Source organism: Cynocephalus volans, chromosome 10 (genome assembly GCF_027409185.1).
Source record: "Cynocephalus volans isolate mCynVol1 chromosome 10, mCynVol1.pri, whole genome shotgun sequence".
In the NCBI taxonomy this organism is placed as follows: Eukaryota; Metazoa; Chordata; class Mammalia; order Dermoptera; family Cynocephalidae; genus Cynocephalus; species Cynocephalus volans.
The window spans coordinates 89,427,851-89,489,263 of NC_084469.1; the positions used below are offsets into that span (position 1 = coordinate 89,427,851).

Below are 61,413 nucleotides of genomic sequence, written 5' to 3' on the forward strand. Positions count from 1 at the left end.
TTAAGTAGAATGCTGTTTAATTTCCATGTGTTTGTATAGTTTCCAGAGTTTCATTTGTTACTAATTTCTAGTTTTAATCCATTGTGGTCTGACAATTTTTTTGAATTTGTTCAGACTTGATTTGTGACCTAATATGTGATCTATCCTGGAGAATGATCCATGTGCTGATGAGAAGAATCAATATTCTGAGGTTGTTGGATGGAATGTTCTGTAGATATCTGCCAATTCCAATTGGTCTAGAGTCTTGTTTAGATCTTGTATTTCTCTACTGATTCTTTGCCTAGATGATCTGTCTAATATTGACAGTGGGGTGTTCAGGTCCCCTGCTATTACAGTATTAGTGTCTATTTCCTTCTTTAGGTCTAATAGAGTTTGTTTTATAAATCTGGCTGCTCCAACATTGGGTGCATACATATTTATGATTGTTATGTCTTCTTGATGCATCAGTACTTTTATCATTAAGTAGTGTCCCTCATTGTCTCTTTTTATGGTTTTTAGTTTAAAGTCTATTTTGTCAGATATAAGAATAGCTACTCCAGCTCGTTTTTCTTTTCTGTTTGCATGGTATATCTTTTTCCATCCTTTCCCTCATAGTCTATGTGAATCTTTACGGGTGAGGTGGGTCTCTTGTAGGCAGCATATAGTTGGGTCCTCCTTTTTAATCCAGTCAGCCAGTCTATGTCTTTTGATTGGGGAATTTAAGCCTTTTACATTAAGAGTTGTTATTGAATAGTGTTGATTTATTCCTAGCATTTTATTGGTTGTTTGGTTGTCTTGGGTGTCTTTTGTTCCTTGCTTTCTGATTTACTGTATGGTTTCTGTGTTTGTTGGTTCCTTAGGTTGTAGACAGCATTTTTGTTTGCTTGTTTTCTGTTCGTGAATGCCATTTTTATTATACTAGTGGGTTTTGATTTTTCTTGGGTTTTTATGGCAGTGGTAGTTATTTTTCAGGAACCAAACGCAGTACTCCCTTGAGGATTTCTTGTAAGGGTGGTCGTGTGGTAGTGAACTCCCGCAGTTTTTGTTTGTCCAAGAAATATACTATTTGCCCTTTATTTCGGAAGGATAGGCTTGCAGGGTAGAGTATTCTTGGCTGGCAATCTTTGTCTTTTAGTATTTTGAATATATCATCCCATTCCTTTCTAGCTTTTAGGGTTTGTGATGAAAAGTCTGATGTTAGCCTGATTGGGGCTCCCTTATAGGTGATTTGACGCTTCTCTCTTGCAGCTTTTAAGATTCTCTCTTTGTCTCTGAGTTTTGCCAATTTGACTGTAACATGTCTTGGAGAAGGCCTTTTTGGGTTGAATACATTTGGAGATCGTTGAGGTTCCTGAATCTGAAGATCTGTGATTTTTCCTATACCTGGGAAGTTTTCTGCTACTATTTTGTTGAATATGTTTTCAATGGAATCTCCGTTTTCCTCCCCTTCTGGAATACCCATGACTCGGATATTTGAGTGCTTAAGGTTGTCTGATATCTCTCTCAGATTTTCTTCAATGTCTTTGATTCATTTTTCTTTCTTTTTTGTCTTTTTTTTTTTTTTTTTTTTTTTGTCTGCTTGTGTTATTTCAAACAGCCCATCTTCAAGTTCAGAGGTTCTCTCTTCAACTTCCACAAGCCTGCTGGTTAAACTCTCTGTTGTGTTTTTTATTTCGCTGAATAACTTCTTCAGTTCGGCAAGTTCTGCTACATTTTTTTTCAGGACATTGATTTCCTTGTACATTTCCTCTTTCAGGTCCTGTATACTTTTCCTCATTTCATCATGATGTCTAGCTGAGTTTTCTTGTATCTCATTCAGTTTCCTTAGAATTATCACTCGAAATTCCTTGTCAGTCATTTCAAGTGCTTCTTGTTCTATAGGATCTAGAGTTTGAGATTTATTAACTTTTGGTGGTGTACTTTCTTGATTTTTTGTATTTCTGGTATCTTTTTTTTGATGTTTATTCATTGTGGCAGGGAGTTTCACAGTCCACCAGTTTGAGAGTATTGACTAACTAAGATGTTGCTGTGTTTGCCAATTTGGTATGGCTACCTCCATGACTGCTCAGTTGGCCTCTAGTGCCTTGTGTGGTTGCCTCGGGTCTTGGGCTTCTCCGGGGAGCCACCTTTCTGGTCAGCTTGGACTCTGCTGGGCTGGTGGATCACGTACCACAGGGTGTGTGATCTCTGCTGAGCTTCCACTTCCCGTGCAGGACTTCTCCCTGTTCAGTGCGCTCTGGCCCAGACTGCTAGATCACGCAGTGGCGGCCCCACAGGGTGTGTGGTTTCTGTTGAGTCTCCGCCTCCCTAGCTGGACGTCTCCCTGCTCTGTGCACACTGGGCTGGGCTGGGACATGTCTTCTGCAACCCTTGTCAATCAGCTGGGCCTTCAAGACCCTGCTCGGCACCGCCTTGCCCAGGAAGTCTACCAGGTTTCTGCTAGGCGCAGACAACCAGTCGCTCTGGGTGCCTTTGTAGCACTGTGTAGATCTTTCTCGGGACTTATCACCTTCCTCCTGGTATCGCGGTTATTTGTGTACTTGTCTTATCTCCCACACCAGAGCATGAGCTCCTCAGGGGAGGAGCCCACAGCGCACGGTTCACCTTTGAATCCCCCCCGGCGCAGACCGACTCCTGTGCCCGCCCGCAGTCAGCTCTCCAGCAGGTTCAAGCGAACTCGGGAATTCTCCAACCACATTATTCCTAACCAGAAATCGGTTAGGCGTTTTCCCAAACTGGTGGCCGCTGAGATGGTATCTGCCTCCGGGTAACAGGAAGTTTACCAGGGGCCGGAGCCCAGGGTGTGGTGGAGTGACAGTTGGCCCAGCCCGTACTTCCTTGCCCTCCCAACGCTGGCCAGGGACGCCCCACGCCACCAGCCCCGCCAGAGAACTGCGGAGGGAGTGGGAAGGGAGGCCGGCCCGCAGGTCCCGGGAAGCCCGCGCCAGGGCAAGCAAGTGGGAAGGCTCAGTGAGGAGCCAAGCCAGGTGAGGAGGACAGGCTTGGCCGAGCCAGGCCGGAGCCGCCACCACCTGAGAAAATGGAGGCAGCCCCGGGGCCAGTTAGTGGCCTGGTGGGGCAGGCGGAAGCCGAGCGGGCGTCCGCCCCCCGAGCAGGGGTCACTCACGGGGCTGGGCTGGGCCGGGCGGCTCCCTCTCTGCCTCTGCGTCATCACCGTCCCAGTCCTCGGCTCCCGCCGCCTCGGGTTGCTCACTTGGTCCCGCGGCATGGCTTGGGCGCTCCCAGGAATCTTCTTTTATGCCGGCCTGAAACCTCGAATCATGAATAGGGCAGCTGGCCACCTTCAGCGCGGCCCCAGCCTCTGGGGTCCTGGCAGCGTCAACAGCAGCCCAGCGCCATGTTCCCTGTTTGGAGACTCGCTTTTGCAGCTAAGAAACAGTTCTTTTCCTGCTCCATACTTCAAAGCTATTGCCTGTAAACAAGGCAGCCTCTCCTGCCAAGGGCAAAGTGGCGGTCAGCCCCCACGACCGGCCACCAGCAGCGGTCCTCCCTTAAGAGATGGCAAGAGGAAGGTCCACAAGTTTCCTGGCTGCATAAGGCCCAGTGGCCGCCTTTTCCACCTCCGCTACTCCACGCCAACTGCCGCAGCCACCGCCATCTTAGGATCCGCCTCTGCTAGGCTGTATTCAGCTTTTTAATACAAATTTATTTCATAAGCATGTGCCCATGTTGCTATAATAGTTTTAATAGGGTCATAATATATAGAGACTTTGACATTTTTTTACATATAATTCGCATAAAATTCATTTTTAAAAATGTACAATTTAGTGGTTTTTAGTATACTCACAAAGTAGTGCAACCATCACTATCTAATTCCAGCCATTTCTACCACTCCAAAAAGAAATGCTGCACCCACTGGCAGTCACTCCCCGTTCCCACCCCTCACCCCTGCCTCCCAGCTCTGAAAATAAACATTCAGACCATAGCAGGTGCTTATTCAGCCATTTGCATACCTTCTTTGGAGAAATGTCTATTCCAATCCTTTACCCATTTTTAAAGTAGGCAATCTGTCTTTTTATTGTTGAGTTGTAAGCATTTTTTTAACATATTCTATACACAAGTCCCTTATCAGATCTATGATTTGCAAATATCTTCTCTCATCCTATGCATTGTCTTTTCACTTTCTTTTTTTCCTTTTTTTAACAGCTGGCTGATAAAGGGATCCAAACCCTTGACCTTGGTGTTATAACACTACGCTCTGAGCTAACCCGCCAGCCCTTAACTTGTCACTTTCTTGATAGTGTCCTTTGGAGCACAAAAGTTTTTAAATTTTTATGAAGTCCAATTTATCTATTTTTTTCTTTGATCGTTTAAGCTTTTGGTCTCATATCTGATAAACCATCCAGGTCACCAAGATTTACCCCCAATGTTTTCCTCTAAGAGTTTTATAGTGTTAGCTCTTAAATTCAGGTCTTTGATCTATTTTGAGCTAATTTTTGTCTATGGTGTGATGGTGACTTCGAATCTTGCCTGCAAATGGAAATTGGATAGAGAGCCTTTTGGATCAAACAGGAGGTGAAAGAACAATTACAGGAGGGAGAATGAGACATACGTTCTGGGAGGTAAGCAATTCACCGTAGCCAGAAACTAAGGTGTACAGACAGTATGTCGGGAATTGCAATGAAGAGCAGTGGTCACACCAAAGGGTGGTGAGAAGGGACCTTGTTTTTCCAATATTCTCCATTAGCTGCCCCCCGGACTCACAAAGCAAAGACAAATGTAAGTAAAAAACAGTGTGCTAGCTAGAGACATAGCTTTGGACAAGCCTCTAATCCTCCTGGTTTCCCCTTCCAACCAGTTTGCTACCCCTTAGCCCCTCCAATATAGAAATTCTAGAGCTTCTTTTGCTTAAAACATTCAATGAGGAGGGAGGTTTTTTTTTTTTTTTTTTTTTTTTTTTTTTTTTAAAAGATGACCAGTAAGGGGATCTTAACCCTTGACTTGGTGTTGTCAGCACCACACTCAGCCAGTGAGCGAACCGGCCATCCGTATATGGGATCCGAACCCGGGGCCTTGGTGCCATCAGCACCGCACTCTACCGAGTGAGCCACGGGCCGGCCCAGGAGGGAGGTTTTTTTTGTTTTTTTGGAGGCTGCTGGGAGCTCTTAAGCAGGGAAGCAACAAGGGTTTTGGACTCTAGGAAGCTTGCTATGCTAGTAAAATGTGTCATAATTCTCAACTTTGTTTCTAGTACATAAATTGGAGATTCGTATGCATAACACGCTATGCGCTACCACACTCATCAGCTGAATTTATGCGTAGTTCCTGATGCCCTATGGTGCAGGAAACAATGAATTGCAAAACATAAAAAAGAATCAACAAGATTGGTGACTGATTGTGTGCAGCTAGATTAGGACTCCTGGTTTCAGGATTGAACATCTAGATGAGTCCTGGGGCCTGTGATAGGGATAGGGAGAGGGCATAAAGGGCAGTTTATTTTGGGGGATGAGGGCAGTAGATGCAGATAATTTGAGAAGTGCCTCAACTCACTTGAATTGGAAGTGAGTTGGTCACCCAAGCAATTGCATCTACTGCATAGTTAGTATGACCCTGGAGATCCGGAGATCTAGAATGGAGATGTAAATCTGGGAATCATCAGTTTATAGATGGAAAAGGATGAGCTCACTCAGGAAGCATAAGCTGGATCCCAAGCCTCGAATGGAGAAGAAAAAACAAAGAGAAGAATTCAACTCCCTGGCATAGACCTTGTACAGAACCAGGGATTTCATAGCCTTCCTTTGAAGCCACTGTGCACCAGCCCCATCACATCCTTAGTCTTCTCTCCTTCCCCTTTCTGTTATGCCAGGCATCTCATCATTTGTTCACTCAGCTCATCAAGCATTCCGCCCGTTCTCTGCCTTAATCCAGCTGTTCATTCATGCAGCAAATATTTACTGAGTAGCTTCCCTGTGCCAGGTGCTGTATTAGGCCCTGACAATATGACAGTGACCAAAACAATGTCTCTGCCTCAAAACGTTTACATTCTAGTGAAGGAGACAGACCCACACAAGTAGACATACTGGAGAGAGATAAATGCAATGAAGAAAAAGTAAGCTGAGTAAAGGAATATAGAGTGATGTGGGTAGCATTATTTGAAACAGGGCAGTCAGAGAAGTCATTTCTAAAGGCGACATTTAGCAGAGTCTGGAATAAAGTGCAAAAGCTCTGCGTGAAGAAGGAGTGACTGGAACAAAATGGGGAAGGGAGGTGACGAGAAGCTAAATTGTGTATGTCCTCACAAGCCCAAGTAAGGAGTCTGGTCTTCACTCTGTATGACATGGGATCAGAAGGGAGAGTAGTTAGAGTAGAGGTTGGACATGATCTGACTTAGATTTTAACAAGATCCCTCTGGCTGCTGTGTTGAGAATAAACTATTAGTGGCAAGAGTAGAAGTAGAAGGAAATTTTAGGAGGCTACTGCAATAATCCTGGCCAGAGTAACTGTGGCTTGTTGTAGAACTGTAGGGGTGGAGATGGTAAGAAGTGGTCAGATTCAGGATATTTTCTATAGGTGGAACGGACAAGACTTGCAGTCAGAACAGACGTGGCAGTGAGAGAGAAGTCAAGGAAGACTCCGAGGCTTCTGGTCTGAGCAGCTGAGTAAGTGGTACCAGTTACCTCAACGGGAAACAGCAGCAAAAGGGCAGATATAGAAGGGGATATAGGGAGTATAGCTTTGGACACAGAGTTTGAGATGCCAATTTGACATCCCACTTGAGAGGCTGAGGCTTCTGTTTACATGAAACTGGAGTTCATAGAACTGATCAAAGCTGCAGACAAATATTTGGAATTGGTCAGCGTATACTGGCATTGAAAGCCATGAGCCTAGATCAGACCACCTGAAAGAGCTGGACAGGGCAGGCTAAAAATTGAGTCCTTCAGCAGCCTGGGGGAAACTCACTGGACTATCGATGCTGTAAGGGGACCATGAAAGCTCCATCAGGGGCGCCGTGTCCTCAAAAGGGAAAGGACAGTGTCTTAAACGGATGACCAGCATCTCTCTACGTGACTGGAGGCGGGGTGGGCAACTTTCCAGGCAAGGGGGCCCGCGCACGCAAAGACGAGGGGCTCATGATAAGGTACAACGCGTCTGGAAATGGCGGAGGCCACAGCCGGAGTCAGGAGGAGGACGGCGCGCGACTCCTGCCCGCGGTGTCCCGGTGCCATGGTGCACTTCGCTTCTCTCCGAAACTCCTCACGCCGAGGCCGCGGAGAAGTCAGCAGCCGCCCGCCGTAGAGTATCGCGAGAGCGCGGCCTCGCCCGCCCAGCATGCCCCGCGCCGCCGCTGCCGCCGCCGCCGCCGTCGCCGCGCCGCGGCTTGAGGGCGGGAGGCTGGGGGAGGGTAGCGGAGCCGACGCGTCGCCATGTTGGGTCTGAGGCGGCTGCTGTAGGCGCCGACGGAGCGAGCGGGCGGGCGTGCGCAGCGGCCTCAGCGGCGTGGTTTCTGCCTCTCTGCGAGCGGCCGGGAGCGGCGGCGGCGGCGGCGCCATGAGCGGGGGCACTCCTTACATCGGCAGCAAGATCAGCCTCATCTCCAAGGCGGAGATCCGCTACGAGGGCATCCTTTACACCATCGACACCGAGAACTCCACCGTAGCCCTCGCCAAAGGTACTCCGGGGCGGGCCTCGGGGCGGGGTACCGGGCCGGGCGCCCGCTCGGGGCTGCGTCCTCTCTCGATCCGCGGCCTCATCGCTCCCTTCCCTCCTTCCGTAGTCCTCCGGGAGGCCGCTCCTTTCCCTCCCTCCCGGCTCTGGCGTCGCGGGCCGGGCAGGGCCGCGGCCTCGCCGGGCTCCCTGGCTTCCATCCCGAAGGCCCGCGGCTTAAATCCGGAAACTACAAGACCGAGTGCGCGGAGGGCGGGGCGGTCCTGAAGTCCGAGAACCAGCCGGAGAACACGGAGATACGTGTTTTCCAACTCTGAAATTCGGTGGTTCTGTCGTCTTATCACAAAACAAAGCCTGAGTATTCAAAGAATTTTTCCGCTTAGCTTGAGTTTAGTGCTGGTTTGTTGATTCCATAGCACCTATTTTCTCACGTTCTTAATTTCAATTCGTGGAGATACTCCTCAGGTGAACTCTAAGTAATGTGCCAAAACTTTGGATTTGCTCTGCGACGCAAACGGTCTCGAAATGCCATCGAGCAGATCACATCCTACTTGTCTCATCTGTGGTATTTACCTGTTAAACTGGAATCCTTCTTAAAGCTTGTTGTGCAACCATCTGCTTAGGGTGCACGTTGAAAATGCTTGCGGCGGCGACCCTGTTTCTGGACTGCTGGTCGGAAGGAGGTTTCCAACTTAATCTAGGACTTTGTTCAAAAGGTAGATCTGAGTGATTAGTGGGCGTTGAGTGACCCTGTGAATGCTCGCTGGGAAAGGGAGTTCTCTTGCGGATGTTGAGGAGGAAGATGTCCCTACCCAGTACTGTATTTAGCATGTTACAGTCTGTGTGGGTTTTGTTTCCGTTCACACATGTTAGGCCTTTGCTTCGCCAGGAAACCAGAAAGAAAATAAACTTTAGCTCCTGAATTTGGATGAAATCTCACAACAGTTTGGAATTCTTAGGAGGGGGGAGCAAGTAATCGAGGTAATTTTCCTAACACATCTGGTGGAGTTATGAACTGCATAGCGTGGTAGGGACAGGATAGGAAGAAAATTCTCTAAATCTGTATAATTTTTTTAATCGTTAATTGATAGGAGAGTCGTTTCATAGTATCAAACAAGTAATTAATGACCTTTTTTGGATGATCTGGTAGGTCCTTTTCTAGCACTGGTGTTGGGACTCTGTGTTACAGAACCGTCACACCACAAAAGAGTAATATGAGATGTTCTACAATTGGATTGTGATAATGGTTGCAGAACTCAGTTACTAAAAATCTTTGAATTACACTTTTAAAAATTACCTAGTCTGTTTAAAAAAGAGTAGTGTGAAAAACAGGGAGTACCCCAAAACTTCTCTCTCTGCCTTGTGAAACATTGTGTCCTGACACATTAACTTATTAAAACACCTGGTTAACTCTTCATAGTCTTTAGAAATCTACTGTATTTCAAGATGCATGATGGAATTTAGTGGTTATTAAAGACTTGCCCAAGATGCTTCTTAAATAACCTAGTTTTTGCTTGGCCTTATTTTTATATTATGTTTCTTGTGTTTTACAGATGGATATTTAGCAGTATAGTGTTTTAGTTTTTATGACTTTATGTGGTTATGAAAAAGGCTCTCTGAAGTTTTTGGTGAGAGCCATATACAGATTGAAAACAGTGTTTCTCATTAAAGTGGTTTAATAACTTCAATAAGCATTGTCAGGCTGGCCGGTTAGCTCAGCTGATTAGAGTGTGGTGTTACAACACCAAGGGCAAGGGTTGGGATCCCCTTTCCAGGCAGCTGCCAAAAAATAAATAAAAGCATTGTTTTACCTGATATGAATTTCAAGGTGTCTTGCCAGCTTAGGGACTTACCAATGAGTTGGCTGTGCTACCTACTCCTCACAAAGAAAAATAACTCACATTTTTAGAATTCCCAAAGTGTTAATACTATACATACCCTTTTATACAAGAACCTAAAAACGTCTATGTTTTGGTAACCCACATTTAAAAAAATTTGTCTGAAAAGCAGCTTCTGGAATCAATAAATATTTTATTAGTCTATACTAAATTCATATGACATTAATTCATATGACAAAACATAATTTGTTCCTTGTATCATACTTTGATAAGTGTATGAATATAGCAATGAAAAGATTTTGGTCATTGAATTTATGTTTGCACTTATGGCTTTGATATTTAATCCCACATATATCAATATATGGTTTTCCTTAAGAGTATAAATTAATGTTTAACAGGTTTGGGGGATTTAATCATATTTGCAAAAACTGGAGTTATCAAATCTTGATCTATGTAGTATTATCTAATCTAAAACTACTTTATAACTGCCCAATTAATATTGGAATACTGGAGACTTAATTTCTTTTCTTTTTGTTGGCTAGCTTTTGTGTTATCAGCACCACGGGTAACCACCGGAGCTAACTGGCCATCCCTGGACACTTATTTCAGATTTCAAAGTTAGAAATAGGGAGTTCGGTCTTAAAATTTTAGAATTTACATGACTTGTTGAGTAAGGTGTTACCTGAAAATTCCACCTTTTTCAAAATTCGGATGAAGAATGGTAATATACTGTGTATTTAGATGTAGAGATCCCTGTTACCCCTTTTTAAACTATGGATTAAGAGTTAATCTCTTTGAAAAGGAAAAAAAAAGTTAATCTTTTTGAGTAACATTCTTAGAATTCTCTTCAGAATTCCCACCCCGCCCCCTGGAAAAGTTTTTTTCCTTTTTTTTATTGGGAAATATTACTATACATACTGAAAAAATACATAATATAAAAATTAGATATTTCAAACAAAGAGCCTTATAACTACCACTCAGAGCAAGACAGACACTGCCAGCATCCCAGAAGCTTCACTACCTACATCTTCCCATTGTGACTACCACCATTTTAAACTAGATGTAAAGGATATTCTGACATTTATAGGTTGATCACGTAAGTTTACATTCCTAAATAAAAGTTTAATTTTGCCCATTTTTGAACTTTATATAAATTGAATTATCTTGTATGTATTTTATTTTTGGCTTTTATTGTTGCATAGTATTCCATCTTGACTATAACACAAGTTTGTTCTCTCTGCAGTTGTTTTGGGTATTCTATAGTTGACATATGGATTGTTTACAGCTTTTGGCTATTATGAACAATGTTTTTATGAATATTCATGTTTAAGTGCACTGATGCATGTTTTTGTACTTTTCTTGAGGGTATGTATTTAGAAATTGAATCATGGGAACAAGGGAATTGTGTGTCTTTATCTTTATTAGATAATGCCAAAGAGTTTTCCAAAGTAGTAGTTTACTAGTTTTTACTTCAGTTTTTATATGGAAAAGTTCTAGTTCCATATCCCTCACCAACAATACTTGATATCATATATTTTAATTCTGGCCAATCTGGTGGGTATATACTTGTATGTGGTTTTGATCTCTATTTCCCTAATTACTAATGAGGTTGAACACCTTTTCAAATCTTGGCTATTTGGATTTCATCTCTCATGAAGTACCTTTGAAATCTTCCACCCGTTGAAATGTACTTCTTTTCTAAAGTTCTGTATTCTGAATATGAATCCTTTGTTGGATGTATATATTACAAATATCTTTTCCCATTTAATGGTTTATTTTGATGAGAAGTTCTTCATTTTAGGGTAGACATGTTTATCAGTCTTTTCTTTTATGGCTAGTGGGCTAGTGTTTCTTTTTCTTTTCTACAGTATTTTTCCCTACCCCAATGCCACGGAGATACTTTATCTTTTTAAACCTTTTTTGGTTTTGTTTTTTTCACATTTAGGCCTATAATGCACCTGAAATTGATTTTGTGATGGTGTGAGGTATTTAGATCTTTAAATTTAGTAAGGGATCCACTTGGTTTATATGGTCCATATTATGCTTTAGGTTCTTTACTTGGATATTACTTATAATTTAAATATATCTGTAACTATAAATGACTCTTGAAATTTTTGTCTACTTTTTTTTTTCTTCTTCTTCCATGAGGTACGAGGAAACCAGTGGCTAGTTACTGCCTGGTTTGCCCTGGTAGAAAGTCCTTGTTTGTGCCTGTTCTGGCATAATGATTAAAAATGTCCCTTTTCTCTCTTGAAAATGTTGCAGTTTGGATAATAGATTGTATGGTCACATTATATAAAATTGAAAGCCTAATTGCAGAGGTGCTGCTAAATGGGTAATGTTCTTTATTTTCTGCTAGAGATTTCACAAACTAGCTCTAGTTCTGTCTAGTGAAACTGAGGTAAGTTTGATGGGCTTTGATCCTTCGAACCTAAGTAAATGTAAAGAAGTCTTAAAGGCAGCCTAGAAAGGCTTTGATGTCAGTCTGTTAAGTATGTTTATAGGGTAATTTGGATTGCAGTTTGTTTCTGCAGTTTGTTACACTTTGTAGTCTTTGTCACAGCTCTGATTTTATTTTCTTTCTAGCACTAAGCATAACCTATACTTAATCTTCTTTGCTTATTTGCGTATGTGTTATCTGTCTTTACCTTCCCTCCCCCCTCCAGAGTTTGAGCTCCTGGGTGAGTGAACGTTTATTTAATGAGTGCATAAATGGAAATAATTTAGCATTTTAGCTTGCAGAAGTCTGTTGGGGATACCTCTAAATAATGCTTTTCTGTGTTCATAACTTTATTTCCTGTTAAATTAAAATATGCACACACACACCCCAAAAAAAACAGTAAGGGATTTTGGAGAATTTCAGTGAGTAGGGATGTAAGAAGATGAAGTCTTATGACAAAATTGACATTATTGGGGAAGTAAACTTTTACTTTGTGACTCAAGCTCAATTATAATTTTCATTTAAAGTTTAACGGAAGTATCTGTTCGAGATCTTGGAGGAAATTATAATGTGGTGACACGCATAAAATAGTTTGTGGAATAGGTCCAGTTATGTTCACACCTGTCTGTAAGTGAATACAATGCCTAATGGACTAAAATGAAATTCTTATCTAAAATGGAAAAATTCTTATAGTTAGCTGTACCTGGATAATCACTCAGATTAGAATGATTATAGAAACCAGGTTGCCACTGCATTGGAAAAAGAGACTTGTGAAGAAGAGTGATTATATAAGCCAATTGCTTTTAAAATGGTTTGTCCTTAAAATCAGCGGATTAGAAGAAGGCTATAAAAGCAGGTAAATTGTTAACAGATTATTTCTTTAGTAATCTGCTAAGTCTTGCCCACTGACATAGTTTATCTATTTCTTGATTGTTAATTAGCCACATAGTCATAAACTGTGGTCCCAGTGAAGAAAGTGGAAGGCTTTGTATTTTTGTAAGATGGATAAAATACCTGTGAGGTGCTTAAAGATTTCTTCATGACTTGGGAATCTAAATCTCAATGCACAAAATTGCTACCTAGAATGATAAAGATCTCATGACACTTCAAGCCACAATTTCTTTTGGTTACCCTATTTAGTGAGGTTGCCAGAACTTGGAGCCTTGTAAACAGTTTATTGTTGCTATTTAGTCCACAGAAATACTTGGTAATTCTAGGAGTCTAAAGTTAGGTGCCAAAAACTAACTGTTCATTTTCTTGTAGAGTAAGATAAGCCATACCTTTCTGAATGAGAAGTAGAGAAAACATCAGGGCTGGCCAGTTACTTCATTTGATTCGAGCACAGCATTACGACACAGAGGTCAAGCGTGCTGATCCCCATACCGGCCAGCCTCCACACTCCACCCCCCCAAAAAAAAGAATTAGAGAAAACAGCCCTCCTACAAAGGCGTGTCTATTGTTCCCTGTCTTTGGATGCGTAAGAATTGGAGGTACAGAAAGGTGGACTTGGGAAGTCTGAGGCCAGCTTGCTCCCCGCAGGCTCAAGATGAACCATCCCACATAGAAAAAAAGTAGTAGTAGAGAAAAAAACATAAGCCTGAAGAAAATAGTAGTAGAAGGAAGAAAATAGGGAGAATAAAGAAATTGTATCTGTGTATGATACTTAGCAAGAGTATTTGTATTTAACTCGGTGCCTTATTTATAATAGCAGTAACTACAGGTAGTTTAACTTGAATTTAATTACTCCGTCCTAAAAGATGCCCCCTCCTACAGGAACAATTTGCTTTTCTTTTCTCTCATGCTCTAAAGTAATACTTAGTTGTTTTTAAGACTGGATATCATTGAAGTAAATTTTTAATGGATGAAGTGTGAGTTCTGTAAAATAATGTATTTACAAGGGTCTTTCTAGTTTTGTCTGTGGGTGTGTTTGTTTCTGGAAGAAAATGTGACCCAAAAAGCCAATTAGAGTACTTAGCAGCTCTTTGACCTTAAGACAAGTTATTTAACCTTAAGCTTTAAATTCTTCACCTTTTCAATAGGGATAACAAAGCCCATCTTTCAGAGTCATTCTGTTAATTAAATGAGGTAATATAAAGAATTAACTGGTTTATTGTAAGTGCTATCCCATTGTTATTTCCAGCCACCATTTCCATCTCTATCAAGGTGCTCTGTCTCTCTAGTACCCCGACTCTATCAGTCATTCAAACCTACTGTAGTCTACAGTTTCTCGATCTTACTACCTTTCACTGTCCCTTGTTCCCCTTATAACTTTACTTCCTTCTTTATCCTGCTTAAATTCCCTAAGCAGTCATCACAATCAGTGTATATACCCTCAACCCCACCCTGTCCCCCTCTTGCTTTCTTATACAAGCGTGGGGAAATTGCTGATTATATCAACGCAGACATGCTGACCAGTTTCACTCTAAATTTGTATTCACTAACCTCAGAAGTCATGGTCACTTCCCAGCAGTCATACTGTATTTCCACAGTCGATTCGTTTCGTTTTTCTACCTGGCTATTCCACTTCTCTTCTATCTTCCAATACCTCCTCTCCCATGTTCACTTTCAGCCCATTAACCTTGCTTCCTATTTAACTGAGGAAAGAATGGCAAACAGAAGAGAATTTTGATAAACTTATCCCACATTACCAGTTACTTGCATCTGTGCCCCAAATCTCTTCCTTTTTTCAGGTCAATATAGATAAATGTTATTACTTCTGTCTAAGACCACCCTTCCTGCTGTGCAGTATTCATCCCCTCTTGATGATTCATTGCTCCTGCAGTTCTATACTGTCTCCTCAGTTTTTCCTTCTCTGACATATCTTTTTATTTACAGATATACCATTATTTCTCTCATCTTAAAAACAGCAGAAAACCCCCCACTATACTTTAACTGCATTTCCTCTTTTCTATCTATTGCCCCATTTCTGTCCTTCCCTCTATAGCAGAACTCCTTCAAAAAGTTTTCTGTACCACTTGTGCCCATTCTTTTTTGAACTCACTTTATTTGGATTTTTACTTTATTTTTATAGATAAGAAACTATTTTTTCTTTTTTTAAAGATGACTGGTAAGGGCATCTTAACCCTTGACTTGGTGTTGTCAGCACCGCACTCTCCCAAGTGAGCTAACCGGCCATCCCTATATAGTGATCTGAACCCATGGCCTTGGTGTTCTCAGCACCACACTCTCTCAAGTGAGCCACGGGCCGGCCCTAAGAAACTATTCTTATCAGAGTTACCAAAGACTTCCTTGTTGCTAAATCCGGTGGTTAATTCTTATTCTCATCCTACTTAACCAGTCAGCATTGGATGGCACAATTGGTCTGTTCTCTGTGAAGCATTTACTTCACCTAACTGAATCCTGGTTTTTTCTCTTATCTCACTGGTTGTCTCTCAGTCTCTTTTGTTGATTTTTGAACTCCTGAACCTTCAGCTGAGCACCAGGGCTCAGTTCTCTTTTTTTTTCCCCCCTCTATATCTTTTTAAAATTATTTATTTATTTATTTATTTATCTGCACTTTTTTAATGATCTCATCCAATTTATTAGGGCTTCAAGTACTATCTATACATAACTGATTCCTATCTCTGTCCTGGACCTCTCCTCTGAACTCCTGGCTTGTAGGAGACAATTGGCCTCTTTAACATCTCCACCTGGAGGGATGACTACTTGGCATCTCAGCTCAATGTGTTCCAGACCTGTTCTTTCATCAGCCTCCCCATCTAATTGAGTGATGGTTCCATTCTAGTTGGTAGGGCCAAAACCTTGGAGTCATCCTTCTTTTCTCTCATACCTCATAAGTGATCTGAATCTATCAGCTCTGCTTTCAAAATAGATCCAGAACTTGACCTCTGCCCACCCCTAGTACTCTACTCTGGTCCATTATCTCTCACCAGTCCATTCAAAGATACTCAGGAGTTCCTGTTTGGGGGGGGGGGGGTTGTTTGTTTTTTTTCTTTTCCCTCCAGTATTGGCCTCTCAGTTGATTCCCTCCAAACCCCACCCTCTGCCAATTTTACTTGAATGCATCTTTGTAATTAAAAAATAGAATACATGGAATATGTGGGTAACATTTTCTTAGTGAACCTGTTTTCTTGATTGCTTGACTGGTTGGTTGGGAGTGTCATTCCAAATTCAGAATCTTTCTGGAGAACTTTGAAGTTACCACTTTGTTGTCTTAACATTCTGATGTTGCTGATGCCAGTCTGATTCTGTCACTTTTCTCTCTGGAAGCTTTTAGAATTCTCTATTCCTGGAATTCATAAATGTACCCACACTGGTGTGGTTTTTTTCCTGAGTGTATCTTTCTGGACCTTGTGCATCTGAAGACCCAACTGTCTTTAATCTTAAAAATTTATTCTCTCTTGCTCTTGCTCTCTCAGATTAGTTTCTATTCCTTTTCCTCCCTATCCCTGTTTTGTTCTGTTTTTTGGATTTTTTTGTTATTTTCTTTTTAATTCCTGTTGGATGCATTTATCCTCTCCTTTGCTGTTACGTTGTATTTTCATATCTCTGTCTCAGTTTTATCATTTAGGAGATTAAAATATAAAACCAACCACAAGGAAGAATGCCCAACTAAAAGCAGCTTAAAGAATCAAGATTAAATTTAGACTGCTGGGTAAAGATAGCAGATTGGGCATGCTTTTACTCTTCCTGTTTATAAATCCTAACAAAACTACGTGAGAAAGTTTTTTTTTTTAAGGCATAAGCCCATAAAGAACAAAGTAGATTTGGAAAGGAGACAGTATCAACAAAATTTTGGAGGCTGAAAAGCAAATAGATGAGTTTAAGTGACTTCTTAACAAAATTGAGAGAGCTGCAGCCTAAGTAGGCAGTGGATAAAGCCAAGAAGTAACCTGATTTACAACCCTAAACTCCTAAAAGGCTGAGGATTTGGCATCAGTAAGAACCACGGAAACTAGAAGGCTGTGAAGTAATTGGGGGTGAAGGTGGAGCTAAAAAACTGGAGTTTTTCTCCTACTAAGTGAGTTTCTTTAACAGGAATTAAGTTTTATTAAATGTCATGTTAGGAACTATATATGAGTGTATAATTTTTCTCTTTTGCTCTTTTTAACAGCTTTATTAGGTATAAATATATAAAATAAATATAAATATATATTTATTATAAATAAATACAAATATATATAATTTGCATGCTGTAAAGTTCACCCATTGTAATTGTACAGGACAGTGACAGTGGTGAAGCCATCACCATAGTCCAGTTTTAGAATAATTGCATCAATCCATAAAGTTTCCTTGTGCCTGATTAGTTTGTACTTGCTCCCACACTCAGTCCAAGGTAATCACTGATTTGCTTTCTGTCTATAAATTTGCCTTTTCTAGACTCTCCTTTGCTTTTAATATGTAAATTATTCTGATTGATTTCCTAATATCAAAACATGCTTGCATTTTTAGAAAACTTAAATTTCAAACAACTATATTTTCTCTAAATATATCAGCTGAATAATTAGTATCTATACTGGGTTCTTAACATGGAGTTCATGGCTTGATTTCAGGGAGTCCTTGATCCCCTGAAATTATAAGCAAAAATTTTTTTTACATGTGTAAACATTTGGGGAGAGGGTTCATAGATTTTATTAGTTTTCCAAGACTGAGATAAATAAAACATACCTTCTATATGTCTAAGATAAATATTTTAACATGTCTTTTTACTTTTCTCCCTTTGCCCCATTTTCCAGGTTTTGTCTTATTTGGAGTTTTAGTTACAGATTGTTATTATTACATTACTTATGTTTTTAGAATCCCTTAAGAGGAGTTTTAGCAATATTGATTTAGATAAATTCACAACTCATCAGTCTTGAATTTGTTTGGCTGAAGTTTTTCCACATTAAAAAAAAGAAAGGAAAGAAAATTTCCATGGATTGTTATTCTGAGGTGTGTGTCTACTGATATGTCTTTTGTTATCTCACATGTGTAATATTTTGCCTTACCAGGTATCTTTTCCACTGTACCCTTCTGTTGTCCTCTTACATTTACTGCTGCATTTGAGAAGTTAGACACCAGTCTGGTACTCTTTTCTATGTAAAGAATGTAGTTGTTGGTGGGCTTTCCCACACATTTCCCACTTGAACTTTTTCAGGGCTTTTTTCTTTTAACATTTTTGTCTTGTACTGAATGACCATGTTGATCCAAAGAATCAAGCCTTTCTTTAGCTCAGGAAAACTTCATATTTGTTCTTTGATCATTGCTTCTCATTGTGAAACTCCTGTTGACAGATAACTCAATTTTAAACATTTACTCTTTGTGGGTTTCTTTTTTTTTTTTTTTCTCTCTCTCTCTCTTCCAGCTTTTAAACTTTCTGCTCTGGATTCTGAGAGAGTTCCTCAAGGTGGTCTTCACTAATTAGGCATTCAGTAGCATCCCTTCTATTTGATGCTTCTATTGAGTTTTGGGGGGAGAAAGTGGGATGGGTGTTTCTTTAAAATACGCTGTATTTGTGCTTGAATGGAGTCAGTGTACATGATAAATATTTTCAAAAACATACTCAGTGAAAAATACATCATCTTCATCATGTTATCCTGGCCATTGGTTTCTTGTGCTTGCTTCCAGAGATAGCCAATGCATATATAAGCATATAGGTTAAATTGTCTTTTTGTTTTTTATTACTTATCTTTTCATTCACAGACTGCTCCTGTTTATCTTAGGATACAAGTTAGGTTTTAATATTTTCTTCTATTTCCTGTATTGACTTGGTGTGAACAGGTGCTCTTTGCTCTAATTGTCAGTCTTAATCTCCTTTCAGTCTGCCAAATTCTTATATAGCCCTTTTATTTTCTTTTATCTGCTGAGATTTATAATTGAAAGTCTAGTGTGATTGTTTTCAGCAGCTGATGTATGCTCTTTTAACAGCGATTTAGGTCACTCTACAATTTCTCAATACATACCTCATTCCACAGTGTGACTGGTATATTCCTCATTGAGCAAATACTTATTGAGTGCACATGGGAGAGATACCTTACCCTGCTTAAAGGATCAAGAGGTAATTCCTTTGGCTAATCAATTAGTTAAAATAGAGCACAGTTAAATCTCCTAATTGCCATTATTTATTAACTTGTATGTGGTATGGTTCTCTAAGTTTGTTGTTTCATAGAAGATGCTCTCTAAAGTCTAGACTCTTGGTAGCCTTCCTTTGTCATCTTCCTCACCCCAGGGAAAATATATAAATGAATACTTTATTTGAAGTTACAGATAATGCATTGAAGTTGTGAACTTGGTAGAATTTTCTAAGAAGGAGTGTTGGCCTCCTGCCTTTGAGTGAACAGTGAATGCCCAAACCAGACACCTGAAATTTGCCCCTTTCCCTCAAACCCCATATCCAGTTAATCCTTTTGATGCCTTTTGATTTTCTTTTTTAAATACTTTGTGACTCCATCTGCTACTTCTTTGAATCTCCACCATAACCACCCTCGCCTAGGCTTCCATCACCTCTTACCTGGATCACCGTAGTCTCTCTCTAATGTGGACCACACCATAGTACAAGTAATCTTTTCAAAACACAAAATCATGTCACTGTCTTGAAACCTTTTAGTGGCTTTCTGTTCTTAGGAAAACTCAAATTCTTACCCTGATCTTTGGTGCCATATTCAGCTTTTTCTCATACCACTCATTCCCTTCTGCTTTTTAATTCTCTTATACTTTCCTTTTTCATTCCATAAATATACAGTGCATTCTTCTGCCTCAGGGACTTCACCCTGCCCCCCTGTCTCATATTCATCTCCATATCTCAGTTCGTATGTTACATAGTCAAAGAAGCTTTCTTTGATCTTCATGCAATTTTCTTTAATCTTCATTTTTTTCATTCTTCAGAATACTGACCACTTAGACCATATAGAATCCTTGAGAGGATTATCTAAATTAATAAATATTGTGGTACCTGGCATATAGTAAGTACTTACTGTTAAGTTATTGTAAACACTTACATTCATCATGTTTTCCCTTCTGATATATTCTGAAGCTCTGTTGATTCTGACTTGTTCTCATACCTGTCACCTTTCTTAATCTTTACTGTGACTGTTCATGATTTAGAAAATCATTGCAATGGTAGAACTACTTTTTTCCAATATGTACATTGCCACTGCTGGTGGGTTTTTTTCCCCCCTAAAATGCAAATCTGGCTGATGTCCCTGCCAAAAAATTTGTAATGACTTAACATTTCTTTCTAGATAAAATCTAAATTTAGTAAAAGTCTTGCCTCCCTATTCCTCTTTTTGTCTTGGGGTTTTGGGGACAACACGTTGCACCTTTGCCTAGAGTATCCCCTAACCTGTCAGATTCTTCTCCATTACTCACCCAAACACAAGGCAGATGCAAGCTTCTCCTATGCCCCCTTTTTTCTGTGCTCTTTAATAAGCTATTCATTTAAGAGAATTACTCAGCGCCTACTATGACTATATGCTAGACACTATGCTGGGTAGTAGGAAACAAGGGAGAGCAATACACACAGGGTTCTTGAGGACACATCATTTAAGCTGGGGCCAGACAGATAAATTGGAATTAGCCACATGAAGAGCTTATCCAGGAAGAAATGTCTAGTTCTTGGCCTCAGGGAGTTCACAGTCTATCAGGGAAGCAGACATACGGACAACTATAAAGTCCAAAACTCTTCCTGGCCTGCAACACTTGCACCAACTCATCTGAGGTGGGAACACACTAGCTGTCATTTAGGCATTCAGATCTATTAAGTTCCCTCAGATTTGGGGCCTTTTCACTAGATTCCCTTGAATTGGAATGCTTTTCCCCTAATCTTTACATGGCTGTTACTGAAGAGATGAACAGTACAACAGATTGAGAAACAAGTCACAAAGGAAAGAACTAAAGCCTCTGAAAGGCTCAGTTGCCAAAGAGATGTCAGATAACCAATTCAGGCCCCCTCCCATGCCCTGAAAGGCTCAATTGCCAGTGAGAAAGTGTCAACCAACTCAGCCCCCCTTTTTAAATTTTGTTTCCACTACTAAATTTACATTTACTTCACTTGTTCAGTTTGTCATTTGAATGGCAAGTTAGCAAGTTTTTTTGTTGTTGTTCTTTGTTGTTTTTTTTTTTAAAGATAACCGGTAAGGGGATCTTTACCCTTGACTTGGTGTTGTCAGCACCACGCTCTCCCGAGTGAGCTAACCGGCCATCCCTATATAGGGATCCAAACCCATTGCCTTGGTGTTATCAGCACCACACTCTCCCAAGTGAGCCACGGGCCAGCCCTAACAAGTTTTCTTGCTGGATTGCAGGTAGCCATTAAAAATTGTTAGCCAGTAAAGTGACATATCAGAGCCCAGTGTGAAGGAAGTTCATGCTGACAGCACTGTGTGAAAATTGATTGGGTGTGAAGGAGAAGCTGACGATGGTGAGGTCAGTTTGTCTATTTTAAGAGTTTGGTAAAGAGGAAATCTAGACTTAAACTGTTCTTGTGCTTATCCAGCTTTATCGTATTGTTTCATTACTAGACATTAGCATATTTTCCTCCTGTGTGCCTTGTACATAGCAAACTATTTATTTGTTGATCATACAAAGGGTTTTAAAAAAATTTTTTTTTGGCCGCTCACTGGTAACAGTGATCAAAACTTGGACCTTGGTTTTATCACCACCCTCTAACCAATGAGTTAACCAACCAGCCAAGAAGGGTTAATTTTTCTGAAAATTTTCCTTGGTCAGAAAATGTATGGTTCGGGCCGGCCCGTGGCTCACTCGGGAGAGTGCAGTGCTAATAACACCAAGGCCCCGGGTTCGGATCCCATATACGGATGGCCGGTTCGCTCACTGGGTGAGCGTGGTGCTGACCACACCAAGTCAAGGGTTAAGATCCCCTTACCGGTCATCTTTAAAAAAAAAAGAAAAAAGAAAAAAAAAAAAAAAAGAAAATGTACGGTTGAACAACTTGATATTTAATGGGGAAAGGCAGTCTAATAACTGAAGGCAATATTAAGGATATTTTATTCTCTCAGATTAGTAATAATGAGTATAGATTAATTTTCTTCTGTCTTCCTGTGCTTTATAGAAATGTTTCAGGATCTCTCTTACCTACAGTTTCAAAGAGGTCCTTGTTAATGTGTTTGGCTTTGGAATTAACATACTAAGGGGCCATTATTACTATTTTCTTACGTCACCATCTAAAATTTCAAATTGCTTTTTTTGGTTTACAATTCTCTCATTGCATCACTCTCCCTAAATTCTTATTCTCACTAGTCAGTATTCCCTTAAACACTGTCTGAAATTATCTTGGTTAGGGAAATATATATCTGAGTAAATCTATGTATATTAGTAATCCAAGGGGAAGACTCTTGCACAGAGGAAACAAGTGAATTTGCAAATGTGAGGAGCTCATTAGCTGAGCAAGGTCTCAAACCTGTAATTGTGGGAAGTGACTTTGGAGTACTACAGGGAAGAGGGGAGAAAATGGCTGAGGATGATGGAATGTATTGGTGAAAAGGATAAGATGGGCTCCAACAAGATGGCTTTGGGTTAATTATATGTTAATTATATGTTATGTGAATTTCACTTCAAACACAAGTACATATGCATATGCACATACCTACAAATATAGCCTGGAAGAGAATACACGAAATGTTAATAGTGGTTGGGGAGAATCGTGAAACTAGTGGTGGTTGTCCTCTATATTTTAAACATTATCATGTTGCTATATTGCTTTAATGAGTATTCTAGTTTTGCTTCTTTCCCAAATTAGATAAGCCTAAATTTTAGGCCAATATTTAATAAAAAAGAGTGGGAAATAAGGAAAATAATTTTCTTTGTTAGTCTTAAGGAATATAATTAATTTTCTGTTTCTGGCTACAAATAATAGCAAAGGTTATTAATAGAAATGCATCTCGTGACTTTTTTCTTTAAAAAAAAAAAATAGGGTCAAATTATCTAGTAAAATCACTTATCTAAAAAGTCTCCAGATCAAGGCAAGTTCAAACATCACCCTAATGGCAAATGTAAGGTAACTTTAACTTTTAGAATTAAGTTGTAAGGAGTTGCTTTTAAGAGTATGTTTGAAAAGGTGAGGGGAAAAGTCATCTGGGTTGTGAGATCTGGAGGTGGAGGTGGTTTTTTTCATCCTCAGGTCACCAGTGCTTGGCACGTGATAGGTTCTGAGTAGCTTGAGAACATTGCAGAGAGAAGGGCAGTAATAATGTCTCTGTTAGGGGTATTAAGTCCATAGTGGGTATAGGAAGAGATGGTAGAGGCTGTGGGACAGATGTTTTCATTCAGCGCAGTAGTATTTGCTGACAGGAAGAACATAGTGTAAGGGTGAAGAAGGGGCCTTAAGAGTGCAGGTGTGCAGTAAGTGAGGGTTTGTGGAAACAGGCTAAGATGCAGTTCAAAGAGAAGGCCTGTCGAATCTTATTTTGTAAACTTCCTAAGTAAAAAATCCAGTCTGCTCACTGCCATCCAACTTCAGGGCCTGTGCAAGGGTACTGCATTGTAGAAGAGAAGGTGCTCTTTTAGTACTTAAGTATTTAAACCTTGTATCAAACCCATATATAATAGCTTATTCCAAATACGCTGTATCTCAAATGTTTTCAGCAAGAGTTAGTGTATGACACTGGAGGTGCAACAAGAACTGTACTTAATGTATAAATGTCAGAAAGAGAAGAAAATATCAACTGTAACTTTTTGTTGTTAAAAACAAGCTCTGGCAAGTTTTATTAAAGAAAAATTTTGCGTGGTTTACTTTTCACCAGTCTCTTCTGCCATGCTTCTAATGATATCAGAATCACCTGGATCAATGATAGCCAGTGTGCATACTCTGTAGTATTTCCCACATGCTGTGCCCAATTCAGTATTATTGCCACTGTAGTGATGGACAGCAATTTTGGCTTACATAGCATAGGACTCTATTTCAGATTTCCTCAAAGCTTGGCAGTTGTTGGCAAGGGTGACCAATTTTGCTTTTCCTTGTCAGATCATCTTCAGAGTCTGGTTGTACCCTAGCATGAGCTTTCTGCTTTTCATAATGAGCTGGAGCCTAGAGTTGATTGACTCCAGCAACTTTTTCGTCTTCTTTGTGGCCACCATCTTCCTGCCTTAGGTGCTGGATGACCCCAACCAAGAGCAGCCACCAAGATGGCTGGGGAGCAAGAAAGCTCAACTGTAACTTTTTTTCCTGGTTTGATGCTTTTGCACATAAGCTGGTTTTTAAAACATTTTATTTATTTATTTACTTATTTACTTATTTATTTGTGGCATCTGGCCATTATGGGGATTCAAACCCTTGACCTTGGTATTATAACGCCGTGCTCCAACCAGCCAGCCAGCCCAAGCTGTTTTTTAAATGTGCTCCTTTTTGTTTCTATTTTCCACCTTATTGATGTCCAGTTATTTTTTAGATTTTGTTCTAAACATTCTCTCCTTTTGTCCTAAGTAGGTTTATTGTATAATTTAATTTGTTTCCCTTGATATTAAACACTATTCAGTACTTTTGAAAATAGCTTACTTAATAGCTTTTTCTGCTGTGGGATTTTTTTCAAGAAATATTAAGATGTCAGCGATATGTAGGGCACTGTGTTATAGTCTGTGGGAGTTACAAAGGTGATTTAGATACAGATCTTTCTCCTGAAGATCTTTAAATTCTATAAGGGGAAGATATAGACAATGATAGAATGCTATGTGGTTTTCAGAGGAAGAACAGATTACTTGAGCCTGGGTGGGTTAGTGTGATGGTTAATTTTATGTGTCTACTTGACTGGGCCACAGTGCCTAAATATTTGGTCAAATGTTCTGGATGTTTTGTTGAGTATTTTTTGGAAGAGATTAACATTTAAATCAGTGGATTTTGAGTTAAGTATATTGCCCTCCATCATGTGGATAGGCCTCATCCAGACAGTTGAAGGCCTTAATAGAAAAAAGACTAACCTCCTCTGAGCAAGAAGGAATTGTTAGCTTACTCTGCAGATTTTGAATTTGCCAGGCCTCCACAATCCCATGAGCCAATTCCTTAAAATAAATCAATCAGTCCCCCCCCATATATATATACTACATCCTGTTGATTTTGTTTCTCTGGAGAGCTCTGACTACTACAGGTAATAAATAATATCTACTTTGAAATTTAGGATAGCTTAGATGTGGGGAGGAGCTATAGTAGAGGACAGAAAACCTGATCGTGTACTGAGAATAACGAGCTTGGTTGGAACTTATGTCTGGGTAAGTAGATTAGGACCAGGTCTTACAGTTGATACTTAACTGAGGAGTTTTATTTCAAGACTACATCATAAATCTTATTCAAGATTTCAGTTTGAACTTAAGTGTCTTAACTAACTTGTCAGCATTTCTTTGATAATTCAGCCTTTCATTTGTTGCTTTCACATTTTGGTATTCAATAGATAGTTTCTTCTCCTTATCAATTGTTATTAAAGCCTAATTTATAGTTTTTAGTTTATGTCAAAAAGTTAAGGGTTTGGGCAAATGTTAATGACGTCATTTTGCAGTTTCTACATTTTCTGAATTGTCTATTTTTGTTTATCTGTGTTTGAACTTAGAAAGTTTTGGTATTTTATAATAGAGGTATTGTATTGGGATGTTGGTCACTACAGCTCTCCCCTCCAGCTGTGTGTGGCTTGTATGTACAAGTATTAATAACTGGTAACCAGGTTTGGCATTAGGGTGATCTTTGAACTTGCCTTGATCTGGAGACTTTTTAGATAAGTGATTTTGCTAGATAATTTGATCCTATCTGTTTTTTAAAAAGAGAAGAAAACAGTCATGAGATGCATTTCTATTAATAACCTTTGCTATTATTTGTAGCCAGAAATAGAAAATTAATTATATTCCTCAAGACTAACAAAGAAAATTATTTTCCTTATTTCCCACTCTTGTTTATTATTAAACATTGGCCTAAAATTTAGGCTTATCTAATTTGGGAAAGAAGCAAAACTAGAATACTTATTAAAGCAATATAGCAACATGATAGTGTTTAAAATATAGAGGACAACCACCACTAGTTTCACCATTCTCCCCAACCACTATTAACATTTCGTGTATTCTCTTCCAGGCTATATTTGTAGGTATGTGCATATGCATATGTACTTGTGTTTGAAGTGAAATTCACATAACATAATTAACCATTATGAAAGGTACAATTCGGTGACATTTAGTGTAGTCACAGTGTTGTGCAGCCATCTCTCCTTAGTTTCAAAACATTTTCATTATCCTAGAAAAACAGCCCTACCTGATAAGTAAACCTTTCCAGTAACCCACTAATAATACTCCAATAACCACTAATCAACTTTTTATCTCTATTCTGGATATATCATATAAAAGGAATCACAATATGTGACATTTTGTGTGTGGCTTTAACTTAGCATAATTCTTTGAAGCTTCATTCTAGATGTAACATGTTAATATTCCATTAAATATAAATATATTTTTACATGTATAATGTGATGTAAGATACATATTTATATATGTAATCACAATTTGTTTATTCATTTGTTGATGGGCATTTGGCTATTATGAATAAATCTGCTGTAAACATTTGTGTACAAGTTTCTGTATAGTCTGTGGAACTTTGTTTTGGCATATGCTTTCTTTCCTGCACAGTACTTAGTGCACTTCCTAGACTGTAAGTTCCCTGAGGGTGAGGACATTAGTATGGTGCTTACTTAATATTGCTTAAATATTGTAAGCCTGCTGAATTATTACATTTTCATTAATTCATGATGATCTCCAAAATATGACAGAATCAGATCAGTAATCTATTCAGTAACATTCTGACTAATAGTAGCATTAAGGCTTAATTTGAAGCGTAATGCTGTGTCAGCTTCAAGGATTAGGATGTGTTGAAGAAACCAGTAGTGGTACTTATTAGAGGCATTACTGGTTGTATTGAGTGTTGAATGGACCTTTGAATCCAAGAAAGCAAATAGACTTAGCACTTTGAGAACAGGAACTGGTTCCCTTAGCACCTAGCATAGTCCCTTTCACATAGGTGGTGCCCAGTAAGCATTTGAAAGAAATGAAATACAGCAGTTAGGTTTAGATCAAGACTCTAAGCCTGTTACCGGTGGGTATTTAAATTGGAATGTGTAGTTGCTGCAGAATCCCAAAATAAAAAAAAACTAGTAAAGTAAAAATGTTTCTTCCTTAAAATACTAAGTACCATGAATGGAAGAAAAGATAGGAACATAATTCTAGGATCCTGGGTTAAATTAAATATTTAAATTTAACGCCAAAGAATTATGAAGAATGAGATGATAGGAAGAATTCATAGCGGATTATGTCGGTCAGGCGCAGGCATTTCTGCCATACATGATGTATACTTTCCAGCCCTAAGTGTAACAGAGTTTATGGAATAACTAGGATTAGAGGACAGACCATTCAAAACCTGTGCAAGTTTGTAATTTGAGCGTTAATAGAAGCCTAATAAAAATTCTAGCATATTTAAAGACATGTTAAATTCCTAAAACAAACACTACAGTAAATTTAGAACTTTCCCTTAAAAAAACAATAAAGGTGAAAAGTAGCCTGATGGAAGAAGGTATAAGGAAGAGTTGAGGCTGCTGCTGGAGACAAGAAAAGAATGTATCAAGATCAGTGAGAACCATGCAAAAAACACTTCTAAGACAGAATAGGGGCCAGATTGAGCCAAGAGGCTTGCTGTATTTAGTTGCTGTTACCTGCTAGTATAAAAAATAAATCACATGTTAAGAAAAATTGGGGATGAACTAGTGTGATTTCTAAATGTACTGACGTATTCCCTTACCAAACTGTATATGAGCTAATTCATGTGTTGTAGCAGAATAGTACTGGGAATTCTCTACCTTTTTTGTGCTTGTCATGCCTCCTTTCTACTGTCAATGCCCAAGCTTCAACCTTCAGGATCTCTCATTTGTTCTACAGCATCTTCAAGCTGTGTGTGCCCTTCTGCTCTCTCTTCTAATTTGTTCTTTTCAGTGCTACAAGAATTGTATTCTGTTAAAAACCCTAAATCTGATCAAGCCAATCTCTATCATTAGAGCAAGTTTCTCAAACTTTTGGTGTGTGCAAATCATTCCATGGTTTCTATTTTCATGCTTTTTCATTTTGCCTTGTTTGCTGTATGATAGAGGTTTTCTTTACATCATATTTTGGATAGTGTGCCCATAGTTTAAAATTCTACTACCTTTAAAATCCTACCTTTAGGACCTTAAATAACAAATTTTAAAGCCTTAGTTTATTAACTTATCAACTAACCAAAAAGTTGTATTAGGTGACTACCTGCTTCACATGAGAGTGTAAGTTTATATACTTCCTTTTGTGTTTTCCTCTGTCTCCATTCATTTCCATCTCCCTATTTTTGTTAGAATGGTATGTCATATACTGTTTCAACTTATTTTGTCACACTTTGAAGCGTTTTTCAGAACTAATAAATTTACATTCTGTTCTAGAACCATAATAAATGATCATGTACACTTATGTGCATAAATGTTCATCTCTTATCTTTTTGGGGGGAGGGCAGATGGCTAGTAAGGGGATCCGGAACCCATGACCTTGGTGGTACAAGGCTGTGCTCTAACCAACTGAGCTAACCAGCCAGCCCCATCTCTTATCTTTTGATAGCACTGTTTCCATGAATTCTTTCTTTCTTTCTTTATTTTTATTTTTATTTTTTTTCTTAATTTTATTTTGTCGATATACAATGTGGTTGATTATTGTGGCCCATTACTGAAACCCCCCTCCCTTCTCCCTCTCGCCCCTCCCACCCAACAATGTCCTTTCTGTTTGCTTGTCGTATCAACTTCAAGGAATGTTAGTTATTATGTCTTCTTCCCCCCTCCCCGGTTTTTTTGTGTGTGTGTGTGAATTTATTTATTTATTTTTAGTTCCCACCAATAAGTGAGAACATGTGGTATTTCTCTTTCTGTGCCTGACTTGTTTCACTTAATATAATTCTCTCAAGGTCCATCCATGTTGTTGCAAAAGGCAGTATTTCATTCGTTTTTATAGCTGAGTAGTATTCCATTGTGTAGATATACCACATTTTCCGTATCCACTCATCTGATGATGGACATTTGGACTGGTTCCAACTCTTGGCTATTGTAAAGAGTGCTGCGATGAACATTGGGGAACAGGTATACCTTCGACTTGATGATTTCCATTCCTCTGGGTATATTCCCAGCAGTGGGATAGCTGGGTCATATGGCAGATCTATCTCCACATGAATTCTTTATTTTGATGTAGCAAAGCATAAGTATATGGCTTATAGTGCACTCAGTATTTTTCCTAGAAATACAATGAAAGCTTTTGGTCAAATTTAGGTCTTCATATCAGGAAATTTCTATTCTGTTATATCTTTAATTGTATGTGCTTTTAGTCTCTTGTCTACCTCGAGGGCAGCAGTTAACTGTTGGAGTTTCATAATATCATCAGCTTTTAATCTTTTTATTGCTGTACAGGGGGTCTTCAACAGTTCATGGAAGGATTCGTATTATCTTTTAATTTAGTTTTTCCAAGAACTTTTTGAAGTACTTTTGTACTATTTGTTTATATCTTGTTTACTTTTTCTCACAATTGTTCTCTGTTAGTGACTTGTTTTTACTTCATTGACTGTTCTGTTGTTGCATTTATTAGTTGTGCTGTTTTATTTGTCTTGTATAAATTTTCTCTTTCCTTAATTTTGCATGCTACCTTTTCAGTGTCATTTTGATGTCAAGAGGCTTTTTTTTTTTTGGACCGGTAAGGGGATCGCAACCCTCAGCTTGGTGTTGTCTGCCCCACGCTCAGCCAATGAGCGCACTGGCCATCCCTATATAGGATCCGAACCCGCAGTCCCAGCGCCACCAGTGCTGCACTCTCCCGAGTGAGCCACGGGGCCAGCCCAAGAGGCTATTTTTGATTCCATGCTTTCTGCTCTCTTTTCCTTATCTTACATCTTTTGGTGCCTGCTGCTTGCCTAATCATGGAATGCAGATTCTCTTTTAATTCATTCTGAATTCACCTGGTGAGTGGGAAAAATATATACTGAAGTGTTTTTCCTATACTCTTACTCAGCCAGCAGCACAGTCAACCCAGAAAACTTCTGTGACCAAATGTTTGGAGATTTCTCCTCATCAGCTAGCAAGCCATGAGTTCTGTGGTGGACATCAGCTGGATATCCTCTAATTCAATTCAGTTCTGATACTATCTAACTGTAAATAGTGTGGGATCCCACAGTGGATTGAGAGCTCAGTCCCCAAGACTGCCCCCCCCCTTTTTAAATCCCTGTCCCACCCCCACCCCCAAGACAGGATCTCACTGTGTTGCCCAGGCTTGAGTGCAATGGCTGTTCACAGGTGTGATCCCACTACTGATCAGCACGGGAGTTTTGACCTCCATTTCCCTCCCACCACTTCTGATGCCAGTCGCAAGCTCCAGGTTGTCTTACCTGTGCTTCTGATCAACTGGCTGTAAATCAGGGCCCCCACAACCCACCTCTTGGGTTCTGTTGATTTGCTGAGCTGCTCACAGAACTCAGGGAAACACTTACTTACCTTTACCAATTTATTATAAAGGATTTCACAAAGGATACAGATGAAGAGATGCATAGGATGAGGTATGGGGACAGGGGTGCAGAACTTCCATGCCTTCCTCGGGGCATCCCACCTTCTAGGAACCTCCACATGTTCAGCCATCCAGAAGCTCTTCAAATCCTGTCCTTCTGGGTTTTTACGAAGGCTTCATTATATAGGCATGATTGACTAAATCATTGACCATTGGTGATCAATTTAACATTCAGTCCCTCTCCCCTCCTTGGAAGTTGGGTGATGAGATTGTCTCAGCTCCCATCCTGAAGCTACCTAGTAGCTGCATCAGTCAACTCATTAACATACAAAAATGACACATCATTTTGGAGATTCTACAGATTTTAGGAGTTCTATGCCAGGAGAATAGTATGAAGACCAAATATATATTTCACAATATCACACCTGAGTATAGTTTGAATGGTTTCATTAGGCCTTGCAAAGCCTAATAGAGCTTCTCTGTGATTTTTGTAGGAGAGCCTTTGACACCCCACTCCCCCTTCCAGGATGATCTAATCTGCTATTTATTATTATTACTATTTTTAATAATCTGCTGTTTAGGACTTGTGGGACTTTATTCATTGTGTTGGAGTTGAGGTTGGGGGTGAGATTGATTTATTTGTAATTTTCTTAGTCCTGCTTTCTCTTCTTCAGCCTTCCTTTTGGATAAAGGTCAGAGTGTAAAATCTTGTCACTTCTGCTACTGTATGGCCATTGAGAGAAGGAGAGCTTCAAGTGGGCATTCCACATCTTTTCCCTTATCATGCTATGTCCCTGTCCCCATCTACCAATTCTGGGGGAGCCAGTCAAAATTTCTCTAGGGGAGGAGCAAGCAGGGGATGCTACGTAGGGATTCTTGATTTGGTCTTGTACTAACTCAGTTTGTACTAACTCATTCTGTATCTGAATGATACTTTTTAATAAAATTTTATGGCATGAGTTTGAGATCTCAGGGGTATTTTAAGTTCCTTTTGTTTATTTCCTTCAGTTTTAGGGAAGGATGTTCTTCTGTAAACCTACCTATGCTACCATCTTTCTTGGAAGTCTCATAAGTACTAGTAAGAATTTTTAGAATAAGAAAATAGGACATTATTTAAACTGAAGTAACATTCATCATCAATCTAGCTCTGGATCAATTCTGCAGAAGAGTGTACGCATTCAAAATATTGCTCAATGTTAAAGGGTTTACTTCTTTTAAGATACTCTTTAAATGAATGGTATGCAATCTTTCAGACTTTCTTATTTGGAACTTTCATATGGATGGGGAAATTTTCAGAAGTCTCCTAGGACAGTGAACCTGAAACTTTAGTATTCATAAGAAATTGGTTTAAATGCAGATTTCTGGACCCTGTCCCCAGAAAGTCTAGTTCAGTGGAAATCTTCATTTGTAGCCAGCTTACCCTGTTGTAGGTGGTCCACAGTTTAACTGTGAATAATGCTATCTTTAATGTTAAAATAATCAGATTTAATTATACAGTAGATATTTTAGGTAAGTAGAACATTTCAGGCTGTCCTGTGGGGCTGAATAGGTGCTTGGCTTGGCCTCTAGGATACTTACTGCTTGCCAAGGTAAATGTTACCTTCATTGTCTTCTCTTTTTCCTAAAGCTGTTTCCCAAACTTGGGGATTTTGTGGAGTGGGAAAATCTTCATCACTTCCTCCACTCCCAACCCAAGAAATATGTGATAGGTTGCCACATTTTTATTTTGCTTGATGAGGACATTAAAAATAAATCAACAATGAAAGAAAGGACATTTTAACACCCATTCTCATCACAACCACCAAAGATAGAAACAAATTTTTTTAAATGTTGGAAGAACACAACCTCAAATACTGATAGTCTTTTAGATTGAAAATTTGTACATTTAGCTTTAAACAAAACCTGCTCCATTTTTTTTTTTAAATTTTTCAGCTACAGATTAATAAATACTTTTTCACAGATGACGTTTCAGAACTGCTGCTGCTTAGTACTTGGAACAGAATAACTAGAAGAGGTGCTACCAGATGATGACTAGAAACACAGCTCACATTCTCTATTTTCTCAACCAGTTCGATCCTTTGGTACAGAGGACAGACCAACAGATCGTCCAATACCACCTCGAGATGAAGTCTTTGAATATATTATATTCCGAGGGAGTGATATTAAAGACCTCACTGTTTGTGAGCCACCAAAACCACAATGTTCTTTGCCTCAGGACCCAGCTATCGTTCAGGTAACTACTAGTAAATTTGTCTTGGAATGCGAGTAAACTTCAGACACATGCCTGGCGTTGGCTTTTGTCTCTCCCAATTGAATGTTTATGTAGCTTATCATTTGTATGTTACCTAGATACCTAAAATTACCTGGATAATGTTCTCATCTAGGTTTTTCTCTTTGGATCATAAATTAGGACTAAGTAAGATAAGAAATAGCTGAGGAATTTATTTTATTATGGAGTATTTTCTAATTTTAACAATTACAATAACATTTATTAAGCGCTAACTCTACAAGAAACACTAACACACTGTACATGTAATAAATCAATCCTCATAACATACTCTGAACTTGGTACCATAATTATTCTCATTTTTACAAGTGAGGAAATTGAGGTGGAGCCACAATGTCAGCAGACCGAGGCAGTCTGGCTCCAGAATCTAGGATACATGCCACTGTATGAATTATTCAGATATGGTTCATATTACAAACCAGGGTGATTTGGGCTACTCTTAGGTAAGATTGTTAGGTTTAATGAAAAAAAATAGTAAATCATGTTACATATTATATAATATGCAGTGTTATATAATAAGATAGCACAAACATAAAAGGATTTTAACATATATAGATAAGTTCTTGAATCACCTAAATAAGGCATTTTTTAAAAAGACCATAAGTATTCTCAGAAAGAGAAATTTAAAATTTGCATATTTTATTAAAAATAGAAGCACATGGTGTGTAAACGATTGTACATTATGAATTATGATACCCATTATAGTACATGTTTACATGTTTATTGGAAGCATGTGAAGAGCTCTCTGAATTTCCGCTATAACAGAAGAGGCAGTTTCACATAAGAATATTTTTACTTGACGGCATAGCTGATTAAAAGGTTTAGACCCTCCCATGGTTTTCCTCCTGAATCCATTTTCTTCTCAACCTTTTTTTCCTGTCATAAGCTTTTGTAATTTGCGCTGAAATATGCTTGTTGGTTTTTAACTTTTTCCTTTTTTATGCTGTTAATGATAAAAAAATCTTAGTTTTCCACAAAATGGAATTTATATATATATATATATATTATCTTACATAGGATTTATCTTGCTTTCAGCTATTAAAGGAAAATACCTAATGAACTCTTCTAGAGAAAATATAAAATTAAAGTGAAAAAAGAGAGAAAAGTACCTTTTAACATTTATTTACTATTTTTCCTGAATATAAAATAAGCTTTTTAAAATAAGAAATGGTAAATTTTGTTCTTTCAACATAAACTGGAAAAATTCTCTAATCTCATCTATGTCCAGCCCCCTGCCCACCCCACCCCCCCCGCCAGCCTCAAATGTTACTATTGAGGAAGGAAATCTGAAGGAATTCAGAGAAAATGTGACTCTCTTAAATGGAGAAAGTGACACATTCTTAAAAGAAACAGCATGACTTCCAGGATGTATTTGTAATTTTATGACTATTCCTAGTTATTTTGCCCTTGGGATATTGGGACTGGAGAACACTAACACAAAATCTCTTCCAGTGCCTGCAGTCTTCCCTTCTGACTCCAACCCTCTTTTATATACTCCCTTCCTCCTCCAAAATAAAAGTTTCAATCTGCTCCAGTTTGAGAATGGGAGCTGGAATGAAGAACAGGGGGCTATTTCCAGGTTACACTGTATGTCACATTTCTCCCATCTTCTCAAATGCGTTCTTTAGGATTATTGTATTTTCGATGTCTAGCAGAGTGCTCAGTACAAAGCAGGATTTCAATACAATTTTGCGGACTATGTGAATGGAAGGATAAATCAATGAATAGATGGCTAATTTATACAAGTTGGAAGGGGCCAGGATCCAGAGTACAAGAAGAAGGATAAACATTAGGAAAGAGGAACTTCTTTTCTGTTGAAACCTCTCTATTCTTCAGGAAAGGAAACAATATGGATTGGCATGGATTGTGGTATAACTCACATACTACTAAAGAAAGAGAAAATCGGATAATAGGCATTTGATGTCTTTTTTCTAAAATAGATTTTATGTTGTTGAGCAGTTTTAGGTTCACAGCAATATTAAACAGAAGGGACAGAGATTTCCTGTATGCCTCTGCCCCCACACATGCAGTCTCCCCCATTATCAACATCCCCCACCCCTGGGTGGTATATTTTTTATAGTTGATGAACCTACATTGTTGATGTTCTTTTACATTCTCAGAATGGCATCTTATGTGACTAAAGAATAATAATAATTGGGAATATGTTAAATGTTTACTTTCATTTTCATTTCCATGTGAATTAATTGAAATAATTTGATACAATTTTTTTGAAAAACCAGCGTTATTAAAGTAAGTTATCAAGGGTTGAACAGCTGCAAGTTTTTTTTTTTTTTTTGTCGTTTTTTCGTGACCGGCACTCAGCCAGTGAGTGCACCGATCAGTCCTATATAGGATCCGAACCCGCGGCGGGAGCGTCGCCGCGCTGCCAGCGCAGCACTCTACCAAGTGCGCCACGGGCTCGGCCCGAACAGCTGCAAGTTTTAAGCTAAGTATGACTATTAAAGCACTGTACCTTGGGCTTGAAAATAAGTTGCCTTATTTACATTGCTATTATTAAAATGTGGCTGTGTTTGATCAAAAAAAAAAAAAAAAAGAAAGAAACAGCTGCCTGTGCCAAAGACTGATGTTATTTTACTGTCTTTTTCTTATATGTGTCTTTCAGTAATATTCCAGGGAACCATTGTTTTAGTAATCAGTTTTATGAAAGGAGAAAAACCAAGAGAGCACAAATCAAAATGGTGTTGAATAACTTCATCCACCCACCATAAACTTCTGCTTGATCTTTTTATTCATTCATTTAGCAGTATTAATTAAGTACCTGGCATGTGCCTGACACTAGCAGTGAACACAAAGACAGGGTCCTGCTGCCAGTGAACTTATATCCTGGTAGCCTCTAATATATTTCATATTATGAAATATTTTATATTTATAATAAGATAAATTAATATATAAAGTATATATGTATTAAAATATATATATTTATTTATTTTGCTTTTCTTTTAAAAACTCTTTATATAGTTTTTGCAGTGGAAGATTAAAATATATTTTAAGGGGCTGGACGGTTAGCTCACTCTGTTAGAGTGTGGTGTTGACAACACCAAGGTCAAAGGTTTGGATCCCTGTACTCACCAGCTGCCAAAAAAAAAACCAATACACACATATGTATTTTTTACTTTGGTAAGTTAAGGTTTTTATAAAATGTTCCTCAACTCAGTGTAACTATATGTAAAACTATAAATAGTTTTGTGTGCAGTATGTTTGTTTCTGCATGTCTTTCATGTAAATTTAATAGTAGGCTTCAAATGATTGAAAATAACAGTAAAATTGCAAGTGAGATGTCTTTCTTATGTTAGCACCAGATTAAAACCCAGTATTACTAAATGATTTTTCTCATGGTTTTCTTTAAGCAAAGTTACCTTACTCAAATAACTAATTCTTTACTAAATCTGCTATAAAACTCTCAACTCAAAGGGGGAATTTATTGTAGGAAAAAGTATTTGTAAATCACATAGAACATATAGACAGATATTAAAATCAGAAGGTTGTTCAATGGTTTTAATATTAAATGAATATTTAAGTTATTGTAATTGTTTTTGTGTCTAGTAGTTACAATTTAATAGTTTTCTTAATAAGAAATCTGAATATTTTCCATTATATACATGTTGTTTAAAGCTTGGGAGAATAACACATGATTTTTCTTCAGTCTTCACTAGGCTCATCTACTTCTTCATTCCAGTCAGTGGGTTCCTATGGACCTTTTGGCAGGATGCCAACATACAGTCAGTTCAGTCCAAGTTCATTAGTTGGGCAGCAGTTTGGTGCTGTTGGTGTTGGTAAGTGGTGCTTTTTGGGGGGGATGGGGTAATCTCCCTTTCTTTACCTTTACCACAATGGTATAGAATGCTTACCACAAACTTGGAAATGTGTGATGTTCCTTTTGTAACCTTATTTTATAATGTTGAGGACGTATTTTGATTATTATTTTAAAGCCTTTATTTAATGTCCTTAGTGATTAGTGGTTCTATAAAGGTCAGTTTTCAGAATAGCCACATATTTTTTTTAACCTACATATATCCAGTTACCAAATTTCATTGGATGTCATTTTAAATTTACATAACATATGTGCATTTTAAAATGAACATTTTTTCAAACAGAATGAGTTTTCAAAACGGGATTGGAGATAATGTCATTATTATTAGAGAATGGTAATGCCACTAAGGAATATTTATATTATGTGGAGTGTGGATGATTATACCCATTTAACACCTGCCTATGAGAGATGGTTACAGGGAGCATGTTTGAGGGCTTGGTGTTTTCACAGTGTTTTGAAACATAAAACTAATGAGAATGTATAGTGGGGCTGAGTTAATGACAGTACTACTTATGATTGGAGGACAAAAGCCATTGAGTGCACTGAACTGATCAGTTCAGTGTCGTTTTGTTTTTACAACTATGCATTTTAGCTCTTAAGTACATCTTTATTGAAATTCCCACGTATAACTTTAAATAACAGAATAACTTTAAGTCTCAAGCTCTAGCCCTTAATCTTCTTTAATTTCATTGGAATAATCATTTATTAGTTTACTCTGTTTCACTGAATCACAAATCCAGTTTCAAGTATATCTTGAAACTCATTAGTATGCTAACAAGTTTTGTTAAAATATCTTTCTATTAATATACTTTTTATATAGTTGTGACATTTCAAGTATGTAAATGTTTTACTTATTCACAAAATTAAGAAGAATGGAAAAAAAGCAGACTCTAAGATTGAGTATAAATAGAAACAACAGATGCTAACTGTATATCAAATTGATAACAACCACACAGAGAAAAAAATTAATTCAGATAACCTTCACAGTTAGTAGGATATATTCTAAGAACACATAAAACTATAAAAAAAAAAACTTGACTTAGGTTTGTGATTGGTAGTGTTATTGGTGTTAATTCTTAAACTGTTTTGTATGTATTGTAGAATAGGGCAAATGAGTAATATACTGATGTTGTTGGGAAACGGTGTTCTTACTGTGGAGAAGGTACAGACAAGTATGGAACGGGGGAAGGTGAGAAAGAACTCTGTGATGCTGAATGTGAATTGAAGTTATGAGTATTAACTCATTTTTTAAAAACTGGTTATTTCCTGGCTCTGTTCCCAGAAATGGCCTAGAAGGAATAGTACCCAGTAGCAAAGAACACATGTAGACCCAGTTCCTGGTTTCTAAATACCATTCCTCTTCAAATAGAAAAATCTAATTATGAAAAAATGGACATATAGATCCAGAAGGTGGAAGTTTAAATGAATCAATATGGCAATATTGCTATTTGATGGAAACACTTTTTTCTATTTAAATATACATATATTATTGGTGCTTGTTAATGTTTTATTTGCAATTTATATCATTAAGGCTTAATATTCTTTATCTAGAGAGAGCTTCCAAAAATAAAAAAAAGATCAGCAGCCCAGCAGAAAATTGGGCAAAGGTTTGGAACTCACAGTTCACAGAAAAAGAAATCCAGATGGCTCTTACACATGTGAAAAAAAATGCTTAAATCTTACTTTTAATAAAAGCTATACAAATTAAATATACACCGAGATCTTTTTTTCTGTATTTACTTCAGTTAATGAGGTCAGTTTTGTATTCACAAATAATTGAGACAGATTTAGTAGCATGCCATGGCATGCTAAGTCTCATAATATTCTTATGGGCAAGATGGAGGAATATTGGCTAAATAGAAAGAAAAATGAGTACATTAGTTGGTTAAAAATAGTCAAACCATATAGGATGATAATTCTTTTAGGTCCATTGTACAGATTAATTTTTAATCACTGAATTTGATGAAGATTCAGAGGGCATGCTTATGAACTTTATAGTTAGCATAAAACCAGGAGGATATTTCTTAATAATGATACCAGGGTCAATTCATCAGGAAGCTATAACAATCCTAAATGTATATGGAACTTTAATAAAACAGTATAGCCAACAGTTGCAAAATATTCTTTTCAAATAGACATGGACTGCTCAGCCATATACATCAAATGGTCTGTAAAACAAGTAATGTTAAATTCCACAAGGACTGAAATTATACATGGTATCTTCTCAAAACCACAAAGAATTTAAATTTGGAATTAAAAGGTAACTTAAAAAATCTCCAGGGCCAGCCTGTGGCTCACTTGGGAGAGTGCGGTGCTGATAACACCAACGCCACGGATTCGGATCCTTTATAGGGATGGCTTGTTGGCTTACTGGCTGAGCGTGGTGCTGACAACACCAAGCCAAGGGTTGAGATCCCCTTACCAGTCATCTTTTAAAAAAAAAAAAATCTCCAAATAATTTGAAATCAAGAAAACTTGTTAATCATTAATAGATCAAAGAAGAAATTACAACGGAAATTAGAAAATATTTTTAATGACCATAAAATGCAACATATCAAAGTTGCAGGTAGAGCAAAGTATTGCTTAGGGAAATTTTCACTCCTTTAAATATATTAGGAAATAAGAATTTTTAAAATCAGTACTCTAAGCTGTCAACTTAGGAAGCTAGAACAAAGGGAAAGAAAATTATCCCAAAGGTAGCAGAAGGAAGAAAATGAAAAGATAAAAGCGCAAGTCAGTGAAATAGAAACAGTTTATTTTTATGTATCATATGAATGGTATATATAAATAATATATAAATAATTTAGGAAAGAAAGAAGACCCGAGGCACAATATAAAGAATGAAAGGGTAGCCATCACTATAGATCTTAAAAGAATAATGTGGTGATATTGTGAATAACTTTATGTCAACAAATGTGGCAGCTTAAGTGAAATGGACAAATTCCTTGAAAAATACACCTTTCCTAAACCAACACAAAAGGAAATAAATTCTCAAAATCCATGTGAAGTTGAAACTGTAATTTAGAATCTACAAAGAAAATTTTAGACTGTTTACTGATAAACTCTACCAAGTATTTAGAAAGAAATAATTTTTACTAATCTTAAGCAAATTCTTTCAGAGAATTGAAGAGGGAACACTTACTAACCATGTAACCAAGGCCAGATAACAGGTACTAAATCTGATGAGATCATTACAAGAAAAAAAAAATTTCATGTTACTATCTCATGTGTACATAGATGTAAAAGTCTTAATAAAATATCCTATCTTCTGAATACCAGTTTAGAAAAGTGTAGTACATCATGACAAAATGAGGTTTACATCAAAACTGCAAAGTCGTTTCAGCATGTGAAAGTCATTAGTAACTTACCACAATAACAGAATGAGGAAGAAAAACTGCAGTCATCTCAAGAGACACTGAACAGGCATTTGATAAAATCCAACTCTCATTTATCAACAGCTAAGGAATAGAAGGAAATTTCCTAAATTTGTCAGTGGTATAAATGAAAAACAAGAAGTTAACATATATAATGATAAAATAATGAATTTTCCCCCCAGTGGTTAGGAGTAAAGCAAAGGCTGAACTGTTTCTTACCATTTCTATTTAGTGTTGTTCTGGAGGTTCTTGCCAGTTTGATAAAGCAAGAAAAAGAAATAAAAGGCTTAAAGATTGGAAATCAAAATATTTTTATTTGAGGGTGACACAATTGTGCGTGTAGAAAATACAAAGGGATATTTGAGCCACTGGAAAGAATAAGTGAATTAAGCATGGTAAACAGATAGATACATGGTAAATATACAAAAATCAACTGTATTTTTGTACTGTAGAAGAGACAGCAGTTGGCATTACTGGCCTGTGGGCCAATCCAGCCAGCCTCCTGTTTTTGTAAATAAAGTTTCAGTGGAACACAGCTAGACCCATTTGTTTACGTGTCGTCTGTGACTGCTTTTGCACTGTAAGGGCAGAGTTGTGTAGTTATGGCTGAGTTCATGTGACCTACAAAGCTTATAATATTTTATTTACCACCTGGCCACTTACAGAAAAAGTTTGATGACACCTGATGTAGAACAGATTAGTGGGAAGTGAAATGTAAGACAAACACTGCTTACAGTAGCATCAATAAACATCAGGTACTCAGGAATGAATATAACAAAAGATATTTTAGAACCTCTAGAACAGTGGTTCTCAATGGAGGGGATCTAATTTTACCCTTCTTCCCCAAGGGACATTTGGCAATGTATGGAGAAATTTTTGGTTGTCACAACTTGGGAATACTACCGTATCTAGTGGGTAGAGGTCAGGGATGCTAGGACAGTCCTCCACAACACAGAATTATCTGGCCCAAAATGTCAATAGTGCTGACGTTGAGAAAACCCTGCTAACAATGAAAACCACAAAACACTGCTGAGAGAAATTAATGAAGATCTCAGTAAATGGAGAGCTAATCCGTGCTTGTGGATTGAAAGTTCCAGTATTTTTCAGATGATATTTTCCCCAAAATTGATTTACGGATTCAATGTCATCCCAATCAAAATCCCATCCGAAATGTTTTTAACAGAAATTGACATGCTGATTCTAAAGTTTATATGGAAATTCGAAACCTAGAATAGCCAAAACAGTTTCGAAGAAGAATAATGTTCAAGGTTTGTACCACCCAATTTCAAGACTTACTGTAAAGCTACGGTAATCAGAGCTGTGAATTATTGGTATAAGGACAGACAAATACACCAGGGGTAAAGAATAGAGAATATAGAAATAGACCCACTCAAATACTGATTTAGAACAAAGATGCCAGTGCACTTTATACCTTGGTCATTGCCCGGGAATACTAAAGATAATGGGATGAGTTCACTTTCCCACATAATTCTCAAAAGCTCTGGTCCCAACATTTCTGGGGATGTTGTGGGAGATTGTTTTAGGCCTCTCCTTAGCTGGCTGGAGCTGCAGCCTGACTGGATTGTACCTCTAAGGGAGTCCCAGTGGCCCTCATTGTCTGAGATCTGTGCTGTGGTCTGATGCCCCATTTTAAGAAGGATATGAGCAAATAGAATTCATCAAATTAGGAAAAGTTCAAAAAAGTAGGGGGTTGGTGTCTTAAAGACCATGCAGTGTCTTAAAGACCACTGAGTAATGGTTTGAGGGAACTGGAATCACTTAACCTGGAAATGAGCAGATTGTGAGAGGCATGATCATAATCTTCATGTTTTAAGAGCAGAAGGGTAAATTTCTGCTGTGGGCCAGACTGGCGAAAATAAGTAAAGTGATGAGAGAAGAGTTAGGCAGGTAAGTGGAGGGCCTTATAAACTGAGGTAAGTAGTTTGGACTTCTATCTTGAGGATAGTGGAAACCATCAAGAGGGTCCTAAGCACTGTAGTAATGTGATTTGTATTTTATAGATTATTCTGACTACCATCTATAGATTGGATTTAGAGGATGGGGAAGTAGGGTTGTTGAAATATAAAGAAAGCCTACATAGATGAAATATTAAGTAAAAGAGAGTACAACAAATAAAAAGTGAATGATCTGTAAGAACTATAGAAACTTAGAGAAGATTGACATAACCCAGTATAGCAGAAAACTGGGCTCTTTCTAGAGATTTTGTTACTCATATTGCCAGAACTTAAACAGCTGCTTTAGGCAGATTGCAGCCCCACAGTCCTATCTTAAGGGGAAGCATGAAATCCAAGTTCATTGTCTGTTGCCTTGGAAGTGCTGAAAAAGCTCCTAGTAGACCTTTCTGCTGATTTGGCTACAATAGTTCCCCCTTATCTACAGTTTCACTTTCCACGGTTTCAGTTACCCGTGGTCAGCTGTGATTCAAAAATATTAGATGGAAAATTCCAGAAATAAACAATTCACAGGTTTTCAATTTCACACAGTTCTCAGTAGTGTGAGGAAATCTTGTGCCATCCCACCCACGATGTGAATCATTCCTTTTTCCAGGGTATTTACACTGTATACACTTACCTAACCCAAGTATACCTAAGTATACACTTAGCTGTCTGAATTATCAGATGGACTGTCGTGTTATCATAGTGCCTGTGTTCAAGTAACCTTTATTTTTACTTAATACTGGCCCCAGAGCATAGGAGTTGTTATACTGGCAATTCACATATGCCAAAGAGAAGCCATAAAGTGCTTCCTTTAAGTGATAACGTAAAAATTCTCAGTCTAATAAGGAAAGAAAAAAGATAGTATATGTAGGGTTTGATACTGCTTGTGGTTTTAGGCATCCACTGGGGGTCTTGGAAGGTATCCCCCATGTATAAGGGGGGATTACTGTATTTGTGCAGATACTTAGAATAATTAAACCTTAATGTTGATGTAGAATGTACCATTTTTGCTATATATCTATCTGATGTCGGTCCTTGCTATCCCATCTGCATAACTGTCTGAGACAGTACCACTTGTGTTATAAAAATTGTTTGCATCCAAGGATACTGGGCTATATATTGGCTTTTTCACCCATGTGGCCAAAGATTTTCCAAACTTGTTTGATATACTTTATAATTTCCAGATTATTAATTTGAGCAAGTGTTATGGGGGGGAGTAGACAGACAATTATTATCATCATAAAATGCTATTACTATTTTAAATAATTGAAAGGTGTAAAATATTTCTAATAATTTTTTATCATTAAAATCTCTTCAAGCTGGAAGCTCCTTGACATCCTTTGGAACAGAAACATCAAACAGCAGTACCTTATCACAAAGTAGTGCAGTTGGTTCTACCTTTTCACAGGATACAAGATCTCTAAAAACACAGTTATCTCAAGGTAAGCTGTTTTTTCCTTCACATATTTTTATTCTAAACTTCCACAGGGGTTTTTGTCTTTCCCTGAATATGAGATCTTTTGCAGATTGTAAATCATGTGTATAATTCCTATTTGGCTTTTTTTTTTTTTTTTTTTTAATTTTCTCCCCATTGCTGTACTGCAATCAGTATATTATTAAATTAATTCCACTATTTAGACTTTCTACAATTTTGGGATCATAAAACTAAAATAGTGAGCATTCTCTAAGTTTAACATATTTTTGCAGAGTAATTACATAACTTGTACATAACACTCAAATATATCATATCAGTCCCAGACTCACCATGGAAGATGAGCTATCTTAGATGAGTTTGAAATAATATCTGAAAAAACAAACTTCATTAAGCTGTTGTATCCTCACAGGATGTAGAAGAGTAATTCTCAGTGTGGACCACCCACAACAGAGTCATCTGGAGTGCTTCTTAAAAATGCAGATCCTAACTAAGACCTATTACATTAGAACGCCTGGAGCCTGGGAATCAGCATTTCAATAAACTTCTTAAAGGATCCTGTTTCTTTTTTGAAATTCTATTTTTCTGCCAGCCAGTCTCATAACCTTCAGTGGTTACAAGATTCCGTATCTTGTGGGGGACAGGAGGCGTGGCTGCTGGCCCATATGGGAATTCTGTATTTTTATCTGCTGCTAAAGTGGCTTATTGCTTTATATGGATGTTTACTTTTAAATAAAGCAATGTAAAGTAATTTCAACAAGATGCTATAATCACAGGATAATATTTTAGAAAGCTATTGAGAGTAAAAAGCCAGTGTTAAACATAATCCTATATATCTCACTTTAGGCATTTTGAAATAGTTATAGTTACTATTATTCATATTGATTCAAAATATCTTAATTTTAAACATTCTAAAGATTTCTTTTTGTTTTAGATAAAGCAGAACTATAATAAGCATAAGGAAGAAAATAAAAATACCCATAATCTCACTACCCAGAAATAACAAATACTTACATTTTGTTGTGTATTCTTTCCAACTTTTTTCTAGGCTAATATAAGTGTATATTTGTGTGTATGTTGGTTGGTTGGTTTTTTTCAAGAATTCTTTCCTAGACAAAATACTTAATCATTCTAAGAATTGGTTTTCTAAAAGTATAAAATGGGACTCTCCAGGTAAACTAATAAACTGTGAGAATTAAAGTTTCAAAAATGTATGCAGCGCCTTTAGCATAGTGTCTAATGCATTGAACAGACTCAGGAGATGTTAGCTATCTTAATCAATAGCCAACTTCCAACTAAATAGTGGAAGACCAGAAGAATTCTTATTAAAATTATAAATAAGGATACCTGCTATTACTGTTACTCAGCATTATTCTGGAATTTTTAGCTCAATCAGGGACACATGAAAAAATAATAGGCATAAATATTGGAATGAGCATTATTTGCCCATGCTATGATTTGGTACTTGGAATTGAGAATTCACTGAAAAACCTAGAACTAATAAGGGACTTAAATTAGGCAGAGGCAAAATGTAAAATAAGAGTACAAAAATCAATAATTGTCCTAAAACCTAAGCCCTTGATTATGTAATTGGGATAAAAGATGTTCACACTAATGACAAATAGAAATTATATGTAAAATGCATAATAAGAAACATGACCAACTTCTATGATGAAAAATGCAAAATATAGGGCTGACCAGTTAGCACACTTGGTTAGAGTTTGGTGTGGATAACACCAAAGTCAAGGATTCAGATCTCCTTACCAGCCAGCTGCCAGAAATAAACGAATAAAATAAAATTTATTTTTAAAAAAGAAGAAAAGGGCTGGCCTGTGGCTCACTTGGGAGAGTGTGGTGCTGATAACACCAAGGCCACGGGTTCAGATCCGATATAGGGATGGCCGTTTGGCTCACTTTGGAGAGCGTGGTTCTGACAACACCAAGTCAGGGGTTAAGATCCCCTTAGCAGTCATCTTTAAAAAATAATAATAATAGGGCCGACCCCGTGGCGCACTCGGGAGAGTGCGGCGCTGGGAGCGCAGCAGTGCTCCCGCTGCGGGTTCGGATCCTATATAAGGATGGCCGGTGTGCTCACTGGCTGAGCGCAGTACGGCCGGTCACAAAAAAAAAAAAAAATAATAATAATAATAATAATAATAATAATAATAATAATAATTATATATATATAAACAAAAAAAAGAAGAAAGGGCTGGCCAGTTAGCTCACTTGGTTAGAGCATGGTGCTGATAACACCAAGGTCAAGGGTTTGGATCCCCTGACCAGCCAGCCACCAAAACCAAAAAAAGAAAAAGAAAAAAATGCAAAATGTAATAAAATAGAGGAACATAAAAAAAGTCACATATAATGAGAGAAAACATATTTTGTTTGTAGATAAAAGATTCAGTATTGAGAAGACTTTACTTTTCATATTAATTAAATTTATTGCACTTTTAGTCATTGCAAATGGAATAGTGGGAGAACTTAAAACAGAAAGATATTAAAAATAAATGTGGAAGTATAGCTGGACATATTTGAAAATAAAAGTAATGGGCTCACCTACTTGGTAATAAAATAAAGCACTGCAGGGATAAATCTAGAGATGCATGGAACAAAATACAGAGATCCAAGTATGAATTTAGTAGATGAATAAGAATCAGTAAATAAATAAGAATTTAGTAGATGATTAAAGGTATTATTTTAAGATAGTGGAGAAAGGCTGGCTGTTCCAATAAATGATGTTGGAACAGACTGCCTGATCATTTGGAGAAAATAATTATAGATTCCTTCCCTCATACTGAGCAGTAAAAAAATAAATTTTAAATAGACTAAAATGTTATCTCTTTTAAAGTACTTATTTATGAAAAGAAAATTAGAGATGTTTCTACATAAAGCTATGGCAGAGAAAGTTTGGGAGTCTGCATTTAAATTTCATCAACTTGGGGCCGGCCCGTGGCTCACTCGGTAGAGTGCGGTGCTGATAACACCAAGGCCACTGGTTCGGATCCTATATAGGGATGGCCGGTTTGCTCACTGGCTGAGCGTGGTGCTGACAACACCAAGCCAAGGGTTGAGATCCCCATACCGGTCATCTTTCAAAAAAAAAAAAAAAAAAATTTCATAAACTAAAATTTCTGAATTTCTCAAAATTAGAACACCTGGAATTTTCTATTAACTGTGGTAAGAATGTGAAGATAGCTCAAGGGATTGTGTTTTTATTATGGTGAACTAGTTTCTGGGCTTATTCCTAATAAAATGTCCAGTATCACCTATATTTTCCTATTTATAACAATTGGCATCAGGATTAGTAGACTTTAATAATACAAAGGTTTTTTAAGTCTTTAAGTACATATAGCAAATGAGTTTGTTACTTGCTCTGATTGCCCCATCGTTGTGCTTCTGTAATACTTGTGATGAGTCACAGGATCTTTTCTCAAAACCCTTGATAAAATAGTTTTATAAATTTAAAAGGTCATTTAATGTAGTACTGTAAAATTGATTATAGCAATAGGCTTTTCAAAAAACTTAACACTTGTTTTATAACTATAAGTGATTATATAATGTTTTCTCATAGGCCAAAGCTAATATAAACCACCATGTTTTCCATTATCGATGGAAAAATTGTAACATTTCTATTAATGGTAACTTAATTTTTAAATGGCTTAAAAGTAACTTAAATTTTTTTGGCTGAAGTAACTTTACCATTAATGGCTGGAAATGGTACACATTTGTGATTACATACTCTAGATAACTATAAACTTGTGGACTGTTACTAATAAATTGTCCCTGAACATCTGGGTGCCCAATAACCAATGTGTTGTCAGCACTCACCTGTTCACCAGTTGTTTAGACTCTGTGCAAATATGCACAGACAGGCAGTAACATTGCAGCAATTTGTGGGGAGTATTTTTGCATAAAGTCAGCAAAATTTTTAAGCAAAATATTATATTTTGGTATAACATCATGGGATATGAGCGTTCCCAGAACAGAGATTTATAGCAAAACATAGGGTCAAAAAAGCTTGATGAGATCATTCTTTAATTTATACTGTGACCAGGCTCTGACCTCATAAAAGGAAAAAAAAGAAATTTGTAAAGTACCAACACCATATTAAGCAAAAACTTGCCAAGAGATCTTTCAGATGGCAAGGAATAAGTATGACTACTGTAATTGTCTGGAAGGTTTATTTGTTGCTGAACTTTTGGTTTTGATGTTTAATTATCCAAGCCTCTAAGGTATTGAAAAACTTCACCTACCTTTCTAGTTTTTACATTCTTATAATAGAAATTTAATGGAGGTAGTACCTATAGTTATAAAGGTATCACTTTAGTCATCTATAGAAAGTACTAGAAGAGTTAAAGCATATCAGCATGATCTTGTGGTGGTAGTTATTGGGGAAAGCCTATATTTGACCTGCCTACAATGCAGTCTTTGATAATATTCCTAGGGAATCTTGTTATTAGGCAGCAACTTTTCAAAAACTTAAACTTTATTCCACTAGGTAGAAATACAGATAACGTTGTGAGTGTGAGGGGGTTTTTTGTGGGTTTTTTTATTAACCTAGTGACCAGCCCACCAAGAATAACCAATTTTAAACTCTGGTCTAATAAGTACATTAATTCAAATCTGTGCTAAGGATTTGAGTTGGTAGAAATAAAATTCTAGATTTTTTTTTAGGGTCTAGATTATTTTGAAATCCCCAGTAGGGTAGTCTCTTATCTTTTGGTTACGTTTTAGGTCGTTCAAGCCCTCAGTTAGACCCTTTGAGAAAAAGCCCAACCATGGAACAAGCAGTACAGACCGCCTCAGCCCATTTACCTGCTCCAGCACCTGTTGGGAGAAGGAGCCCTGTATCAACCAGGCCTTTGCCATCTACCGGCCAAAAAGCAATAGAGAATCAAGAGCACAGGCGAGGTAGAACTTCAGCTATTTATTGTTCCTTAATTGACCGATGAACGTTTTTCACTCACCTTATTTTCATTAAAAGGATTTATTTTATATGAATGATCCTAGAAGGTTTAAACTGAACTTAATAGAATGTTTAGCCTTTCACGTTTGAGTCAAAGTGGTGGTGGTGGGGTATAGTTTTTTGGGCATTCCACAGGTTTTGTTTTGGGGTGTTTTTTCCCCCTTTTTCTAACTTTACAGAAGATTTTGATTATCTGTCCTGAGTTGATTAATCACGTTGTGGGTCTTCTTCTCTAGCTGAAGTACACAAAGTTTCAAGGCCAGAAAATGAGCAACTCAGAAATGATAGCAAGAGGCAAGTAGGTAAGTTATTGGATTTGAAAGCCATATCCTGTGCTTCTCAGTAGGGAGAACATTTTAAATGTAAGATACATAATTACCATAAAAAATGAAAGGCAGGGGTTGGTAACTATAAAGAAATAGCACAGGGGAGTGTCTTTGTGGTAACAGAACAGTTCTTTATCTTAATTGTGGTGGTGGTTATGCAAATCTGTATGTGGGAAAATGTCACAAAATTATACATAAAGATATACCAGAAAAAGAGTACATGCAAAAACTGGTGACATCTGAATAAGGTCTGTAGTTTACTTAATTATATGTGCCAGTGTCAATTTCCTGGTTTTGGTAGTGTACGATAGTTACGTAAGATGTTACTGTTGGAGTTCAGGAAGCTGGGTGATGGATACAAAGGACCATTCTGAACTTGTCCTTTTTATTTTATTATTATGATGATGGTGGTGATGATGTCTGTAATTATTTTAAGACAAAAACTCTTTAAAACTATATTCTGTAACAAAAAACCTATTTGATGGTGGTTGTCTTTTAATGTTCTTGAATGTTATTTGCTAGTAGGATTTGTGCATTTATATTTAGATTGCTCTGTGGCTTCGTGTTTTGTGTTTTTGTATCAGTTTCATGTTGGCATTATAAAATTGTTTTCATTGTTTCCTATGCTTTTAGGAATGGAATTAGTGTACCTTACAAGTTTGAAAAGTTTCCTCAATAAAATTATTTTAGCCCAGATCATTTACTTGAAGTAATTGTTTAGGAACTTTAATTTTCTTTCATGATTATTGATTTAATAAGATTTTATATTTTCTTTATCCGTTTTGTAATCTATAACAAAATCAAATCATCCATTTTATTAATATTTTCAAAACTCACCTCCCTCCCTGAGTTTCATTAACAAAACAGTAAATATTCTTTTGAATTTTTTTTTTTAGATTTTACAGACACATCCATACTCAAAACTTTTTTTTTTTTTTTTTTTAAACGGAAGGATCATGGTGTACTTCCTGGCCTGTGGCTGAGGCATTTTTAACAGTTCAGTTGATTGTTTTAAACGTCTTACTTATCTAATGGGCTGGCCAGTTAACTAAGTTAATTAGAACTCAGTATTGATAGCACTAAGATCAAGGGTTTGTATCCCCCATACCAGCCAGCCACCAAGAAAAAATCTTTTTTTTGCCTATCTAGATTTAAGTGTCTGGATATGCTGCTCTGGGTTTTTGTAGTTTGTTTTCTGAAACCCAGGAAGTTTGCCAAACCTCAGCAAATAGTGAACACAAACCTGTCTGTTACCCTGTAGTCACATCTGACCATTGTCAGTATGTATTAAACATTTCACATAATTATAATCATTAAATTTATATTGCTTTGTGCTGTGCACTTTTCTGTTAACTCATATCAAATACAATTCCATATTCCTTTGTTGTTTTTTCATCTTAGCCATTCCTCTTGTGTTGTATATTTGGGTTCTCAAGTTTTCACTGTATATTATACTACTTTATCATATCTCATGTGATTGACTAAAATCCTTTTATTATGTTATGTTATAGAGAATACATAGATATAGGAAGGCTTGAATAATGTGTCATTTAGAAGGAGACAATAAAGGTGAAGTGGGAATTGTTTGGTGTCAATGAGGACTGGTACTTTTTGTCTGTTGTTTTATCTGTGATGTGGAAGTAACTAACGCCTTCTGCCTTGAAATTTGTGCTGATTAGTGTTCATTTATTTTTCTTACTATAAATCTTGGTTCCTATGATCCTTTCCATAAAAGCCCTTCTAAATTTTGAGAACCCACTGTGTGTCTGGCAGTAGGATATAGCAGTAAGGAGAACAAAGCTCTTGCCCTCAAGGGGCATACATTAATTTAGTGTAGAAGTCTCCAAACTTCTGTACTGTATCAGTAACACATGTATGAGTGTGGACCCCATAAATATAAATGTTTATAAATTTTACGTATACTGTTCTCAGTCTAAATATTAAATGTTAGTAAAACTTTATATAAAAAATACAAATACAGTAATGTATATAGAGACTTAAGCATTTCTGTTGTTGTTGACCATTTAATATAAAGACCATAATAAATAACATCTTCTGTCCTAAACTAGCTATTACATATTGAATGTCCTTTTTATATATTCCTTATTAACATAGTTTCAGGGGCTCCTTCAGCTCCAAGGAGAGGTCGTGGAGGTCATCGAGGTGGCAGGGGAAGATTTGGTATTCGGCGAGATGGTCCAATGAAATTTGAGAAAGACTTTGACTTTGAAAGTGCAAATGCACAATTTAACAAGGAGGAGATTGACAGAGAGTTTCATAATAAACTTAAATTAAAAGGTAAGCTTTGATTTTTCTACTAAGAAATAATCTTATTTGGATTGCAAATTGTGTATTTTTTTCACATGTTTAGTTTTATTTAGTACAGATCTTGACTTTTATGGTATATGCTTATTTTTCATTAGAAGATAAACTTGAGAAACAGGAGAAACCTGTAAATGGTGAAGATAAAGGAGACTCAGGAGTTGATACCCAAAACAGTGAAGGAAATGCTGATGAAGAAGATCCACTTGGACCTAATTGCTATTATGATAAAACAAAATCCTTCTTTGATAATATTTCTTGTGATGATAATAGGTACAGTCTTTTAAGCTGTTCTTATGCTCTTAATGATGTTGAAGTGTATAGTGGTTTCATATAAATTTGCAAGGTTTATTTAATACTTAAAAACATCTGATGACCACAATTTATTTTTTAATGTTTTATTTTGCTAAGAGAAAATACTGTATACTGAAGTTTTAAATTATACTATTCCTTCAAAAGAAGAAATATCCATATACTTTTGTTCATGTAAAATTTAAGTAATACCTTTTACATTGTAGTTCAGATGAAGCCAGGGCCAAAAGTGCTAATGTTACTTTGACGTTTGCTGATACAGTAAAACTCTGCTGCATTGTAGTTAATGTGTGTCCAGAAAAGTGTCAGATTATTGTGAGGTTAATTGAAGGACCCTGCCTGAGGTTCTGCTGCCCAGTCAGAATTGTCCTTGTTCTGACTGCAGTTTGGTGCCACCTGGTGGCAGTTGTTAGCTTACTTTAAACACGGATGGGGGTGATTCTGAATCCTGCAGTTATCTACACTGGATGACAGCAGCAACAATTCAGACACTTGCTGGGTTAATCATGTCAGATCCAGAGATTGGGCCAGGAGCATAATGGGAACCCAAGGACCTACCTTCCATCCCTAACTTCCTGAGACAGGGTTTCCCTTCCTGGCTTTGCCCTCATTTTCACTGGGGTTGAGTGGAGAGTGGAGTCATTCCCATTACATCTGAGTTTCCAATATATTGGGGCTGTTATCATGTGTCTTTGTTTTTTCAACTGTATTTGCAAGAAACTAGTATCAGTCATGTTTTCATGTGAAGTTTAACAGAATATTACAGGAACATAATGAACTCATGCCATGGACAGCTTGTGATAACTTAGATGTTTATTTTTAATTGATCTTTAGGAACTACTTAGCCTTAATTTGGGAATTAGTGCTACATATTTTTGCTGAGAAATGTTCTTCTAAACCTGATTTACTGAAGATCATTTCCTTTTATAATAGAGAACGAAGACCAACCTGGGCTGAAGAAAGAAGATTAAATGCTGAAACATTTGGAATTCCACTTCGTCCAAACCGTGGCCGTGGTGGATACAGAGGAAGAGGAGGTCTTGGTTTTCGTGGTGGCAGAGTGCGTGGTGGTGGCAGAGGTGGTACCTTCACTACCCCTCGAGGATTTCGTGGTGGATTCAGAGGAGGTCGTGGGGGCAGGGAGTTTGCAGATTTTGAATACAGAGTAAGTAATATTATATGCTTTGGGGTTGGCATGCAGTTTTATGAAACTCAAAATGTTTTTACTTTTTAATTGTTTTATGTGAATTTTTTTTAAGGCATTAGAATAACTTCCATTTTGACTTTTCAATAGAGTATATACATTATCCCTCAGTATCCAAGGGGGATTGGTTCCAGGACCCCCTGTGGATATCAAAATCTGAGGATGCTCAAGTCCCTTTGATAAAATGGCACAGTATTTGCATATAATATATGTATATCTTTCTATATACTTTAAAGTATTTCTGGATTACTTATACAGTATAAATGCTGTATAAATAGTTGTTGTACTGTATTGATTTTTTAATTTGTGTCATTTTTTATTGTTGTATTGTTATTTTTCATTGGGTTTCTTTTCCCTATTTTCCGTCCATAGTTGGTTGAATCTGAAGATTCAGAACTTACAGATAGGGAAGGCTTACTGTATCTGATTAGGATGTTTATATCATTTTAAGGAGCAGTAATTTCTTGGGTAATGAGTCCAACTTTTTTTTTTTAACTGTCTTCTTTTCAGTTGAAGGAAGTAAGAGATAGAAATGTGATGCTCTTTTTTATCCTTTTATTATAGAACCATGGTTTAAGATATTATGGACTGGTAAAATCCTCCCTTAACCCCCCCTCCCCCCAAAAAAACTATTAAAGACTGACTCAGGTTTATTTCTTTTTTCCTATTTCTTCTCCTTTAAAGAAAAAAAGATTTTTTTTTTTTTTTTTTTTTTTTGGTAGGGGCACAGGATGGATCACTAAAGACATTATACACAAACCTTTATTTCATATTACGAAATACATTTTTAAAACCAAAAGGTTCTAGGAAGCACATACTCCCAGAATGGAAAGCAATCCTTTACATTTAATAACAGTTAACATTTATGTAGTATTCAGCAAGTATCAGGCATTGTTCTACCTGTTTTCCACATATTAACTTATTAAAACCTCACAAGCTCTGCGAGGTAGGTTCTGTAATTATCCCCATTTTACAAAATGAGGATATAGGTATAGGGATAGTAAACTTGTCCAAGGTCACACAGCTGTAGTAAGTGATGATGCTGGGTGTTGAACCTAGCAAGTTGGTTCATGAGTCATTGCACTTAGTTTAGTTTTGTGGAAAACTCACTTCATTTCCCCTGGTTTTCTTATTTTATCATGGTCTTGAAAATGTCGTGACATATTGGCCTTCAGTAACTGCTGCTAGAGAATCCCATAGCTCTGTATAGTATGCTTATATGTATAATTTATACATTGAAAGGTGTCTGTAAATTAAGTCAGCGTAGTAACTATCCTAGTTACAGTAAACTATCCTACTTTGCTAATTTTAGGAGTAGTAGAAAGGAAAGTATACAAGTATAATAACAGAAAGGATCAATATCCCCTTATAAAGAGGTTCACTAGTAATATAGCAGAGGGCAGTTGGAAACAGAAAGACGAGCTAGCAGGAGTTTCACTGTCCAGTATTTAAAACTGTCCATTATTGAGATCCCTCTGGAAGTAATGGCTTTTGGACCTGGCCTATTGATTTTGATACTGTGCCGTCAGAGCCGAGACTTTTGAAAAATAAGCTCAAGTCAGTAGCTTATGCTGTCTAGCCACGGTAGTCTGATGCAGCTGCAGGAGTTCATACAAAATCACCATCCCAACTGGGAGAATCTATCTAAGGAACTGCAGAATGGCTCTTGCTTGTCACTATTACTGCTCTTGAGGTTGCCAGTGACCTCTTGCTTACAGAATTCAGTAGTCTTTGCACAAATATTTACTTTAAACTCCTCTGCAATGTTTGACACTGATGACCTCCCACCCAACTTGGAGTCTTTCTAGTTTTTTTAACTCTTGAATTTGGGATGGTGGGGAGCAGAGAAACAACAGGTTTTCCTCGATATAGCACTTCATGATCTGCCTGCTTTTCAAGGTCAGAAGTCTAGTACTGGCTGTATTGTAGTCCTTGTTGCCGGTGGGACTGTCCTCTCCCTCATTCACTCTGCTGCAGATACATGGGCCTTCTTGCTCTTGTTTAGTGCCAAGCTTATTCCTTCTACATGGTGTGTTCAGTTTTCTCGTTCTTATGAGCATTTGTGTTCATGTTTATGCACTCACTCTCACATGTGCTTACTTGCTTGAGCGCTCTTTCACTTTTCAGCGCCCTTCTGCCTTTGTGAGCTTGTCCACTCGTAGCTTCTAATCAGTTTTTCATCTTGGACCCTGTATGTTTCTGCCCTGCATTTCTCGGTCTATTGCTTTGTGCCCTGCCGTTGACTTAAACTTTCTCAGGCTGACGTCATCATCTTTCCACTTTCCAATCATTTCAGCTCTGCCTCCTCCCAGTGTTCCATATTGACTAGTGGTATACCACCTAGGAAATGGAGTTGTCCATGATCATGACCCATTTCCACATTACCACATTCATTCCTTTGAGATGTCCTTGCTAGCTAGAGTAATAACCCACTGAGTGGTCTTCAGACCTTCAGTTTCTCTTTACCTCATTTCAAGCACATCAGCTACTTGTTGAAGAACTTACAATAACTCCTTGTTGAAGATGACATTGAGTGAGTTTGGTTTGAAGAGAAGTACATTTAAATTAAACTTGGATCCAGATGAGAATTATAGTAATCATTGCTATTGTGACCTCAATTGTGTTATAAACGTTTTAGTCCTTCATCAGTTTTGGCATTTGTGGAAAGAGAAATGCACAGTTTAATCTCAAATATACCTTTTAAGTATCGTTAAACTCTCAGGGTAGGAAAACATTTGAGAGGTCTAACCTTCTGGCTAAACTGTAAACTTCTTCTATAGTATTCCTTATAGGGGCTGGGAACTTACTCTTCCCAAGAGCATCATCTGTCCCACCCCAGGAATGCTCTATTTGTTAGGATCTCACAGCCACACAATTTGGATGAAAATCTTTCTTTTTTCGGGGGGCCACTGGCTGGTAAGGGGGTCTGAACCCTTGACCTTGTTATTACCAGCACCATGCTCTAACCAAGTGAGCTAACTCGCCAGCCCCAAAATCTCTTTTGTTTTATCTTTGACCTATTGGTTTAATTCTACTCTTATAAATGCACTAAATATATATAGATAGAGAGAGAGAGAGAGAGAGAGTACTCTACTTCATGGTAGTTTTTCAGATATTTGAGAAAACTGTTATGTTTTCTGTATATTACTGGACTATTGTTTTCTTTCTTCAAACCTTCTTCACCAGACCATCATTGAGTAACCACTGTGTGCATGCCACATGCACTTATTAATAAAACATCTTTTGGAAGCCATGTCACACTGTTCAGTCACTTTCCACTGTGCACATGCTACATGCACTTATTAATACAAACATTTTTTGGAAGCCATGTCACATCCAATCATTTTGATCCTTTTGTTAAAACTCCTATCACATGTTACAGAATTCACATGCATTGTAGAGGTTATCTTCGTGAGTCTTTTTCCACACTAGTTGGTCTTAGTCCATATTGGGTGTATAATAGAATACCACAGACTGGATAATTTATAAAGAGCAGAGATTTATTTCTTACAGTTCTGGAGAATGGGAAGTCTGAGATCAGGAGCCAGGCACCTGGTGAGGGCCATCTTGCTGGGTCATCCTGTGACAGAAAGCAGAAAGATGAGAGAGCAAGAAGTGGCCAAACTCACTTTTATAACAAACCCACTTTTTCTCACTTTTTTGTGAGAAAGACATTAACTTAGGTCTTTATCATGAGATAAAGGGCTCTGCCCTAAGGAGTTAGTTACCTCTTAAATATCCCACTTCTTAACACTGTTGCACTGGGGATTAAGTTTCCAACACATGAACTTTAGGGGGGCATACTCAAATCATAGCATCTGTGTATTCTTTTTTTTTTTTTTTTTTTTTTTTTTTGTCCTTTTTCGTGACCGGCACTCAACTAGTGAGTGCACCGGCCAGCCCTATATAGGATCCGAACCCGCGGCGGGAGCGTCGCAGCGCTCCCAGCGCCGCACTCTACCAAGTGCGCCACGGGCTCGGCCTGCATCTGTGTATTCTTGACAAATAGTCCAACGTCTACTTGGTTGTTTCAAGGAAAGATAGATCCAGTGGACTCTTGGGCATTACCCTAATAGTTAGAAGGCTCTAATGTTACGTTGTACTGCCTGCCCTTCTTACTGTGTGAGGGTCACACTTGATATATCCAGCCTCATTTATTTCCCTTTAACTTCCCTAATTCAAACAGTTTGACTCAGATCATCTCTTACACATTTATTTACCTCATTTATTTACCAAATATATAGAATGCTTCGTATATGACAAGCACTATGCTAGGCATTGGTGGTAACAAAACGATGCAGTCCTGGCCTTCTTGGTGTTTACAGCCCAGTGAGTATACAGACATAACTAAAAGTTAGGTGCCCCCTTTCCCTTACCCTTCACAGTCTTTCCTAAGGTTTGCTCTATCTTTGGAAACTTCTCTTCCTTCCTATACTTTGTTCCTTTTCTGACCTTTTATGGTGTCTGCTTTCATTGGCCCACATTTTAAAAATGTACTCATATTCTCTGTTTCTTGTATTTTGTTTTGTTCTGCATTGCCAGATAGATGGGAGCCTCTTGGCATTAGTGAATATATACTCTGCATTTCTTTCCACCAAAACACCTAGTTCAGTGTGGAGCCATAGTGAGCATGAAGTAATTGCTTATCATGTTGACTAGGAATTCACTACTTCGGGCTTCAGCAAAGCCAGAGGTCCATCATTGTGGTTAGCCCTTTATTGTCCATTCCAGAGTTGAATGACCCTTCCATCACATCATATCATCTGGCCTTTAAAGGTTGAAAACAGTGAGTGATTACTGTTACATGAAGGAGGTTTACCTTTGAGTATTAAATTCTGAAACAACATCTAATACTTCTTCCCAGTGGTGGATGTCGATGGCATTCTTAGTAACCTTTGTGAAATGAGTTAACTTTGTTCTTTGTGCTACATTGGCATGGATCTTTACAGTTTTGGGGTGAGCATAAGCAAACTTGGTCATTTAATGAAAAACATGGGTAAAGGTAGAATCATAGATTTTTACAATCCTTAAAAGAATCAGCCAGATTAGAACCTCTCTCCTACTCTACCATCATTGGGTGGTAAGGAAACTAAGGACACTGAGAGGTAATTCTCTTGATCTAGGTACAAACTAACATAGTCAAAACTTACCCTCTTGACTTTTGGCCCAATTTTCCTTAAGGATGGTATTAGAAACAAACTTTTGGTAAGTTTGACCTTGTGGTACTTTTTTCTTTTCCTTCCTTTTCTCGGGGGGAAGATCAGGATTGGGATAATAAGAGTGTAGTCAGCTCCCGTTTTAAATGCTGCTGCCAAGGAGGTTAAGCCTCCATGGTGGGTGACACAGATTGTCTTGCATTTGAGTCTATGTTTCTTCAGAAAGGGTCCAGAGACAATGAGGTATCTGAAATGACTCAGCATGATACTCTCTCCCCCTTCTCCCTTTTTTCTCCTTCCTCTCCCCTGTCCCCCCTTCTCTCTTTTTCTTTCTATCTCTGTGTCCCTTTTTTTTACCTTTCAGAAAACCACAGCTTTTGGACCCTAAAGGTCTGGATTGATCGTACTGCTTTCTGAAAGGTAAAAAATAGATAAATTGGGAGATACAAAGGTTGGCTTTGATGGGGGACAGTGGATTTATCTGTAGCTCATTTCTTTCTATACCAATTTAATTTACACCATGCCATATGTATTTAAATGTAATAACATTGTAAAAATGGTTTGGTATTATATATACTGATGTTAAGTCTTTTACCTAGAAAATGTCAGTTTCAGACAGTTGGCATGAGAATCAGCAGTAAAAATCAGGCATGTGGTAGTAGCTAGTTTGGAGGAAAATAGAAGTCCCTTGCTCTGATGCTGTGTACAGGACTTTAGCTTAGGATTAGTCTCACTGAAATACTCCTTGAGATGTTTTGCTTTCTCACTGGTTACTTTTAAATTTCCTAGTCAACTCACTGTTTTTCAGGACTTATTTCAAACTTAAAAGTTATCCCTTTAAAATGTATTTCTAAATCATTGCTTTCTCGTGGCATAAAATTTTGAAGAGAAATGTTATTTTACTGTCTGGGTATTTTATTACTTAGTAAAGACATCAAAGATTTAGGGATTTTATGAAGCTTATTTCAAAGTATATCGTTGCTTGTATTTGCTGAGTTTTACTACTAAGTTGAAGGTTTAAGTTATATTACTTTTTAAAAATTATTAGGAGGGCAACCAAAGAAATTGAGGTATGCCTATATGTTAGGGTGACCTTCTTGCTGGGACCAGCCCCATAACACCACTGCTTTAACCTCTACTGACTAGAAAATGCATTAAACAACTAGGTGTGGACATTGTGAAAAGTGTTTCCTGGAAATCAGTAAGACAGATTTTTCCATGAAAGTAAAAAGAGGGTACACTTAAAGGTAATTTAAAATAAACCTAAGCAAAATAAAAAGAAATAACTTGTTAATTTGGAACATGAGCTGATTTTCTTTTTCTTTCTTTTTTTAGAAAGACAACAAAGTTGCTGCATAATCTACAAATAAGTCTTTAAATATAGGTGAATTTCTAGCTCTTCATGGTCCTGGAAGTTGGTTTCAGTCTTTGCGAAGAATGAAGAAGTGAATTCGCTGTATATTTGTCACCAGCACTGGGTTTTTGTTTGTTTTTCTGCTTAATTTCAAAGATACAATACAGTTTCTTTTGGGGGGAGGAAGGCTCATCTTAAAAAATGAGCATTAAATATATTTGAAATAGCAGAAGGTTAAGTAATTTCTTATGTATAGTTAAACTAAAGCAGTGGGACTTATAAGTATTTTTTCATCACTGAAAGGATTTTTCTTATCACTAAATTGTATTTGGCAATTATTGCAAGTTGCTTGCAGATAGGGCCGTGATACTGTGTTTTGAGCCACAGAACGTTGGCTGTGTGTGTATGTGTGTGTATGTGTGTCTGTATGTTTCTCTTTCTTTTTGGAAGTCCTGTAATATGAGGTAGCTTATTTCATCAATTATTTAGGGTGCTGGATGGTAGAGAATTTTGTCAGTCAACTATGTACACACAGTAAATACTGTTTCTTAGGCAAAGGTAACTTTTTTATATAGTTGTAAAATTCCATTATATTCCATTGCCAAAGAAACATGAAGAACTTTGTATAGCTGTATAAAAAGCAACTAATTTTTTAAAGAATAAACATTTTAAAGTCAGCAAACATACTGTGTCCTTGCAGAAGTTGTTGTGCTGAGGAGCAGAGTTATGGGTGGTCTTTTGTTCTTAGCTTTCCAGGCTTAAGATTTTTTTCTTTTTTTTAAATATTTGGAACATAAATGAAGATTTGATACATTCTTCCATTATCTAAAAAGGATAAATTATTCATACTCATTGTAAGAACTTCATTTCGTAGCAAATGGCATATCACAGGATTTGTTCAAATAATAGATATTTTCAGTATACCAATGTAAATAATCATAGATAAGAATATACTTAGCTGTATTTTCAAATAAGTAACCCCCCCCCCCCCTTTTTAAGACATTAAAACTAGACAGTTAACCTGTTCTTCCTGATATGCCTGGAATTTTGTCATGATACCTTGTCTCATTCCATTATATTTCAGGAGAATTCAGAGTGTTAGGATTACTTTGGCAATCTATATAATACAGCATAACACTGGTCCTTGGGCCTCTGACCCACAAATGACTCAGTATAAGCTCATTGATAATTATAAATTACTAGTAAATCTTTTTGATATTTTAAACTATAGTGGAAAAATATCTGGCCACTTTTGTGTTTTTATGAAGGCCATGGAATAAAGGGATCCAAAGATTTAAATATTTTTATCTATTTTGATTTTTGTTAACTTTCTCAAAACATTCAGTAGTGGTAAAGATGTGGAAAACGGCACTGTAGGAGAATTGGAATATTTAAAGGTGGTTGATATTTTTAATTTTATATCTTTTGTATGGTTCTACAAGGAAATGTTTTGTAATTTGGTTTCATTATTAAGATTCAGTACTTGGCAGCCATAGTTTAGGTAGTATTGTTTAGTACTGTTTGCTTGCATGTAAACAACAAAACCTTTTGGAGGACCCACAAATCATGATATTGAACACATTTCTTAGGCATTCTGAATATCAAAGCAAGTGCTATGGCAATATCTATGTAGACTGTTTGAGATGTCCCAGGCCAATTTCAAGAAGAAAAACTGTAAATATCAGTTCTACATGCTCTGAAAGTATGAGATCATATGTTTTCCCAGCCCTTTTGAGGTCACTGACTGGGGTGTTTAGTGCCCCAGTAGTAACTGGCAGCATGGTATACCTGCAGTGCACCTTACAATATTAAAGCAAGGTTTTTATTCTAAAATAGAATAAAACTGTTAAATAAAAAATGTTCGTCAACGTTCTTTCTCTTTAAACAGTAACATTCTCTTCCAATGGAAACACAATGAAAAACTACGTTCAAAATATTAAGAGTGGGGTTATGGTAATGTTTATATTCACTATAATAACTAAATTAGTTTCTAACTTTATTTCTAAGGTTTATTTAAGCTAAAAGCTGCTTTCTTCCCCTCCTGAGTGAGTAACAATTCTGACTGAAGATCTGTAACATAAGGAGACGAAGCCAGCTATGCACAGGCCAAGCTAGAAACCTCAGGCTGGAATGTACTCCCTGTGGGCAGACAGTGGCAGAAGATGAAAAACTTCTCTTTTAGACCATTTCTCCCTCCAAAAGCAAGACTTAATGTGAGGGGTAGGGAGGGTGGTCAGAAATGTTAATCTAGCTCAATGACTATCAGGAGTTGAACTGACATCCCAGGAGTATTTAGGAATGTGAGGGAATGTGTTTTGGTTATCACAATGACTAGTAATTACTGGTATTTAAGAGTAAGGGCCCGGAGTGGTGAATATCCTACACTGTGCTGGGTGGTATGACCTAATAAATTATCTAGCCCAAAGTGCAGAAGTGCCCCTTCCACTTTGAGTCATACTGGCTGAATGAAGTCTCTCCACATGGATATACAATGAGTGGGGAATTAATTTTTCCTGACAACTTTTAAAAAATATTT

At 37.4% G+C, this 61,413-nt stretch overlaps 1 protein-coding gene, 1 non-coding gene and 1 pseudogene across 5 annotated transcripts; 2 read left to right on the plus strand and 1 right to left on the minus strand.

The window, feature by feature from the left end:
* The first annotated feature begins 7,310 nt into the window (after positions 1 to 7,310).
* Positions 7,311 to 60,726, plus strand: LSM14A (LSM14A mRNA processing body assembly factor). Of its 4 annotated transcripts, XM_063111211.1 has the most exons (11): positions 7,311 to 7,609; positions 32,424 to 32,587; positions 36,306 to 36,435; positions 43,125 to 43,247; positions 47,972 to 48,148; positions 48,440 to 48,505; positions 50,645 to 50,827; positions 50,953 to 51,124; positions 52,097 to 52,328; positions 57,888 to 57,943; positions 58,859 to 60,726. In XM_063111211.1, exons 1-10 carry the CDS (start codon positions 7,489 to 7,491, stop codon positions 57,909 to 57,911), a joined length of 1,392 nt encoding a protein of 463 aa, XP_062967281.1. In that variant the 5' UTR covers positions 7,311 to 7,488; the 3' UTR covers positions 57,912 to 57,943; positions 58,859 to 60,726. The 4 variants fall into 4 exon arrangements, with proteins under 4 accessions (XP_062967281.1, XP_062967282.1, XP_062967283.1 ...); XM_063111212.1 differs by lacking the exon at positions 57,888 to 57,943; XM_063111213.1 differs by lacking the exon at positions 47,972 to 48,148.
* Positions 13,318 to 13,447, plus strand: LOC134389846 (small nucleolar RNA SNORA38). The gene has a single exon (XR_010024804.1). It is a non-coding gene; the product is annotated as a small nucleolar RNA SNORA38 (small nucleolar RNA).
* On the minus strand, positions 23,536 to 23,916 carry LOC134389425 (large ribosomal subunit protein eL30-like; annotated as a pseudogene).
* Positions 60,727 to 61,413: the final 687 nt, after the last annotated feature.

What these genes read in the sequence shown, in the direction of transcription:
- LSM14A (XM_063111211.1), top strand. Translation starts at nt 7,489, where the DNA reads ATGAGCGGGGGCACTCCTTACATCGGCAGCAAGATCAGCCTCATCTCC. An exon ending in GAATCAAGAGCACAGGCGAG is followed by an intron (nt 48,149 to 48,439) that starts GTAGAACTTCAG and finishes CTTCTTCTCTAG; the next exon opens with CTGAAGTACACAAAGTTTCA. An exon ending in ATTTCTTGTGATGATAATAG is followed by an intron (nt 51,125 to 52,096) that starts GTACAGTCTTTT and finishes CTTTTATAATAG; the next exon opens with AGAACGAAGACCAACCTGGG.